Source organism: Meriones unguiculatus, chromosome 2 (genome assembly GCF_030254825.1).
Source record: "Meriones unguiculatus strain TT.TT164.6M chromosome 2, Bangor_MerUng_6.1, whole genome shotgun sequence".
In the NCBI taxonomy this organism is placed as follows: Eukaryota; Metazoa; Chordata; class Mammalia; order Rodentia; family Muridae; genus Meriones; species Meriones unguiculatus.
Genome location: NC_083350.1, coordinates 105306167 through 105378255, shown reverse-complemented (window position 1 = coordinate 105378255; position 72089 = coordinate 105306167). Strand labels below are relative to the sequence as shown.

The window sequence follows — 72089 nt, the reverse complement described above, 5'->3', positions numbered from 1 at the left end:
GTAAACCATGCACATCTTTCAGAAAATGTGAAGGCATGGATGGAAGAAGTCTGTTTTACTACTTTCCACAGGGGGACAAGGGGTATATCAGTCTACAGTATTCATATTCCACTACTGCATTTACATGTGAGAAATGAGAGCTTATTGTATTAAACAAAGGGTCAGAATATCTGTTTTCTTTTTTCTAAACAAACTTTTACCTTCTTGAACATTTCACTGTGAAGTAATGTAGAATGCAAACCAAGTGTTTTATACTCTACAATGACTCTCAAAAATAGTTCAGAATTCAGTACAACAAGCCCCCCAAGACCCTTCCATTCTCTCAGTATTTTACGTGGATTGAAATGTACAGTCCTGGATGACTGCTTCAACTACAAGCCACCTTCCATAAACATTTCTATGAATCTACATGTTTTTCTTATATCTCCTTTTGTAAATGTGTTACCAAGTAATCTCCCCTTCTGAGTAATTAATTCTACTGAAGAATTCAAGCTATGCCACATTTGAAAGGGATGCTTCTCTTAAACCTGCAACACACACACTATTGGATAGCATTTGGATACTAAGAAAAGCATAGTATATATGTTATTGTCCTATTTCTCATAACAAATGGCAAGACAAATCAACTCAAAAGATAAATGTTCATTTTGGCTTGCACTTTTGGAAATTTTGGCTCTCAGACATGGAGGCCCATTGTTTCAGATCTTCAGAAATATATTCATTCATCTGGAGCTTATGATGGTGGATAAAGATTGTTCACCTGCCCGGAGAGACAAGAGGAAATGAATTCTCCTTTAGGGACACACTGCCAATGACCCAAAGCCCTGCCACTGTTCCTAATCTGCTGAAGGTTCTACCTCCTGCCAACCAAACCACAGGTGGTTTATAGGCGAAGCAACTTTTAGGGGAAAGCACAGAACTAGGCTACCACAACACAGAAGAGACAAATTTAAATGAAGTATCACTTGTCACTGTTTGCACAGCCCTTGACAACACTCTCTCTGGCTATCTCTCACTGTACTTCCTACACGTGTGTCATGTGGTACACAGCTGAGAAAACTTTCATATCCTCTATTACTATCCCCTGTGTCTCATTTCCTTATCCAAATAACACATGAACCTGCTGAACACATTTTTAAATTTCTTTATTTGTTTGTTTATGTATTTACTTATTCACTTTACATCCTGATTGTAGCCCCCTTCCTCCTCTCCTCCTGGTCCCACCTTCCCTTCCTCATCCCCCATTCTTCCTCTCTATTCCTTAGAAAAGGGGAGCTCTCCCTACCCACCCACTCACCCCAGTTCATTAAGTCATATCAGGACAGAGTGTGTCTTCTTCCCTTGGGCATGGTGAGGCACAGGGGAAAGCAATGAAATATCAGGCAACAAGATCCATGTTAGAGTCAGCTCCAGCTCCCCTTACTAGGGAACACACATGAATCCTAAGCTGCCATTCTGCTACATTTATATAGGGGGCTTAGGTTTGGTCTATGCATGGTCCTTTCTTGGTGCTTCAGGCTCTGCAAGTCCCTCTGACCCCTAATTAGTTGGCTCTGTTGGCCTTCTTGTGGAACTCCTGTCACCCCCAGGTTCTTCTATCTTTCTCCCCACTTTTCCACAAGATTCCTTATACTTTGCCCAATGTTTGACTTTCAGTCTCTGAATTTGTTTCGATCTGCTGCTGGGTAGAAACTCTCAGAGGACAGCTATGCTAGATCCTGTGAACACAGCAGAATATTGTTAATAGTGTCAGGGGTTAGCTCTCTCTCAGTAGGTGGGTCTTAGGCTAGGCTAGACATTAGTTGGACGTTCCCTCAATCTCTGCTCTATCTTAATGCCTGCACATCTTGTAGGCAGTGTAAATTTTCAGTGCCGAATACATTTAATGTGCACCATTTTATTCTTCATGGTAGATATACAGACCCCTGAAACTTTTCCCTTAATCATCGTGAACAGCATAAACATTATTATTACAAAAAGATTTCTCTTCCCCTTCATATTCCATCCTTTGTATGACCTTCTTTATATGATTATTACTTAATTTTATTAATAAACTACTTTTTAGGGGAAAATTTCTGCATCTATCAATGGATATTCCAATGGTTTCTACATTTGGGTTATCATGGAACTTTTTTCAATACTCACATTCAAATATATTCAAATGAATATATTTTTCTGGTAAATATTTTGACATTAAATAGCTGGATTAAATAATGGGTTTGCACTTCAACCCTTTTTACTTGAACTCTTTGACTATCTACTTGAATGAACTGAGAATCACCAAGGAAGACAGTCTTAGTTCAGTGATACCCTAGGTCAGATTTGCCTGTGGACATGCCTGTAGGGGACTGTCATGAAGATGCACACAATACAATGTTATGATCTAGGCCCTGAACTGTGGAGGGTCAAGTAAAACACCAAAATAAGTAGCAGGCAGCACGTGTTAACAACTTTTTCTCTGTATTTGACTGTCATTACACTATGGCCAGGTCTACAAGTTCCTGGTACTGAGATTTCTCTGCATTTAGGGACTGCTATCAAAATTATGAGTCATATTAACTTTTCTTCTATAAATTGCTCTTTTTTTTTTTTAGGGAGTTTGTCATAGTAACAGATATGAAACTAAAGCAGAAACAAGAAAAACGAGGTCTTGTTCTGGTAGACCTAACCATGTGGCTTTTGTTCCTCAGACTTTTGTTCCTTGTTTTTTTGTTCTTTGAGGATATCTGGAAGCAATGGCCCGTTAGGCTGAAGATGATGGGGAGTGCTAGAGGCAGAGCTTAACAGGCCAATCTAGTGCAAACTTGTCATATAAAAATGTGAGAGAAATGTGGACTGCGGATGCCTGGTTTAGACGGGGGTTGGGGGGGACAAGATCTTGAGCAGGAGTGGAGACAGGCTTGGAGCCATTCACATGATTTGGGCTAAGAATGTGTGTGTGGGTATGGAACATGTAGGCGCACTAGGTTGGGGCTGAAGCAGTTTTGATTGGTTTGAGATTAGTGTTCCTGAGGAAGAACTTTCTGGGTTGCATTCGCATATAGGACATATATGCCACATAAACATATAGAAAAACAAAACAAAACAATAATGTTTCCTCTGGATGAGTACACAAAAGTTGCTGGAGCTGTGGTCCAGGGGAACTAATCGACATATCAACAAAACGAGGCAATGTAAGAGCTGTCAACATGGTTTTGGAGGCAAAAAACAGGTGGTGGCGAGCATTTAAGGCTTGGCATCTTGTGTCAGGATGATTGAAATCTCCTCAAAGAGGCCTTGGGATACCATTAGCCAAGATGAAGCCTCTGTGGCAATGGAGACCTCAGAACAGTTGAGTTGCCAGGACTGTGTTGCATCTACCCAAGAGAGGTTCAGGGGTGGAATGGAGCTGGCACAAGCCTAAGAGAGTATCTGTGCTGCAGACGGCACAGCTGGAAGAAGGAGGCTACAGAAATCTCTGGAGCCTGGAGATAAGCTCCAGATATTGAATACTGAACTCCTGGATTTGGATTTACACTGACGAATTTCAGTTTTGTTTAAGTGTCATTATTCCTTTGCTATGGCCTGCCACAGTTCTTCCCTTTCAGAATAACAAGATTTGTGTATATAACTTAAAAAAAAATAAAGGTGTGTGTGTCTGTGTGTGGGTTTGTGCCAGTGAATCCAGGTACAGACAGAAGACTCCTGGAACTGCAGTTACAAGCAGCTGAAAGCTTCCTGATACGAGTGCTGGAAAATGACCTTGGGTCCTCTGAAAAATAGTATGTGTTCTCTACCACTGAATAACCTGCCTAGTCCTTATAACATTAAAAAGGCAGAGGGGGGCACAGTTATTTTGGACTTGTAAAGAGGGTTTTGAATTCTAAGATGCCTACAATTTTTTAAGTGTTTAAATATTTAAAAACTACAATCTTAAAAACTGTACTGTAGTTTACATTATGAAATTAACCTGAGACTTTGGGAATACCAGGGCAAAGTTATGTCTTAAAGTAATGTGACTGGGTTGTTAAGCACACAAGGGCAATTGTGCTGGTCATTTTTAATGTCAACTTGATAAAAATCTGGAATCACCTAAGAAGGGAGTCTTGATTGCATAGATCAAATTGGCCTGCGGCTGATAACTTGATTCATTGAGGTGGGCATCCACTCTGAATGCAGGCAGCACCATTTCATTGCCTGGGTTTTGCAACGTGAAAGAGTGAAGGAAGGTAGCTGAGTACAAGCAGTAGGCAAGCAAGCAGGCCAACACAGAAGGAGCCCAGGCATTTATTCTTCCCCTGTTCCTGTTTGTAAATACGGTGCTTTAAGTTCCCAGAACAATGGACTATAACCTGGAGCTGTGAACAAAATAAAACTGTCCGTTCCCTAACTTGCCCTTTTCAGGTTTTTGTCAGAGCAACATGAATGGAAGGAAGAAATTTCCATTTTTATCACAAGTGTATACCTTCTATTTGTTTCACATAATTTTCAAGTCCTAAGAATAGAGATCTTTGAAATTTTAGCCAATTCTACATATACACGTAATACCTGATGACTATGGTGTTGATTTTTTGTTTTTCTTTAGTATTTATGTACATGTAAAACACACAACAGGATACAAATTTTCTCAATTTTTCTCAATTCTAAAGGTTTTTGTGTCCTCATAGTATTTGTATATCATATGCAAAAGTTATTAAAGGACTTCTTTTGTTGTTGTTGTTGCTGGGGGGTGTTAGCATTTAATTCACCTCTCTGGGTGGCTTCAAGCCATCTGGGCACAGGCACCTCCAACAGCCATAATCTCCTCTTCAGCTCTTCTGCTGAAGAATCTGGCCTTTCAGGTGACAAGCTGCATGGGGAACCGGCCTTTCCCCAGAATGGTGGAGTACCCTGACCACACAACGTCACTCATGGGAGCAGCGCTTGCCTTGTTTTGTTTTGTTTTGTTTTGTTTTGTTTTGTTTTGTTTTGTTTCAGCATTGACCCATGTCTGCTCACTGGCCAGAACCACAATTTCTCCGGGTTGAGAGTTGAGCAGAAGCTCTGGTTCCTCTTTAAGTGGTAACACCTCACACCAATTTCCCCAAAGTAACGTGCATGTTTCTTGTCGAAGTTGCTCCTGCAGTGACGCTTGCCGCCAGCCTTCCTCGGCCTCCTGGGTCTTGCAGTGAGTCCCGAGACCATGGCTTATGTGGTCCCAGAGTTGGCTGCGCTTCTTCAGTGTGGATGGCGTGGCAGCGGCAGGAAGGAAAGAGTTAAGGGGCTTCGTTAAGCTCACACGTTGAGTATATATTATTTGTTAAATATGTAATTCGTTAAAATTTTGCTCAGTCTGTCCCTTTCTTTTTTTATATATTATAATACGCTTTTCAAATAGGTTTAAATTTCAGAAAATAATTATCAACTTTCTCTGTTTTGGTTAATACTATTTTCAATTTATTCAACGGATTTTACCTACTTCAAGTTCCCACAGATTTTTTCCCCCATATTTTTCTTCTAATATTAGTTTTTATTTATTTTCGTGATACCTTTCAATTCAGGTCGGAATGGGAATGCCACACTGATTTTGGGTACTACTATCTCCACTCGCTGAAGACATTTGCTTTTCCATTTGTATTTCCTTCTCATTTCTCCTGAAAATCTGTTCTTTGTTTTATTTTATGTTCTTAAGACTTATTTTACTTTATGAATTTGAATGTTTTATCCACAGGTTTGTATGTGAACCATTCGCATGCGTAGGCACCAGTAGAAGTCGCAAGAGGATTTCAGATCCGTTGGGAGTGAAATTACGAGAGGTTGCGATCTGCCGTGTGGGTGCTGTGACTCAAACTCAGGTCATCGTGTTAACAACCAGTGCTCATAACAGCTGGAACATCTGTCTAGCCCTGTGCGCAATTTTAAATCCCTTCTTCTGTTCGGTTGGATTTTGGAAATATCAGTATAGCCTTGGAGAAAAATTTAAAGGCAAGGAGCTCAATTTTTCTTATAAAAAGCTTTCTCTTTATTAAAAGACCTCCTCCTCCTCTCGCTCCTCCTCCTTTTCTGCTTTTTTTTTTTTTTTTTTTTTTTTGTATTTCCACATAATCTTTAGGACTTACTAATTTACAAATGGAGATTTATTGAAATTTTATTTTAAATTATTATGAACTCATTACTCAGCTATCTTGGCAGTGTCAAATCTTGAACTATCTAGCATCATTTGAATACCTCTATTATTCAATGTCTCTAATTTATGTTGTGAATACTTAATTGGGGGGGGGACTCTGAAAACACCAGCAGAGTGTGAGTCTAGGGAGAGGTCTAATGCAGCAATTCACGAAGGGTCAAACCTCAAGAATGTGGCAGCACAATTTGGAAAAAAAAAAAAATCCATGCTGTAACATAAACTTCTGTGCAAGATAAGGGATAACTAAGTTGAATTTTTTTCCAAGTGCATGCTAGCTCTTCCATAAAGATGGGTTTTTATACGTAGATTCCATCTGCTATCTTAAGAGCCTGAGGAGGATCTGAGTGTCCTTAGTTATACGATACTATGCGGGTCACCTAGACTATAAGCCATGTCCAGCTGTTTGCAAATGTCTGGAGATCCAAGTGTGGCCTGGTCCTACAGATACTACAGAGGTCACTAGGATATTAATCACATCCTTTCCCAGGCTTCTGGATGGAAAACAAACAAACAAACACATCTTTTCGAAGAAACAATCCTGTGTGCTTAACAGTCTTGATATCCCCAGTGCTTATCTGTATCACAAGGACTTCATGATCTCTACATGTATATATATATATATATATATATATATATATATATATATATATAATAGTTTATATATATTAGAAAAAGCATATATATGACTTATGTAACTTTGGCTAATTGTAATAAATTTTAATGTATTTGGTGATTCTAAGGTAAATTTATCTTTAAAATTTCCTTTAAAATTATTTTTCTTCTTTTTCTTTCCTCCTTCTTTTGAAATTGGTGAGTAAAATAAAAATGCTCTATATTCTGTTTATACTCATGCTTTCCAGCAATGGGTTTTGTCAGTGTAAGGATTTTCTGTATATACACTATTATCATCATCTAAAGAATACAGATTTAGGTTTTCTTGCTCAACACTTGCACTTTTTATTTATTTTTCATGTCTCCTGTACTGTTGAGGACTTTTAGGTCAACATTTAATAGAAATGGTAAGGTTAACAGCTTTGTAATTTTCTGATCTTAAAAGACCATTCTGTCTTTCATTGTTAATAAAACATCTGCTAATCTGTGCCTAATTTTTTTATGATAGGCACTTTTATCACAACCTTAAGCTTACTGATGGTACATAAATTATACATGCAGAAGCAAAGGCTGTTCTGGGTCAGTCTGCCCACAGACATTTTGTCCTAATGACTCCTCTGCATTGTTCTGGCAGAGGCTGGATCATATCTGGCAGCTACAGTTCGGCTTTGGCACAGGCTTCTTGAGCTCAGGCTGCCTGCCCACCCTTTCTATACCCTGTGACCTGAGTCTGCACTGGCCACACCGCCAGGCCCCATCCTCTTTACCATTCATATAGCTAAGGTGTGCCTCAGTTATGTGTGTGCATAAGTGGGAGAAGTGAAGTTAATGTAAGAGAAAAATAAAGAGAACCCAGTGAGGATGGAGGCTAGAAAAGATTCGTTTTCTTCACCAACACTTTTAGCTCTTTAGCTCCTTTCCCTGTGTCTAGTCATGTAGACACATTCATAAATGTATCAATACCTCCATGAGTCTTTTAGTTCTTCTCTCCTTTTTTTACCAAAATGTAACTTGGTTTCATTATTAGTTGAGAAACATCAATGATAATACATCCATGAATACACTTGTAAACCAAAACAACCACACAGAAATGCAGAGTGTAGCCCTGGGTTGCTGTTGTGAGTTACTCTGACACCCACAGAATGGACATAATCCAATAGCAGTTGTTTTCAAGAGTCAAAGGTCTAGTTCCATCCATAGCGTTGCAAATGAGAATTCCATTGTTTTTTTCCCACTAGCCTTTCCCCTCCGGGATGCTAATTCATACTTGCGACCCAGCATTTGTGAGGCCGGCACAGGAGGATTTGCTATGATCTCTGGCCAGCCTGGGTTCCACTATAATACTGTCTAAAACAAACAAACACCAAGTATTCCATGGTATATATGCAAAGAAATAGAGTTGGAAGATTGTTGTCCTAAGTGCAGTAAATGAGAAACAGATGGACAAGAGGCTCATGCCCTCACCCACAAGCTTAATCTAAAAAAGCTGATCTCATAAAAGATGGGGGCAGAGAGGAGGCTGCCAGAGCTGGAGAAAGCTGAGGAAAGGTTGAATAGTGCTAACTACATACTAAGAATCAAAAGTTCTGTGATCTTATGGCACAAACAATGACCACAAACATTGATAACAAACTGCATAATTAAAAAGTGAAACTGGTAGCTCCAACAGCTGCCAATGTGGCAGTAACAATGGGGGCTGTAATTCCAAGATCCCTTTTCTGTCTGAAGAGAGTCATAGCGTGAGGGGCATCAACGGGCACAGGCACCCAGCAAGGTATGCGAGTAACCACGGCATACCTAAATTCACTAGCATTCCAGCATTGGGCAAAAAAGCAAGTATCATTACCACAATTACTTGGCTCTATCTGGCTAATAATGAATAAAAATGGGGGATATAAACAAACAGGTGTGGGCTTATAGGAAATATTATGAGAAGCCTTAACCCCCTCATTGGAACATCCTGCATCAGTTCTAGAACTAGCAGTGGTGGTGTCCGAGGTCTGAGTAGGTTCAGGAGAACATTGCCCCCAGGGGGGAGATGTGCTCCATGTAAATTGACTAACTCCATGTTTTCCTCCACTTTTGAAAGTCATTTAAGGTTCTTAAATTATCTTTTTTTTTCCTTTTTTTTAAAAATTTTTCATCAATTACACTTTAGTTATTTTGCATCCCCCCATAAGCCCCTCCCTCCTCCCCTCCCAATCCCACCCTCCCTCCTCCCTCTGCATGCATGCCACTCCCCAAGTCCACTGATAGGGGAGGTTCTCCTCTCCTTTCTGATCTTAGTCCATCAGTTCACATCAAAAGTGGCTGCATTGTCCTCTCCTATGGCCTGGTAAGGCTGCTCGCCCCCAGGGAGAGGTGATCAAAGAGCAGGCCAATCAGATTATGTCAAAGGCAGTCCCTCTTCACATTATTATGTAACCCACTTGGACTCTGAACTGCCCTGGGCTAAGAATCGTCTGAAGGAATGGGCGGGCATGGGAGCATTAGCAGGCCTTCTGGTGTTGGTCTCCTTGGTTTGCCTGTGGTGTATATGCAAGACTAGAGTTTCACAACAGCGTAATGCAGCCATGACCATTCAGGCCTTTACAGCCATTGAAGCAGGACAGTCTCCCCAAGCATGGAAGCTAAAATGTTACGCTCAGGATGCGAGGCTAAGCACTGCACTCAGGGTCAGCTGCTTTCGACCCAGAGAAGAGCATGTCTGATTGCATGCGGGTTGATGCCCCAGGTCCCGCCTCTGAGAAAAAGGTATCAGACGGGTCTGATGCTCTTTGGGTGGATGACACCTAAATGAACATCAGTACAAAGTCCCAATTTATTTCTAATATCAGAGATCAGACCTCTACTCTTGCCTGATGCATCTAAAACAAGAAGGGGGAACTGTAGAGAGCTGCGTAATGCCGCGCCTTAAAGATGGAGCTGGTTTCCGCCTTCCACCTTCCCCCTGGTGAGTGCTCTCTGTCACAAACAACTCCATATTTGGCTAAGGCTGAGGATCTGGCTTGCTTCCATGTATGTAGACCTATCTGCATTGCCCACGTGGCATGCTGGGGTTGGCTACCCAGAGGCTATTTAAGCTGTGGGCTGGCTTTCCCCAGGGTCAGAAGATTGTTCAAGGTTCCTGAATAAACTGCACTGAAAAAAAAAAAAAAAAAAGTGAAACTGGGAGGATTGTGAATGTCATTGCTCATGAAATGACTAATATTTGAGGAATTAGGTATGCTTAAACCGATTTGCTTCTGTTGCTGTTTACTTATTTGTTTATTTTTATTTTTTTGACAGAGTCTCATTGTGTATTTAGGTGGAACCAAACCTCACCATGCAAACCAGGGTGGTTTCAAACTTACAGCTCAACTTTTACCCCTCTCTCCACTCCAATGGCTAGAGTAGTGGGTATGTATGATTTGCATGTTACACATTGTACATGTGACATGAACTATCATACAGCATCTCCATGCCATATCCTCACTGTGTTTTGATATATCCATCAAAAACATAAAATACACACACATACAAACAAAACAAAAACAAAAAGAGCACTAGCAATCCCCAAAAGACTGCTATTTGCATTACTATCACTTTAGTCCAACCAGAGTCTAAAACCATTCCTGCGAAAGAAATTTAGAAATAGACACTGACATCTGGAGAAAACGTCTGCTCTGTGAGAATGACAGCAACTTGAAAACTTGAGCTGAATTGGTTACTCTCGGGAGAAATCTCCATTAATTTCCTCTTTAGAGAACCACTGCTTTACTAGCCTCTGCCTTTACAAAATAAAACTCTCATCAATGAGCAGTGAAGAGTCCAGAAAGGAATAACTTTCAAAGTCACCTATCAATCCAGATGTTGTGAGAAGAGTTTTAGCTTTAAAAAAAAAGCAGCATCTGGAAACATCTGGAGCTGTGGCTTTGTTTGTCATTTCCTGAATCCAGGTAAAAGCTGTCCCTTGACTTGTAGGTGGCCTGGCATTTGTTACAACCTTCCAGATGACTTTCCTGAAGTGGGATCAGCCACAGGAAATTTGTATAGCATTATACTTTTTAATCACCAATGACTATGCAGTAGTTTTGACTTTCATTTCCTCTTAGGATCATATTATATATTGTCATTTAATTCATTTCTTAAGATTTGTTGCAGCCAGATGTGGTGTTATATGCCTGTAATTCAAGCACTAGGGAAGCTGATATAAGAGGGTCATAAGTTCAAGAAAAGCCTCAGCTGCATAGAGAAATCCCTGTCTGAAGAGAGAAAGGAATAAAAAAGAAGGAAAGAATAAATAAAGAAGAAGGAAGGAAGAAAAGAAGGAAGGAAAGAAGAAAGGAAAATACTGAAGTAATATCTCATATTTAAAATTTATTAAACCAAAGAAAACATTTTGTTTTTGTTTCCTTCAAATCTAGCATAATCTCTGTAATATTTTACCTCCTCAATATACACGTGAATTAAATAAACAGCTAAGTTGTCAGAGTGAGATTTCATTCCATTTTCTGTCGTAAAAACATGTTCAAGTTGGAAGAGCACACACCTCACACCTAACTTGCATACTTTATAAAAAGAGAAAGACAAGTAAGTTATTTCAAGACTTCTTTTTGCTTTTTCTTGTTGCCAGATCAAGCCATTGTAATGTGTTCTGTGTGAAACAGTGATTAGTGTAACTTATAAAAGAACTGTCTATCTGGATGAAGATTGAATATCTTACCCAAGGCCCTCCTTCTTGCTTAGTTTCTTTTTTTTTTTTTTTTTTTTTTTTTTCCCCAATGCAGTTTATTCAGGAACCTTGAACAATCATCTGACCCCGGGGAAAGCCAGCCCACAGCTTAAATAGCCTCTGGGTAGCCAACCCCAGCATGCCACGTGGGCAATGCAGATAGGTCCAGATACATGGAAGGAAGCCAGATCCTCAGCCTTAGCCAAATGTGGAGTTGTTCGTGACAGAGAGCACTTAGCATTGGGAAGGTGGAAGGCGGAAACCAGCTCCATCTTTAAGGCGCGGCATTACGCAGCTCTCTACAGTTCCCCCTTCTTGTTTTAGATGCATCAGGCAAAAGTAGAGGTCTGATCTCTGATATTAGAAATAACTTGGGACTTTGTACCGATGTTCATTTAGGTGTCATCCACCCAAAGAGCATCAGACCCGTCTGATACCTTTTTCTCAGAGGCGGGACCTGGGGCATCAACCCGCATACTATCAGACATGCTCTTCTCTGGGTCCAAAGCAGCTGACCCTGAGTGCAGTGCTTAGCCTCGCATCCTGAGCATAACATTTTAGCTTTTTATGGTAGCCAACCATGCTTGGGGAGACTGTCCTGCTTCAATGGCTGTAAAGGCCTGAATGGTCATGGCTGCATTACGCTGTTGTGATACTCTAGTCTTGCATATATACCACAGGCAAACCAAGGAGACCAACACCAGAAGGCCTGCTAACGCTCCTATGCCCGCCCATTCCTTCAGATGATTCATGGCTGCAGCAATCCATGATGATAATCCTGTGGCTAGTCCTGCGTCCACTCTGGTAGAACTTACCGTGACAATGGCCACTCTCAGCTGCTCCATCGTAGTATCGAATTCTCCAGTCCAATTACCTAAAGTATAGCTAGACAATTGTTTAGACAGATTTGCAGCACAGGGAAAATTCTCATGTTGTATGCTAGTGACTCAAAGTCCAGCATACTTTCATTGACAGCCAAGTTGAGTGATTTGCCATAGGGTATCAATTTGCTCCTGCACGAGGTCAATCCTCTGATTGAACACCATCAAGCCTCCTTTTAGTTGAGCATTAATTCCTTTTTGTACATCTAAAGCATGAGCTACTTTGGCTAAAAGGTTATTCAGGGTCTGAGCAGTCTGCACAGTATGACTCCTGGCTAATGCCGCGGTGGTAGCTCCAACAGCTGCCAATGAGATGGCAGTAACAATGGCAGCTGTAATTCCAAAATCCCTTTTCTGTCTGAAGAGAGTCATAGTGTGAGGGGCATCAATGGGCACAGGCACCCAGCGAGGCATGCGAGTAACCAGCTAGTAAATTTACTACTTGCTTAGTTTCTTTTTTTTTATTTTTTTATTTTTGCTTATTCATTTTTGACGTTTTATTCATATAGTGTGTGGATGATACATTATAGCTAAAGCAGACATTTAAAAGGAAGGACGTTAAGCCGGCAAGATGGGTTATTAGTTGGTAAAGCGCTTGTTGAGTAAGCTTGATATACTGAGTTCAATCCCTACATCCCAGAACGGAAGAAAAAACAACTCCCAAAAGTCATCTTTTGATCTCCACACCATGCCATAGCAGGTGTGCCCCTGTAGAACACACACACACACACACACACACACACACACACACACACACACACCTGCATCTGGATTTCATGAATTCATCCAGACAGATTTTAGTATGTTTATCCTATATTACATATCTAATATCCACTTACAAGTGAATATTTACCATGTGTGTCTTTCTGTTTCTAGGATACCTCTCTCAGGATGATCTTTTCTAGTTTCCACCATTTACCTGCAAATTTCATGATTTTCTTGTTTTTAATAGCTAAGTACTATTCCATTGTGTAAATGGAATTTTTGTATCCATTCTTCAATTGATGGACACCTGGGTTGTTTCCAGATTCTGGCTATTACACATAAAGCTGCTATGAACATGGTTGAGCAAATGTCCTTGTATACTTGAAAGGCAAATGGGATAGACGTTGGAAGAAGGTGAAAATAAGAAACAAAACAGGAGCCTACCTCAGAGGGCCTCTGAAAAACTCTATCCAGCAGGGTATTAAAGCGGATACTGAGATTCATAGCCAAATTTTGGGCAGATTGCAGGGAATTTTATGAAAGAAGGGGGAGATAGAAAGACCTGGAAGGGTCTGGAGCTCTACAAGGAAAACAACAGAACCAAAAATTCTGGTCCTAAGGGTCTTTTCTGAGACTGATATTCCAATAAAGGACCATGCATGGAGGTAACCTGGAACTCCTGCACAGACATAGCCTATGGCAACTCGTCTCCAAGCGGTTTCTCTAGTAAGGGGAACAGGGGCTGTCTCTGACATGAACTCAGTGTCTGGCTCTTTGATCAACTCCCCCTGAGGGGGGAACAGCCTTACCAGGCCACAGAGGAAGACTATGAAAGACAGTACTGATGAGACTTGATAGGCTAGGGTCAGATGGAAGGGCAGAGTTCCTACACTATCAGTGAACTAGGAAAGGGATATGGGAGGAGATGAGGGAGGGAGGGCTGGGCTGGACGGGATGAGGGACAGGGCTATAGCTGGGAGACAAAGTGAATAAACTGTAGTAAATAAAAATATATATTAAAAAGATAAAAAAGAGTATTGTCTAAATGTGCCTCTTACCATCCCATGTGAAAGGGCTTTAGCTATGAAATTCACACATTTTTATGGCTTTACAGTTACATATGCCTGTTCCGTTAGTGCCTGAGCCCCACTGAGACCAGCTACAGCTTCAGGAATACCTTATTTTAGGTTTTAGTGCTGTTTATTTGTGACTGTGAAACCATCAACAAGTTATCAGGAGCCTGTCAAGGCTGCTCGAGCAACGCTTTTGTTAACATGAACCCTTGGGGAATGAGAAACTAGAGTACTTTTACACAATTCGAGAAAACCACTGGATGTTAATAAAAACAATGAAATCCTTAATCAGGAAGTTTTCCGTTCTTGGTGTGGTTCAGCAGGGCCAGATTGGGATATGCTGACATGATGACAGTGAAGGCATCCAGAGGGCTGCATATAATGTTTATTTATCTTAGCAACCACAGGAACATTGCAGACAGCCAGAGCTGGCCCGGTACAATGTGTTGCTAACGTGTATGGAATGATGGCTTAGTTTGGATAAAGTCAAGTTGTTTCTGTGCTGATAAAGAACAACCAGCGTTGCTATTTTGTCTTCTACAGGATTTATGTCTACGGAGAAACCCCAAGGCCTAAGTTCTGTTTGATAGATCCACATGCAATGAATCTGTGTCTTTAAAAGTATAGATTCCAAACTAAACATTCCATTTTCAGTCCCTCCAGCTCAGCCTCCTCACTCTCTTCCATCTCTGCCCATGGTGACTCCATCCTTCCAGTGGCTCAAGCCAAAACACAGATTCATCTCTTTTCTCATGCTCCTGCTTGTGGGTCAGCCAAACCTGTGTTTGTCTTCCAAACTGATCTCTGTCTTGATCTCCCTCAGCATCCTTTCTGTGCATATGCAAGCCAAAGCCACCATCTTCTCTTGCTTGACAACTTTATCAGCCATCTGCATATTCTTCCCCTGTCCATCCCTGTGGCCCGGATTCTGTCAAATACTGTTTAAAGTATTCTGGCAAACACAATTTAATAAAGTGATCCCCCTGGTGACCACTTCAATCAGTTTTTGTCTTGCCAAAGTCAATGTGATTCTTGGGCTGGAGAGATGGCTCAGCTGTTAAACAACTTTGCTGTCCTTGCAGTAGGACAGGAGTTTGGTTCGTGGTACCCAAGTTAGGTGGCTCAAAACTGCCAGAAAATTCCATCTCCAGAAAATTCTATGCAACCGTCACCATTTCTTTTGAGATAAGGTTTTATGTAGCATGGATTAGTCTCAAATTAGCTATACAACAGAAGATGGTCTTGACCCACCAACCTCTGTGTTAGCCATCAAACAAAGAAAGATTTAATGGGCCATGTAAAACTAAACAAACATACCCATCTTCTTAGTACACAAATTTGCTTAGTCTTTAATAAGTGTTAAAATTATATGTATATATGTTTCCCTTGTCTCTCTTGCTCATTTTGCTGGGCTCACAGTTTCCTTCTCTGCTAGTTCTGGAACTCAACCTTCATAGCCTGAGTCTCCCTGGGCTCACTTTATCCCTTTCATTCTTCACATTCTTTCTCAAATACTACTTCCAACAAAAAGGTAGTCCTTCAGCCATTACATTAAAAAATAAATTAGCTAGTCCATCTTCTCTTGTTCCTCACTACTGAATCCTACCTTGCTTTCCTCCATTTCATGTCAGGCCCTGCAATGTTTCTTCCTGCTGCCCTATTTTCTACATAAGGACAAGGAATTTGTCTCCAAAGCACCTCAGCCAGAGAAATAGTGTCAAGAACACAGCAGCTCTGTAAGAGATATTGTTGAATTAATACAGTAACATTTTGATAGGCATTTAAAAAAATCCAGGTAGGGTGGTTTTAATATTCTGTGCACATTTTAAATTGATTTGTTCTTCTCAGCTTCTTGCTGATGACCAGGAAACATTGACTATGTCTCTAGTGAAGTAAGTGCCTGAGGTCATCTGAAGGCATGGATTGGGGCTCATACACTCAGAGAGGGTCTTACCCAGTCCTGTTCTGGTTATTATCAGGGTCAGGGACATCATAAAGTTTTTCCTTTTCCTCATGAGCATTTTATGCCACTGAAGGTTATTTAACCTTATAAAATATTTAGGATTAGATGTGAATTTGCAAAAAGTTATACTTTGTTTTCTATTGTTGTGTAGGGTAGCTTGAAGCTAGCTCTAGAAAGCCTGCGTAGCATTTGTGGCAGATGGCTTGCTTGAGTACGTAGACAGTTCCCCTAAAAGTGTTTTAGCAGATCAGTGTGGTAATCTTAAAATGACTACAGCGATTGCTCAGAAGCTCATAATCCCTGTGCTATGGAGATGGATATCTGAAGGATGCAGAGGTCTCACAAGGGTCCAGCGTGGCGGTCTTGGAATAGGCATGCCTGGGGTCGAGGATGAATGGGAAACATCTGGGTAGAATGCTTTTAGTTTACTTAAGGGATTAGGTGTTTCTCCGTTTACACAGAGATAAGATAGTTATGTCCTGCGCCTGCAGCAGCTATAAAGCTGTGGGGTGGGAAGAAGTGCCTTGGCACAGTGTTATGGAGAAAAAAAGAAGGGAAAATGAAAGATGATAATGATGACTCAGAGAGATGAACACTCCAGGTGGAACACAGAGACCTGGGTTATACTTACTTATGAGGGTGAAAATTACATCGCAACATCCGTTGCCAAATCAAGGTCACAGATGAAAAATGCATTAAAAGACCATGTGAGCTGTGTTCTGGAAAGTGTGTGTCCTTTGCAGAAGACAGGAGGAGGAGGTACAGAATAGCTTAACACTTGTGTGAGCGCTGCAAGGTTAGAGGCAGATTCATGGTTTCAGCCTTTATATAAACCATATACTAGTCAAATTAAATTGTTAATAAAAAGAAAACAAAATAATTATTTTATAAAATTAAAATATTTCTTAATAGTGGGTTTGTGACATGCTAAGGATATTTAAGATTAAGCAGCAGTGCCTGTAAATGTAACATTGTTAGGAGGTAGCATCTGCAAATGTAATCAAATAATAATGACTTCATGATGAATCAGAGTGACCTCTCATCTATGTTAGCTAAAGACAAAGTCAACCAGTGAAAGGAGAGACAGAGAGAGATTGCAATTTCCATAAGCTCTGGGGCTGGAAGAAACATGGATAGGTTACCAAGAGGCTTTAGGGGGAGTACAGCTACATCCTTCAGCATTTCATTACTATAACAAAACACTGGACATAATCAGTCTATAAAGAAATAAAAATCTATTTGTATAGGCTTAGTAGAGACCATCCAAAAAATCATGATGATAACATGTTTTAACCAAACCATTCATCCCCTAATTGGAACGTGGAATGTGAGAAGAAGATGGCTTTCTACAGTCAATTGTATCCCGGCTGTAGCCCCCTTCCTCTTAAAACTCCCAATGCCTTGCAATAGTGCAGAGCTGAGTCTGGATCCCTCTTTGGGAAGAGACATTCTAGGTTTAAATTACAGCAAAGGTTGAACCAACACTTTTGAACTCTCGTACTCTGAAATCATAACAGAATAAATTTCTATTTTTTAAAGCTACCCAGCTAGCATTACTATGTTACAAAAGCTTAGAAACTTCATGCAATTTTGGTTTTGCATAAGGGGACATAGAAAGAAGTGGTCCAGCAAGAACCAAGCAAACTTCCCATTGCCGACTTCCTCAAAAGATAGGACCAGAGCAGTGGTTCTCAGCCTTCCTAATACTGCAACCCTTTAATACAATTCCCCATGTATGGCGACCCTAACCACAAAAATATTTTCATTGCCAACTCATAACTAATTTTGCTACTGCTATGAATCATAATTGACATATGTGATATTTTCAATGGTTTTAGGCCACCCCTGTGATCCAAAGGGGTCACAACCCGCAGGTTAAGAACTGCTGGCCTCAAGTATAAACATCCCTGTTCTTATCTGGAATGTAGAATCTCCGATTCCAACCGAGGCCTGGACAAAGGAATTTCCCTAGAGATGACTGCAGCTCAAAGTGTGTGTCTGGAGAAGGATAGTAGCAATCTCAGCAAACTCCTCTCATCTTTGGGGTTCTCATACTTGTGTAAACACTGCATTAACTCAATTACACCACACGCCAACTTCCCTTAGCTGTGCAAATGGTGAGTTTGGAAGAGATGGGGAGGAGATACCCTGATCTCTGTCTGAAAGAATGAGAATGGGAAGTTGTGTTGGCATATGAAGATGAGTTCTGAAGAGTCAGCCTGCAGCCTCACTTCTCAGTAACAAAATTATAAATAACTATAATTATAGGCAAGATGTGTTAGAGAATTTGAGAGGTAATTCAAAGTCTTCTTCCCTCCCTTCTGTCTCAACACATCTCTCACTCCAGCTGTCAGGTAAGCAACAGGACATCACTGGACTTCCACCTAACAAGAGACATGCTATAATATGGGGGAAAGTTTCATTCAGGTTTAACACAACAGAAAACATATCATCTAAAGTCCAGATCTGTGATGACAGCAAAAATATATTCTATGACAGATAAAGCTTTGAATTAAATGTCCTCAAAAGAAATCTCTTTTCTCTCTCCCTTTGAACATACTGGGATGTCCAGAGAAAGAAAGAAAGCGGTGTTGGTGTCCCCTAATACCATTAGATAGATTTATTGCAAATGCAAATGTCTTTTGTTTTTTTCTTTTTTACAGGGTGGAGAAGTTGAGTGTGGCCTCTGCATTAGTTCCCCTTCTCATAGCTGTGACCATATTCCTGACACAGAAAAGAAGAGTAATCTAGTTCACAGTGTGTAGGTTCCAGTCATCCTAGTATGGGGCAGTGTGGCAGTGGGGAACAGCTCCTGGCTTTTGCAGCAGGGACAGGAGTCTACCTGCATCACAACAGGGAAAAATGGGAATCAAAGGGCAAAGGAACAGAACTAGACTTAAACTTCAAGGTTTGTTCTCAGGAGGTCCCCAAACAGCTACCAGCTGGCAAGTGTCTGCTAACTGAGCCAGTATGGGGCATTTTATACTGAATCAAAACACTTTCTTTTAGGCTCAAGTTTCAGGGGGTCTTGCTCAGACACAGTACTTTTCTTTATGCTTACTTTAAGCTCTGAATCATCCCTCCGAAAGCAATCTCCTTGATAGCTGTCATTTATCAGTGATTCTTTTTTTCTCTTTTTTCTTTTATTATTATTATTATTTATAACAATTCATTCAATTTGTATCTGTGCTATGGCTTCATCCCTCTTCTGCCCCTATGCCCTTCCCCTAGTCCACTGACAGGGGAGGTCTTCCTCCCCTTCTATTTGACCCTAGCCCATCAGGTCTCATCAGGACTGGTTGCATTGTCTTCTTCTGTGGCCTAGCAAGGCTGCACCTTCCTGGAGGAGGTGATCAGAGAGCTTGCCACCAAGTTCATGCCAGAGAAAGCCCCTGCTCCCCTTAGTAGAAAACCCACTTGGAGACTGAGTCTATGGGCTACATCTGGGCAGGAATTTTAGAACTTCTCCATACATTGTCTTTGTTGGGCTATCATTGTCTTTAGAGACTCCAGGGTTCAGTATTTTTTTACTCTGTTGGTCTATTTTTAGAGCTCCTGTGCCCTCCAAGTCTTCCTCTCTTCCCCGTTCTTTCATAAGATTCCCTGCACTCTGCTCCAAGTTTGGCTATGAGTCTCAGCCTCTTCTTCAATATCTCTATCAGTAGAATTTTTCAGAGACCCTCTGTGGTAGGCTCCTGTCCTGTTCTGTCTTCTCTGACTTCTGATGTCTATTGCCTTTGTCCTTCTGAATAAGGATTGATCATCTTCTCCAGGGTCTTCCTTGTTGTTTGGCTTCTTTAGGAGAATAGTTTTAGTATGTTTATCCTACATTATATGGCTAATACCCACTTATGAGTGAGTATATATCATATGTGTCTTTCTGTTTCTGGGTTACCTCATTCAAGATGATATTTTCTAGTTCCCACTATTTGCCAGCAAATTTCATGATTTCCTTGTTTTTAATAATAAGTAGTATTCTATTGTATAAATGAACCACAATATCTGTATCCATTCCTCTGCTGAGGGACATCTAAGTTATTTCCAGCTTCTGGCTATTGCAGATAGAGCTGCTACGAACATGGTTGAGCAAATGTCCTTGTTGTATGTTTGAGCATATTTAGATATATGCCTAGGAGTGGTATAACTGTGATTTTTACTATCTTCCAGCTACTCCATGATATCTCCCATGTTCCTTTGCACTGATGCTTTGATTGCAGAACATAGCCAGCTCCTCTCAGTCACTGCTGTGAGTAGGTGTATCTCTATATTAAAATGTTTCCTGATGCATTTGTTACTTGCATTTGTTATTTTGACCTTAAATTCAAGTGTCACATCTTATTCACTGTTTGGATTGTGTATCTGGCATAGGCCTATTTGAATATTTTGTTGTTGTTGTTCAGGTCAAAATCCACTTCATGAAAATAATATTTATGATCATTAGGAGTGACTGACTATATTTACCCAAAGCAATATGATCTCAGTTAATTGTGTGTGCTAGTTTAAATTTAAGTTCATGGTTGAAGGGACAGCTCAGTTGTTAATATGATTGCTGGGCAAGCATAAGGACCCGAGTTCAGATCCTTCACACCAAATGGAACGCCAGGAGTGGCGTCATATTCCTGTCAACCCTAAGGCTAAGAGGCTTGTTCAGGTGCATCCTGGAGGCTCGTTGAACAGCCTAAGCTGCAAACTCCAAGTTCATTGTGACATTCTATCTCAAAAGAAATGAATAAATGAATTAGATAGATAGATAGATAGATAGATAGATAGATAGATAGATAGATAGATAGATAAATGGTAGTTAGTGACTACTAGAAAAGCCCTCATTTACCTGTAGTATCACATGTTGAATGCTCTACAGCTCTCTATAGTTAGAGAATGGCAGAGAGGGTAATAAAAATTTAGGACATTTAGAAAAAATTGTCAACAAACCCATCTCTTCTGACACTGAAATAATGCCACTTCGGGTTATGGTCTGTCAACCTACTGCACACTATTGTAAGGGAGACTCAGAGGCTATGCTGTTTGCGGTGCCTTTGATAAGAGAACTCACGTTTCTAAAGTGTCAAGAAGAAACACGATAGAAAGTTTGCCTTCTGCCTTTATAGCTGTATTGCAGGGGCCTATTCCTTGACATCGCTGGGACTTCAGTAAGAGGAATGACAAATACTGACATGTCGCCTGCAAAGCTATTGCAAGTGTTGAATTTGACATCACGATGTGATAAACAGTAAATAATTCCTATTGCTGTACCACGTGTGGCTTTCAGACTCTGACCTAGTCATGATTAGTAAAAAAAAAAAAAAAAAAAAAGTGAAGAAGAATCAGATTCATGGGTTGCTCACACCTGGTGACCTTAGTTCAATCCCCAGAGCCCAGGTAAAGTGGAAGGAGGGGAAAAACACAGAGTTGTCTCCTGATCTTTACATGTGCACCATAGCACCTCGGCCCTCCCCCCCACATTAAAATACGCAAGCATGCATATTATACATACAGTAGTTCTTTGTTTAGGGATGGAATCTATGAGATTTTTCTCCTTCCCTGTCATCATGGCTATTTGTGTTGTCATTGGTCAGGTCTTGTTTAGGTTGAAGTATCATGGGTAAACTTTCCCTTTTATTTTTAATAGACACAGTCCCACAGAAGATTTATTGAACCTCTGGCCCTATTAATCTTTCTAACTTCTCCTTTTTCTCCTTCCCCTCTTCCTCCTCCTCTTCTTCCTCCTCCTCTTCTTCTTCTCCAATGTTCTCTGAGCATTAGGAGCAGGGATTGTATTTTAGATATAGCCATTGGTACTGAGATCTCCATAATCAGTCCTCGTTTTCTGTATTAGTCTTTTTCTGTTGCAAAGAGAAGCTTTCCCAATAAAGGATGGGAACTACACTTGTCTGAGGATAAAAAAATAAATGTTTAGTATGCTGTTTCGGAAAATAGTGATAGTGGATCCTCCTCTAAGATCCATGACCTCTCAAGTCCCATGTATTTGACTAGGTCTCCAGTATTCATCATGATCCCCTTCCTAGTTCATTTTCAAAGAACAGGTGGATTTCATACTTTACAGGCAGAAGTGAAGCCAGCCTGGGAATGAAAGGAAAGGGTAGGGTAGAGCTGAAAGAGCAGGCAGAGAAAGTTGGGAAGAGCTCTGTCTGACTAAAGTGAACTTGAAGGTTCATCACAAATCCTGGGTATACCCTTTATGGTTAAAGCCAGGTTTATTTTTCTGTCTTATGATTGCTGAAAAAAATTCCAACTTTGCAGCAGAAACAAGACATTTTCCCCATACTTTCCCACTAGGTTTTGATGTCGCAAACATTCAAGTCATAAGTTCTCCAAGCCCAGCAGCCCACTCCTGAGACGTGCTTACTTGCCTGATTTGATAGCTGTTACAAAATCCAACTCAAAAAAAGTTTTCCTAAGGTCAGTGGCTAAATAATGGAAAAGCTTATTTCTAATGTATCAGTAAATGCAGAGATGTCTAGAAAAGCAGCCTGGTTTATGCACATAGTAATTTTAAAGCTGACTTTGTACGGTAATGCTGGAAATATGTGTTCTCCATACTAGTAAGACAGAATCTACTTTGTGCTTTATGAGCCTAATGATGATTGTAGATGATATGCAGTGTCATTCTCCAATATAAATAAAAAGAGTAGAAGAAAAGATAACAATTTGAAAATAAATACCGTAACTGTTTACTGTGCAGAAATTTCAGGACTATTTAAAATTAATCATGTATACAATATCTATTTTGAATGCATTTTGAAGTTTTTATTTTATATATTCAAATGAGTCTTTACCAATAGTAAAGGAGATTAATACATTGCTAGAGTTTGGCACTTGACTTTATGTTAAAAGAGTTAATTTATCTCTATGAATTACAGAAGATTTTGTAAAATCTTTTAAAGCTTTACTAATGGTTGACCCCTATGGTTACATCAGACTTTGATAGCTCAGTTCACCTCTACAGAAATCTTTAAAAATGATTCTGAATACTGCAGGCAAAATATTCTTATTGTAAGCAATTATTCCATTTGCATATTTGGCTTAATGCATGATAGGTCATGTGGAAAATGAATCCACAATGTGTTTTAGTTTTCAGAATGGAGCTTTTTTTTTTTTTTTTCTTTTTAGTAATGATATTGACAGATTGGGTTTTTTTTTTTTAATTTTTTTTTCTCCAGATTATAAAAACTGTGGCTGTTTAGGAGTTACTTGTAGTTTCCAAGTTGAATGGCGCCGCGCACGTAGACGCACCGGAAGGTGGTGGAAGGGATCTCCCAGTACTTGACCGGGTTGCCGAAAAGACTGACTGCAGAGTACGAAGTCTTTTTAGTGTTGTATCCAAGTGGGCAGAAGTCGTTTGTCCCAACATGGGAGATGTTGTTGTTATGAAGGTAGACGACCTGCAACGTGAAATAGTACAGAATGGTTATCCTCCAGATGTGCATTGAGGTGCTTCCGGTAAACATGTTTAATGTGAATATTAAAATATTTGGTGTGACTGTATTACAACTCCTCAAACCAAAATTAGTTTTTTGCCTTCTTTTCGAGAGTTGCCTTTCCTGCCTCAGTGTAAGCTGCATCTCAAACATTCTAGATGCCCATGCTAAAAAAATTTCAGCAACCCTTGCACTCAGCCTTCTCCCATACTCCCTGCTTCATCACTCAGTTCTGCATTTAATCTTCAAAGCACATACATAGCACATCCCTCTTATGTCTGCTCCCACAAGCCTAAGCCCCCAGGGTCTCTTCTTCAACTGTTGAAATTACTGGATGCCCTTCCTACTTTTGCCTTTGTTTTTCAAAACCCCATTGTATTATTTTATATCCTGAAGGAATTCTAAGGAAAAAAAAAAGTCAGGCCCAAAATAAATTTAAAAGAATATCGATTTCACAAAAACAGAATCGTGTGAAAATTTCACCTTGCCTTTTTCAGCAGAAAAAAAAAAAAAAACAAGTTCTCACCAGGGCCTTCACATCTTTCAGTCTGACACCATTCTGCCCTGAGCCTGTGTCATATCCTGTCCCTGTCCAAGCCCCGTCCATTGACACATGCACAGGTTTCCTCTGCTGCAATGCGTTCCCTAAGCCACCTGCATGCTTGCTGCCTTGTTTCCTTGTAGCGGACAAGCCTTCCCTCACTAGCCCAATCTGACTCTCTTAACTCAGAATTATATCTTTAGCTTTATTCACAACAGTTCTCGTTCTGCAGGGAGACTGCATTTATTTGCCTTTTTCTGTTTTTCTTCTTTAAAGAAAAAGCATAATGAAAGAGGAAGCTGCTCTCTTTGGTTATGTCTCCAGTGCCTGCTATTGAAGAGGAGATAACCAAGAAATACATGAAATGAATGTTGCTTAATATATAGGATATGTATGCATATACCATATACCAGTTAGATGAAATATTAAACTCAGAGCAAAACCCAAAATATTGAACCTCTTATTGAAGATCTATAGAATAAGGAAGTAATGTGTAATGAACTGATCAGAAAAGGAAAATACATACATTAGAATTTAAATAAAGAATCACAAACTCCAAATATATTTAAGTATCACATTTACATAGGTAGGCCTAAAAGGGGTTTCCTTTTATCTTTTATTTTGTTTGTTTGTTTGTTTGTTTTTGAGACACTCTTCCTGGGTGACGCAAGCTGTCCTCAGACTTTCAAGTCCCCTGCCTCAGCATCTCCAGTGCTGAGACTACCAGTGAGTGCCAACATATTACTCTGCTAATATCTTACAAACTCTTCTTTAAAAATATTGAACTTTAATTCCTCAGAATATTTCATAAAATACATTTTGCTGTCATGCTTAATGCAATGGTAATTTGTTCATACATTTTCTTAGTGTTACTGGACATCACACTGATTTAAAAACTAAAGAAACATTAAAAAGCAGGCATGCTGATGCATATCTAATATTCTAACACTTAGGTGATGGGGCAAGAGGCTCAGGAGTTTGAGGGCAGCCAAGGCTCTAAAGTGATATAAAAATAAAAAAAAAAAAAGAAGTACGGGTTTAGAAATAAGATCTTCAAGCGATGATTTGCATTCTATTACCCACAGGGAAATCCATATCTGTGTAGTGTTAAAACATCCTTATTCCATTGTGCAAATGTACCACAATATCTGTATCCATTCCTCAGCTGAGGGACATCTGGGTTTTTTCCAGGTTCTGGCTATTATAAATAAAGCTGCTACAAACATGGTTGAGAAAATGTCCTTGTTGTGTACTTGAGCATATTTTGGATATATGCCAAGGAGTCATATAGCTGGATATTGAGGAAGTGCTATTCCTAATTATCTGAGAAAGTGCCAGATTGATTTCCAAAGTGGTTGTTCAAGTTTATATTCCTACCATCAATGGAGGTGCTTTCCCATTTCCCCACTACCTCTCCAGCATGTATTGTCACTTGAGTTTTTGATTTTAGCTATTCTGATGAGTATAAGGTGAAATACTACTCAGCAATAAAAAAACAAACAAACAAAAAACAAACAAACAAGGAAATAATTACATTTGCAGGCAAATGATAGGATCTAGAAAAGATCATCCTGAGTGAGGTATCTCAAAAGCAGAAAGATACACACCATATATACTCACTTATAAGTGGATATTAGACATTTAATATAGGATAAACATATAAAATCTGTTCACTTAAAGAAGCTAAGCAAGAAAAAGGACCATGGGTAAGATGATCAATCTACATTCAGAAAAACAAATGGGAAAGACATAGGAAGAGGTCAAAAACAGGGAACAAAATAGGAGCTTATCACAGAGGGCCTCTGAAAAACTCTTCCCATAAGTGAATCAAAGCAGTTGCTGAGGCTCATAACCAAAGTTTAAGCAGAGTACAGGGAAGCTTATTGAAAGAAAGGGGATATAGAAATACCTGGAGGGGACAGGAGTTCCACAAGGAGAGCAACAAAACCAAAAATCTGGGCACAGGGGTCTTTTCTGAAACTGATGCTTCATCCAAGGGCCACGCATGGAGGTAACCTAGAACCCCTGAACTGATTTAGCCCATGGCAGCTCAGTCTCCAAGTGGGTACCCTAGTAATGGGAACAGGAACTGTCTCTGACATGCACTCAGCGGCTGGTTCTTTGATCACTTCCTCCCTGAGGGAGGAGCAGCCTTGCCAGGTCACAGAGGAAGAAAATGCAGCCAGTCCTGATGAGACCTGATAAGCTAGGGTCAGACAGAAGGGGAGGAAGACTTCCCCTATCAGTGGACTTGGAGAGGGACATGGGAGGAGATGAGGGAGGGAGGTGGGGGGGATTGGGAGGGAATGAAAGAGGGGGCTACAGCTGGGATACAAAGTGAATAAACTGTAATTACTATAAAAATTAACATTAAAATTTTAAAATAACTTCCTTATTCATATAATTGCTTAAAGGGACAATAGCATGTAGCATTAAGACAGAAAAGGAACCTGATAAACTAGGATCAGATGGAAGAAGAGGAGGTCTTCCTCTATCAGTGGACTTAGAGAGGGGCAGGGAGGAGATGAGGGAAGGAGGGTGGGATTGGGAGGGAATGAAGGAGGGGGCTACAGCTGGGATACACAGTAAATAAACTGTAATTAATATAAAACATTTAAAAAAGACAAAAAGGAGTGTTTTTTTAAAATCAAAGCAATAGTTTTGACAATTGTTTTCGGGTTTTTAAATTTGGAAAATGTTGTAAATCAACTATCTTCAGGAGATAACATGTGAATATATGAGCAGCACAAATTGTATTCTGTGCATTGTACAGAAAGAGAGAGAAAAGGAAATGTTACATGATATTTGAAGGTTTGAGGGATGAGATATGGACAAAGGGAATTTAGGGGAAAGAGTGATGACATACAGATATGACAATGTGCAAAATACCTTGTATAAATTCCCAAAGAATTAAATATATATTTTAAATAACAAACATTTATAAGTTTTGTGAAGTAACTGAAAAGCTAAGAGAAATAATATGTGTGACATCCTCAGGATCTTGAAGGAGAAAGAAAATAGGATGCAGGTACTAACAAATTAAAAATATTTTCTTAGGTTCAACAGACTTCAGAGTGCCATGCTTAATTATCCTTCTCTGTGACACACAAGAAAACATGTGCCACGTCATGAAGCTAAGACCAGAAATACATAAAGCAAAAATATATGAAGTAGCATCAAAATGCACAACTGTTTTCTATTGTGTTGCATTCTTTAATGTTCCTAGAAAAGCAATTCCCCTATCTCCATAGTGTGTGCTAACCTCACGAGAAAAACAGTAATAAAATGGGTAAATCAGGAGGGCAGGGGACCAAAAACCAAAACCAAGCACAATGAGAACCTTTACAGTAAAAAGCATAGCTAGCTCTTTCAACTCTTCTAAGTCACTCATTTAAAAACACACCAACCAACAAATAAAAACAACCAACAACAAAAAACTTTCAATTCAGCACCACTGCCAAGCACCCCACTGAAAATAATCGACACTCAAGAAAATATTTCAAATCTTTTGCTCCCATTTATGTCAAACACTTACTAAACTCAATGTCACAGTTACTGTCAGTTGAACTTGGAGTTTTTGTCACAACTAAACAACAGAAGGGAGATGAGACATCTGCCTGCTAACATCTCTGACAGCACCAGCGACATGTAGACATTATGGTATTTTACCTATAATATTTTCCTTCAGACTCGGTGGTTGGACTTAACACCTATTTAAGTGTAAAAAGCTTTAAAAAAGTGTCGTGGCACATGCCTTTAATCCTAGCAGCTGAGAGGCAGAGGAGGTGGATTTTTGTGAGTTTGAGGCCAGCCTGGTCTACATAGTGAGTTCTAATATAGCTAGCGCTACATAGTGAGACATATCTCAAACAAACAAACAAACAAACAAAAAACAAGCAAAGAAAAAACCAAACAACCCTGAAATTTAAAAAATAATGTACATAAAGCCATTAAAAAGCACTTTAAGTGAGTAACTTGAATCAAGATAATTTTTTTTGGTTTTATTTCTCAAAGTAGTAGTGGAAGTCTGTATATAATTGTTTTTATCACTACTTAGTAAGTATATCTTTATTTTTAGATTTATAGACACAACTATCAACCCCACTGGACCACTGGATCCAGTATTCCTCTCTTTACCAAGCTATGTAATTTGATAATTTGAATAAACTTAACTCAATACATTGCTTTTTTTTCAGCTGCTGATCTGCTCTAGCTTACAATCACTAGTTTAGTCTGTCACTCATCATGCGATCATTGCCTTATACAACATATGCTTATTTGTTACACTGAGCTAATAGCTTCAAGCCAGCCTACCTCATACGAAACATTTGTTTCAGCATTGAGTTTCATAATACATTCAAGGTGTAGTTATTTTAAAAATTAATAAGTCGTGTTTTTTCTATACAGTAAGAATGTATACGTGACGATATTCCAAGTTTCTTTCTATGAAATAGCTTAAAATTTGTATCTACCTAAACTCATGTTTTAAAACTCTAATCCCAATAATGTGGACTGGAGGATGGGCCTTGGGGAAGTGGCCAGTCTCAAATGTGATTACTTCCCTTACAAGAAAGCACTTTTCTTCTTGCTATGTGAGAATTAAAGGGTGACATCAGGGCCTCAGTTTCTGGGTGAGGCCCTCAGCAGAACCTAGTCATTGATGGCCCATTGATCTCTGAGCATGAATGCTTTTCAAGCTCCCAGATTATATAATTATATTTTATTATAATAGAAAGCTATGGCACATAAACGATTTCAGAAGAGAGTGCCTTTCTCCAGAGTCATGCTGTGAGATTCCTCTCCAGATAGTCCTCATAAGTGAGAATGCCTTGGCATTACCTGGATGTACTTATGCTCTGCCAGCCCACTAGGCACTCTGGTGAGTTTGTTGTTTTCCAAGTGGATTTCCCTCAGATGAGGAGCGTTGGCCAGAGAGCCATTTTCCACAGAAGAGATGCTGTTGAAACTCAAACCCAACCTGCAGATGAGAGCAGAAATTGGTGTGCACAACAGTCAGGAAGCCATTTCTTATAAGGCAGTAGGTAATTGAGCAACTGATAACACATACTTTGATTTACATCAACTGTTCCTGTCATTTGGGTCATTTTCTTTCAACCTTTCTGGGCCTAGACAAAGCTCTAACAGGGAAAGGTAACTTCTGTATTGACTTGATCACTGATAATTCTCAAAGATAAAGAAAGAGAAGTACTCTGAGCCGGGCTTGGTGGTGCAGGCCTTTAATCTCCACTCAGGGAGGCAGAGGCAGGAAGATCTTTGTAAATTCAAGGTCAGCATGGTATATAAACTGATTCCAGGACATCCAAGGCTACACAGATAAACCCTGGCTCTGTAAACCAAGAGAGGGAAAGAGCACGAGAGTGAGAGAGAGAGAGAGAGAGAGAGAGAGAGAGAGAGAGAGGTGTACTCTTGTGTATTCATTTGTCTACCGTGTTGACTTGGCATAACACTACAGCAGAAACATTTCCTATAAAAATATTCAGATACATGCTTGTCAAGGACAGAGTATTCCTTGAAGACTGCCAGGCAAGCTCATCAGCTTGGTTGTTTTCTGTTTGTTTATTTTCTTATGTAATCAAGTTTTAAATACAGAGGATTTGAAACCAAGTTAGAAAGCAGACACCTGGTGATGTACAGTTAGGCAGGGCTATGATTTTTTTTTTTTCCTTTTGGGAGCTTGCAGTAGGTGTGTGCAATGACATTTTCTGTTAAGCCTTTCAGAAAATATGGGTTAGATAATTTTGTTGCAGTTTTCATGAAAGTAATATTTCTATGTCCATATAGATGCCTTTTGAATATATTCTCAAATTTGGGTCAACATGTTACAGTTTTTCTTAATTCTCTATGATGACACTGAATTAGAATATATTAAATGGACTTTTAAAACCTGTTTTAACTGAGCACCTTTATGAAAAATTTATAAACAACAAAATATTCACAAAGTATACAAAACATGAGACCAATCATGTTTTCTGCAGTAATTATAGTACTTCATTGAATTTTGTTAAGAAATCATCAGGTATGCATTTTACTTACCAACAATAATAAAGTGTGATAGTTTTAAAAACTGATAGAGCATTGTGTTTCTAAAAATTAAAAACACACTCCCTCATCCTTTAATAGAAAATAATGCATTTCTTACTTAGCCAAATTAACCATTCCTTTCAGGCTGGATGAATCAACTTTGGTGATCTTGTTGTTATCCAGATGCAATTCAGTGAGAGAAGTAGGGAGGCCTGGAACATGACAAAAAGGAGGCTGAATTAGCCAACAAACATTATAAATACATGATATGTTTCGATGAGGACACATACTGTAAGTTTCTGAAATTTCTGAAAATTGATTATAAGTAATTTCGGTTGTCATTTTTTTTTGATAAGAACAATACACACTGATGTGATGTGATACCTACTGCTTTTATCTTGAAGAGACAAAATAAGGACTATGCATCGCGTGATGGATTTTTGTGCTGGCAACTACAGAATTGAAGTCAAACAAAACCTCATTGCTCTCTCCACCTGTGTCAGTGAGCTTACATTTCTGTTATTATATTAAACTTTCATGTTGTAAAAACATGAAATGAGTAAACATTGGTACTCTAGTGGAATTAGTGTGTCAGTTAAATCTATGTATAAATGTAAACAGATATTTCATTTACACGAATTATCCTAAGAAGCACTTGGTGTGTTGTGTTGGTGTTGGCCCTTATGCCTAAATTCTTTCTTAGAGCATTTAATACTCTGCACCACGGCTGTGCAGCAATAGCTAAAACTTACATGAACCTACCAAATCCAGATAGTTTCATTGTAAGAGGGGTGTGCAGAGCCCTCTAACCAAGTAACCAGCCGGATGAAGAGCCCCTGGGTAAATAATGTAAGGTCCAAAAGGCCCAATGAACTCTCAACATTTTGTGAATGGTTGTGAATTCCAAAGGTTCAATAAATACTACGCAATATTTGTTCTTATTTTCGTCTCTTCCTGCCTTCTAAAGGGCCGTGTGGTTACATGGGTGCTAATTATGCAGTGTTCCAGTTGAAAGAGTAGCATCAGCTACAAAGAAAACAGTGAATTGATACCTACAGATCTAGTACCTGGTAGAAACACATTTTCCTTCCTTCCTTCTTTCTTTCCTTCCTTCCTTCCTTCCTTCCTTCCTTCCTTCTTTCTTTCTTTCTTTCTTTCATTTGTTGTTTATAAAGACACAGAATTGGAAAATTTTGGAAAATAATAAATTGCATTACTATGAAATTTGCCTCACAACCACCAAAGTATGTTAATGATTTTATTTATTGAGGTAAATTTTCTGTGTTTGTTTTAAATTTATTGTATTTTTTTCATGGAGTGTGTTTTGAATATCTGTTGACATGAAAACATAAACAAACAAACAAACTTCTAGCCCTGTCTCTGTTATGTACCAAACATTGGCCATGTTTCTTTTCTCAGTCACATTAATGTTTTTCAATGTGCAAAATGATGAAACCAATTCCCTTTTTTTGGGGGGGTAAGGAAACAGAGACTCAAATTTATAAATTTGTAAGTTTCAAACAAGAAGTGTACTATGCTCCCACCCAGACAGGTGAGTTTAAAATAGCATTCTCTGAGCCAGAGAAAATTAAATAATAATTAAATTTTGCTCATGAATAAATATTGGGAAATCACAACTACTTTTATAATAAGATATTTCAACCACTGGCTTCTTCTAGACATAAATAAATAGAAATTTAAAAGCCCTCCTCTATGTGCAACAAGGGAGCATTTAATAAAGCAAATTCAAGATACATTCCCCTTCTCTAATGCAGTGGCAGTGAAGTTTCCTGCTTCCTAAATGCCTCTCTTTCCTGGAACTCAGTTTCCCATAAGTTAGGGCCTGGAAGAAGTTTGACTATGGAAGAAAAGTTTGCATTATTGCAGAGAAGTGAATTTTAAATGATCCTCATCATCTTTCCCCACAGTGACATTTGGTCAAAGTATCTATTCTCTAGTGACATGCTTTTTCTTTAACATTTTATTTTGGAGACAAAAATAAATCAAGATCAGCTAGGTACTAGGTATTTTCCCTACATATTACAAGCTGTACTTCCATGCATACAAGAATATACCTGATATTAATACTTCAATTTGCTGTTGGTCATGCATTACAGATGTGAATATTTAGCCTAAAGTCAAACTATGTTATTCTCCTTTCTGAACTGGTCTAACTCAAAACTACAATATCATAATCTCTGCAGTTTTATGAGTTAGGGGTGTTTAATTAATTGTACTTGTAAGTTTCCTGTGATTAAGAGGAAGTCAATAAAAGCAAGCAGGAAATTATGATTATTTGTTCAAGGGATAGAGAGGACAAAGAGTAGAGGAAAGCAGACACTCCATGATTAAGTGTGTTACCTAGAGACATTTTGCAGGATGAATCAGGAGAGACCTTAAAGTCAAAGTAAAAATTTGTGAATAATGCAAGTCACATGACAGCAGCAAGGGATAGAAAACTTTCAACTGTTTCACTTCTTACAGCTTTAGGATGTTATGGATACATTAGATATAGTTTATAAGATACATTCATAGCATATAGTATATATGGATACACACTTCTCAGTGTGTGAAGGTATACATACATGCATTTATCCCTCAGTATCTGAAGAAATGGTGCAGAAACTCTGTGTGTGCCAAAATCTGCTGATGTTCAACTCCATTGCATAAATGATGTTTGCATAAAATCTATTTGCATGTACCCTCATTTTCTAAATTATCTGCATATTACTCATGATTTCTAATACAATTTAAATGCCTTGTGAATAATTCTTACACTCTGTCTCAGGAATAGTGCCAACAATAGTCTGTACATGTTTGATATACATATGAAGTCTCTTAAGCATTTTTGATGGATAGTTAATTAAATATATGTGAATATTTATTCAATTCTCCCTCTTTTATATTCCATATAAAAAGCATTTGTTATATGCGAGAAATTAGAAATTCAAAATTATGACTTCAATACCTTTGAAGTAATGAATAAATATTATTTAGCTAGCTATCTTATTAATCTATCATTTAGCATATACCTGTGTAAGTATGTATGTATGTATGCGTGTATGTATGTATGGTAGTTATCTATCCCTAGGGCACCAAGACCACCCTCTGTATAAAAAGACAGTGGAGTAGACAGGGGTTATAAGAAAGCTTTCTATGACCTAATTACATTTAAGAGTTAATTTTACAGAAGTGCAGAAAACAAAACAAAATAGTTTTTCTTGTAGATGAGAATTTGCATCTAGTTCCAGAGCAAGCACCTGTGTTGAGGAGGGCGAGGATGAGGGATATAGATGGGAAATATGGAGGGACTGTGTGAAACTATACTTTGAGGTGGGAGGAAAGTGAAATTCAAGGTGGTCTTTGCTGGTTCAGAAGGATGGTTTTCCTTGTGGCAACAGAAGCAGCTTAGGCACTGTCGACACTGATCACCCTTAAATGTACTGGCTCTGATTGACATAGAAACAGCCTCCCCTACTTACGTGTATGTCTGCAGTGTGCACTGGTTAAATTTAAAACCTACACATTTTCAAACATTAATGGATGGAATATTAGTTCTCTATGTATCTACACCCCAGATGTTCTGCTACTTCATTTTAAGACCATAACCCTGATAATCTGAGGTTCCTTGAGCCAATTAGTGACAACTTGAATTGCCAGTTCTGAAGTTTGCGTTCTTAATGATCACCAAGATTAATTAAACAGTTCTAACTCCTTATTGAGATATTGATGAGCCTGGAATGGTGGTGCACACCAGGAGTTTCAGCAAACTACAGAGGCAAAGACAGTTGGATCTCTGTGAGTGCAAGGCCAGCCTGGTCTACAAAGAGAGTCTAGGACAGCCAAGGCTACACAGAGAAACCCTGTCTTGAAAAAACAAACAAACAAAAGTTACATCTTAGAGGGGGTCTATTTGTGCCTGCTCAAGCCAATTTCAATGGGTCTCCACAGAAACACTATCAGGAACTGAGAGATCACTGAGGGTAAGGGTTGCCATGTGTGTCCCAATTTAAAGCACCACAATTTTTTTTTCTCATTTTAGACTTGTTGGAGTTTGATTCCTCAAAGCATTTTGGAGAATTTCATGTTACCTTGAGGAATAGCAGTTATGTTGGTGTCTGCAATGCGGATGTATGAGAGCCTCTTCATTCCCTGGAAGGCTCCATTTTCAATCCCAGAACTTTTCAGGGGGTTGGTGCCCAGTTCTACAGAGACAAAGAAGACAAGGTGCTTAGAGGACACTGAAGGATGTCTGCTTCACTGGGGATTCTAGAAAAAAAATTATCGTAATAGCTTCTTGACTGAGAAACAAACAAAGGAAGAAAGGCTGCTCTTCAGAGAAAGACTGAGATGAAACTTTGTCCTAATAAAACAAAGCCTGGTGTGATGGGACAGGTGATGGCCCCACACCCCAACACTCAGGAACTTCTGATAGGAAGATTACTATTCAAGGGCAGTTTGTTTTATGCAGTGAAAGTCTATATTGATTGACTGACTGACTGACTGACTGACTGACTGCTTGATTGATTGATTGAGTCTGATTAATTAATTAACCAATAAAACAAGTGTTTATGCATAAAACAATAGCCATGGCACTATTTATAATTCTCTCAGAAATGTTAAGCAGGTGTTAAATAATACTTTATGCTATAAATTTCCTAAGCAACTTTAAAAAGTTGCTAAAGAATTCAAATCTGTCATCTTGTAAGCCAGTTGTAAAATTACATTTAATAATCATGTACACATCAAGATCTTATTTTCACGTACAGATGGTCAGAACACAGCTTAACTCTGCTATGGAAAGGTTTTCCCCAAATCTCTCTGATTAAGCACTGTCCATCCCAGATCCTGCTCATGTGATCAGGTATGGTCAGTCTCTCTGCCACATTCTCAGATCAAGGTAAAAGAAGTCAGACACAGGAGCCTTGAGACTGCTGTTCACAAAGCCGAAGACCCACAGCCCTCCTGCTCATCCCTTCCTGCTGTTAAAGATTACTTGAAATCCCTTCACATCCCCAGGGACCTGGTCCTCAAGCTATAATGAAATCTGTACCAATGACAATCATCTGGTTCAGTCCATTGAACACGGTTTTCCGCACTTTGCTGATCTCATTCTCGTGGGCACGAAGCTCCTGGAGCGTTTTGGGCATTTTTTCGGGCAGTTCCTTCAGTTGGTTCTTAGACAGATAAAGCCGTTCCAATTTCACTAGAGGTGTGAACGCCCCGGGGCTGATCTTGCTGATCTTGTTGTTGACAAGAATCAAGGTCTGTTGAAATGAAGCAAAAGGATACCTGAAATCAGAGAGCTTCCACACGTATTCATACAACAAGTTTGTAGTCAATTAATTCTTTTCATAAAAGGAGCAGAGAAAATATACACATGTGCTCCTCTCGTGTGGACGTGTGTGCACACATGTAATTGAAAAATATTTTTAAAAATAAATGATGGGAAAGAAATCACTGAACCACACCAATTCCTAAAAACCACCAGTGCCACAGATTTCCTCTCCCCATTAGCCTTTCTGCCCAAGGCCTAGCTTAGCTGCCTGTCCAGCAGAGACCTACCACTGCGAATGTGAGTGTAACCGGAGTGGATGACTGTAAAGAGGCCCTCTGCTAACCCCCCTGCTGTCTGTCGGTGACTTCAGGAAGACATGCTTAGATCTCCATTCTCTTGGGTTGGCTTTTTTCCTGCTGTGCCTCTAAAGACAGGGCCTGTCAGATCTAGGAGGAAGTTTGGCTTGGCTTTCTGGAGCAGCGGTTCTTGAGTTTCCTAATTCAGAAAGCCTTTAATACAGTCCTCCTGCTGTAGTGATCCCAAGCTTAAAATTATTGTGTTGCTACTTTATAACTGTAATTTTGCTACTGTTAGGAATCATAATGTATATATCTGATATGCAGGATATCTGATACGTGACCCCTGTGTAGGGCTCGTTTGAGCCCCAGGGTGCTCTGGGCTCACAGGATGAGAACACTGTTCTAGAGTGTCAAATATAGTAAAGGGATAAACACATAATCTGACGGTGACACCACTTGTAAGACAGGCTTTGTCAATTTGGAAGCTGGGCTGAACAAGTTTGGAGTGCTTTCAAGCATTTGACATAGGACAAAAAGGGTTGGGGACATTAAAGTTCTGTGGAACCATTTCAAATAGAGACAAGAGAGCTGAGACCTGTAATGATTTATGTGATGATGAAAATATTAAGGTTCTACTAATTTGGTACTCCTACAGAGAATTGAAGCTGACTAATAAAAACTTATATATAAATATAAATAATAATATACATTTATATATTATATAATATATTATATATTAATACTATATTCATAATTAAAAATAATATATATTATATAATATATTATATAATAATATAGTAATATATAAATATAAATAATAAATATAAACTTGGGGTGATTTGTTAAATAATAATGGAGCAAAGACCAGTCTGCCTTTGGAGCTCCCGAAAAGGAAACGTTGGCATTTCAGTTTTGCTTTTCTGTTTTAAAGTCGTTGTGCACCAATAATCATGCCTGGCACACCCTTTAGAGATAGATATGAATGTTTGTGTGTGCAATTATGTTTAGCATCATGTTGGTCTATAAAAGAGTAATCACTTCTGTGAGTGTTTCTTTTTTCGACCTTGACAGTCTTCTCCAAATTACTTGAAATGTTAATTTTAAAGTTATTCTTAAAATGGCTTGAGTCTGATGCTTATCAAACTCTGACTGATAACCCAGAGACTCATACTCCAACCAAGGACTATTTATGGAGATAACCTAGAACCCCTGCACAGATGTAGCCCATGGCAGTTCAGTCTCCAAGTGGATTACATAGTAATGTGAAGAGGGACTGCCTCTGACATAATCTGACTGGCCTTCTCTTTGATCACCTTCCCCTGAGGGGGGAGCAGCCTTACCAGGCCATAGTAGAGGACAATGCAGCCATTTTTGATGTGAACTGATGGACTAAGATCAGAAAGGAGAGGAGAACCTCCCCTATGGATTTGGGGAGTGGCATGCATGCAGAAAGGGGAGGGAGGATGGGATTGGGAGAGGAGGAGGGAGGGGCTTATGGGGGGATGCAAAATAACTAAAGTGTAATTAATGAAAAATTTAAAAAAAAGGAAAAAAAAAGATAATTTAAGAACCTTAAATGACTTTCAAAAGTGGAGGAAAACATGGAGTTAGTCAATTTACATGGAGCACGTCTCCCCCCTGGGGGCAATGGTCTCCTGAACCTACTCAGACCTCGGACACCACCACTGCTAGTTCTAGAACTGATGCAGGATGTTCCAACGAGGGGGTTAAGGCTTCTCATAATATTTCCTATAAGTCCACACCTGTTTGTTTATATCCCCCATTTTTATTCATTGTTAGCCAGATAGAGCCAAGTAATTGTGGTAATGATACTTGCTTTTTTGCCCAATGTTGGAATGCTAGTGAATTTAGGTATGCCCTGGTTACTCGCATGCCTCGCTGGGTGCCTGTGCCCGTTGATGCCCCTCACACTATGACTCTCTTCAGACAGAAAAGGGATCTTGGAATTACAGCTGCCATTGTTACTGCCATCTCATTGGCGGCTGTTGGAGCTACCACATTAGCTATCAGCGGCATTAGCCATGAGTCATACTGTGCACACTGCTCAGACCCTAAATAATCTTTTAGCCAATGTAGCTCATGCTTTAGATGTACAAAAAGGAATTAATGCTCAACTAAAAGGAGGCTTGATGGTGTTCAATCAGAGGATTGACCTCATGCAGGAGCAAATTGATACCCTATGGCAAATCGCTCAACTTGGCTGTCAATGGAAGTATGCTGGACTTTGTGTCACTAGCATACAATATGAGAATTTTTCCCGTGCTGCAAATCTGTCTAAACAATTGTCTAGCTATATTTTAGGTAATTGGACTGGAGAATTCAATACTATGATGGAGCAGCTGAGAGTGGTCATTGTTACAGCAAATTCTACCAGAGTGGATGCAGGACTACCCACAGGATTATCATCATGGATTGCTGCAGCCATGAATCATCTGAAGGAATGGGTGGGCATGAGAGCGTTAGCAGGCCTTCTGGTGTTGGTCTCCTTGGTTTGCCTGTGGTGTATATGCAAGATTAGAGTCTCACAACAGCATAATGCAGCCATGATCATTCAGGCCTTTACAGCCATTGAAGTCTCCCTAAGCATGGTTGGCTACCATAAAAAGCTAAAATGTTACGCTCAGGAGATGCGAGGCTAAGCACTGCACTCAGGGTCAGCCGCTTTGGACCCAGAGAAGAGCATGTTTGATTGCATGCGGGTTGATGCCCCAGGTCCCACCTCTGAGAAAAAGGTATCAGACGGGTCTGATGCTCTTTGGGTGAATGACACCTAAATGAACATCGGTACAAAGTCCCAATTTATTTCTAATATCAGAGATCAGACCTCTACTCTTGCCTGTTGCATCTAAAACAAAAAGGGGGAACTGTAGAGAGCTGTGTAATGCCGCGCCTTAAAGATGGAGCTGGTTTCCGCCTTCCACCTTCCCGATGGTGAGTGCTCTCTGTCACAAACAACTCCATATTTGGCTAAGGCTGAGAATCTGGCTTGCTTCCATGTATGTTGACTTATCTGCATTGCCCACGTGGCATGCTGGGGTTGGCTACCCAGAGGCTATTTAAGCTGTGGGCTGGCTTTCCCCAGGGTCAGAAGATTGTTCAAGGTTCCTGAATAAACTGCATTGAGAAGAAAAAAAAAAAAGATCAGAAAGGAGAGGAGAACCTCCCCTATCAGTGGACTTGGGGAGGGGCATGCAAGCAGAAAGGGGGGGAGGGTGGGACTGGGAGGGGAGGAGGGAGGGACTTATGGGGGGATACAAAATGAATAAAGTGTAATTAATAAAAGTCAAATAAAAAAATTCTGATTACAAAATTTAGGAAAGATAATGCAAAGATGGGTAAGTATATATTTTTATTATAAGTCTATACTTTATTATAAAAATCTGAACTTCTTTTGCTAGACAAACATAGAATGTAAACAAAAAGATTAAATTCAGACAATATTCAAAACAATAATGTCAATTTAGAGTAAGCTCATAGCCGACATCCTCTTTAATGGAACGATACCTAAAAAATTTCCGCTAAAATCACGAACAAGAAAAAGTTATGCACTTTCTTTATACTTAGTAAACATAAAACTTGAAGTCTTAGCTAGAATAATAAGACAATGAAAAATATCAAAGGGATACAAATAGGAAGGGAAGTAACTTTATCTGCAGATGATAATGTTTTATAACTTAAAGTCAATGAAAACTCCACCAAGAAACTTCCACTGCTAATAAACACTTTCAACAAAGTAGCAGGGTTAAATAAAGAAATATATCTCCATGATAACTCAAAAAGCTACTGAAAGCCTTGTATATAATTTTAAAAACTTTAAGACATTGAAAGGAAATTGGAGAATACATCAGAATATGGGGAGATCTTCATGCTCATGGATTGATAAGACTAATGCTGTGAAAATGGTCATCCTACCCAAAGCAATCTACAGATTCAAAGAAATCCTCTCCTCATCAAAACTCCAACACCATTCTTCATTGAAATTGAAAAACAATTTTCAACTTCATATGAATACAAATACACACAAATAAGCAAACAAAACACAATAAGCTAACATAACCCTGAATAATAATAATAATAATAATAATAAAACTATTGGAGATATCACCATCTCAAAATTCAAGTTGTATTATAGAACTATATAAATAAAAGCAGCATAATATTGGCATAAAAACAGACATATCAATAAATAGAAAAAATTGGAAGACAACTCCACACACCTACAGATAACTAGTTTTGGCAAAGAAGCCAAAAACACAACTGGAGAAAAAACAACATCTTCAACAAATTGTGCTGGTCAAACCAGATGGCTGCATGTAAAAGAATGAGAATAGATCTACATCCGTGACCTGCACAAAACTTAACTGGAAATATTTCAAAGACCTCAACATAAGACCAGATACCCTGCATATGATTAAAGAAAAATTAGAGAACAGGCTTGAAAACATTGACACAAGAAAAAAACTTTCTTAACAGGACCCCAATAGGTACTATTCAGACATTAAGACCAACAATTAAAAAATGGTCTGGGTAAGATACCCCTCAGTTGAGGAGCGGATACAGAAATTGTGGTACATGTACACAATGAAATATTACTCAGCAATAAAAAATAAGGAAATCATGAAATTTGCAGGCAAATGGTGGGAACTGGAAAAGATCATCCTGATTGAGATATCCCAGAAGCAGAAAGACACACAGGGTATATACTCACTTGTAAGTTGATATTAGAAATATAATATAGGTTAAGCACACTAAAATTTGTACACCTGAAGAAACTAATCAAGAAGGAGGATTCTGGCTAAGATGCTCAAGACCCATTCAGAAAGGCAAAGAGGATGGACATCAGAAGAGGGAGAAAACAGGGAACAGGACAGGAGCCTACCACAGAAGGCCTCTACCCTGAAGGGTATCAGAGCAGATGCTGAGACTTACAGTCAAACTTTGGGCGGAGTGCAGGGAATCTTATGAAAGAAGGTGGAGATAGTAAGACCTGGAGAGGACAAGAGCTCCACAAGGACAGCAAGAGAACCAAAAAATCTGGGCACAGAGGTCTTTTCTGAGACTGATACTACAACCAAGGACCATTCACGGAGATAACCTAAAACCCCTGCACAGATATAGCCCATGGCAGTTCAGTGTCCAAGTAAGTTCCATAGTAATGGGAACAGGGACTATCTCTGACATGAACTGATTGGCCTGCTCTTTGATCACCTCCCCTGAGTGGGGGAGAAACCTTAACAGGCCACAGAGGAATACAATGCAGCCATTCCTGGTGAGACCTGATAGACTAGGCTCAGAAGGAAGGAGAGGAGGACCTCCCCCAGCAGTGGACTTGGGAAAGGGCATGAGTGGAAAAGAAGGAGGAAGGGAAGGATTGGGAGGGGAAGATGGAGGGAACTACAGGAGGCTACAAAGTAAATAAAGTGTAATTAATAAAAAATTAAAAAAAGAAATAAAATACATACTACTAATAAAAAAAGCTGAAATACAAATGGCTGAGAAACACTTAAAGAAATGTTCAACATTCTTAGCCATCAGGAAAATGCAAATTAAATTTTGAGATTTCATCTTGGAAATTTAGAATTTTAGGAGCCTACTGCAGAGATACTTGCTCATCTATCTTTATTGCTGCTCTATAATAGTCAGCCAGAAACTGGAAAAAGCCAAGCTGCTAATCCCAATTAGCTGATTAATGGATAATGAAAATACAGTACATTCCACAGTGGAATTTTATTCAGCTTTTGAACATTAAATTGTTTACAGGTAAATGAAAATGAATTGAATGGAGCTATAAACAGTCATCCTGTCTGGGATAAAACAGACCCTAAAAACATATATTACATTTTTTATATATACACGCTATCTTGATGCTTTAGATATGAGTGTTTCAATTTAAATAAACAGAAAGTAACCTCTACGTAGCTACTGAGGGACAAGGAGGCGGGAGAGAATCCTTCAAGTAAGGGGAAATAGAATATAGGATTATTAAGAGGTAAACAGAAACTAAAAGGATTAATAGGTAGGGGCATGGGGAAAGGTAAAGGAGGGACTATTGGAAAAGACAAATAGCACTGAAGACTTTTGTAACAGGCATACGGAAACCTACCACAGTAGAAACCTCAGTCTCATATAACAGGTGCGAATGCCCCAACTAGACACCTTATGCTACCAAGTAGAACTCTCTGTGCCAGGGATAGGTTACATCATTTTGGATAATGGCCCTCCCCCCCAAAAAAAAATTAAAAAATATTGCGAAGGTCATTGGTCATCCTGTACAATGGCAAAGCCCTATTCCTGAAGACATTACTTACTTCTGCCATCAAACATGGAGAAATTGAGCTGGTGCCCACCTAGAAACTCCACGAGTTGCCAATCAGTTTTTAATTGTACTTGAGGCCCACTCTGTAAGATGGAACCACACTTGACGCCACTAACTTGGCCAAGAGCATGAGACTAAGCAAGTCATGAACCTAGCAGGAAGCCTACCACTATTATTCTGCTAAAATATAATAGCAATGAAATGACTCCTAATGGCATAATTCTATAGACAAGATCACTCCTCAACCTTAAATAGAGACACTTCTTTTCGCAGTAGATAGTAATTAACAGATGGTAATTAATTGTCCAACAACTGGACAATGTGTAGGGAGTAAGATATTTTGGAACATTCAGCACTAATTGGGATATCTTTATCAACCACACCTTTTCCCAAGACACAAGGATTTATGTGGAAGAGGAGGAAAAATTTTCAGAGTCAAGGATGGTGAATGACTACAAGCAAACAACATATTCCAGACACAATAGGACTTATGCACAAATGAACTAAAAAACTGTGACAGTGCTCATAATACTTGCACAGATTCGAATCAGAAAGAACACCAGCACTGGGGGAAAAGAACCCAAGTTAAGAACTAATAAGCCGTTTGCTATTGATACCCACTGGGAAACAGAAAATGAGTTTTCTCCAATGGAAGGCCACTGGATAGACCAGTTGTACCCCAGACCAGGCCTCATGCCCATGAGCATCTGGCTAGCACAAGATGGATTCTCTATCTTTTGTTTTATTTTGGTACTTTTTGTCATATTAGTTTTTTTCTTTTTTTCTGGTTATGTATTTTTACATGATTTTGTTGAGAGACAGAGAAAGAGAGGTTGAACTTGATGGGCAGGGAAATGGGGAGCATCTGGGAGGAGTTGTGAGAGGGTAAAAAGCATAATCAATTGTTTAGACAGATTTGCAGCACAGGAAAAATTCTCATGTTATATGCTAGTGACTCAAAGTCCAGCATATTTTCATTGACAGCCAAGTTGAGCGATTTGCCATAGGGTATCAATTTGCTCCTGCACGAGGTCAATCCTCTGATTGAACACCATCAAGCTTCCTTTTAGTTGAACATTAATTCCTTTATGTACAACTAAGGCATGAGCTACATTGGCTAAATGATTGTTCAGGGTTTGAGCAGTCTGCCCAGTATGACTCATGGCTAATGCCCTGGTGGTAGCTCCAACAGCCGCCAATGAGATGGTAGTAACAATGGTGGCTGTAGTTCCAAGATCGAGCTATATTTTAGGTAATTGGACTGGAGAATTCGATACTACGATGGAGCAGCTGAGAGTGGCCATTGTCACAGTAAATTCTACCAGAGTGGACGCAGGACTACCCACAGGATTATCATCATGGATTGCTGCAGCCATGAATCATCTGAAGGAATGGGCGGGCATGGGAGCGTTAGCAGACCTTCTGGTGTTGGTCTCCTTGGTTTGCCTGTGGTATATATGCAAGATTAGAGTCTCACAACAGTGTGATGCAGCCATGATCATTCAGGCCTTTACAGCCATTGAAGCAGGACATTCTCCCCAAGCATGGTTGGATACCATAAAAAGCTAAAATGTTACGCTCAGGATGCGAGGCTAAGCACTGCACTCAGGGTCAGCCGCTTTGGACCCAGAGAAGAGCATGTCTAGTTGCATGCGGGTTGATGCCCCAGGTCCCGCCTCTGAGAAAAAGGTATCAGACGGGTCTGATGCTCTTTGGGTGGATAACACCTAAATAAACATCGGTACAAAGTCCCAATTTATTTCTAATATCAGAGATCAGACCTCTACTCTTGCCTGATGCGTCTAAAACAAAAAGGGGGAACTGTAGAGAGCTGCGGAATGCTATGCCTTAAAGATGGAGCTGGTTTCCGCCTTCCACCTTCCCGATGGTGAGTGCTCTCTGTCACGAACAATTCCACATTTGGCTAAGGCTGAGGATCTGGCTTGCTTCCATGTATGTGGACCTATCTGCATTGCCCACGTGGCACGCCTGGGTTGGCTACCCAGAGGCTATTTAAGCTGTGGGCTGGCTTTCCCCAGGGTCCAAGGATTGTTCAAGGTTCCTGAATAAACTGCATTGAAAAAAAAAAAGCATAATCAAAATACATAATTTTTTTTAACTGAAAGTTGTTTTTAAAGGAAAACAGAGTTGATGAAAGCCTGAGCTAGAAGAACACAGACTAAGGCAAACTGCAGCATTTGCCTGTACTTAAGATCGCAGAACCTTAATTTAAGATGAAGTAGAAATCCTTCAATGCCAGACCTAGAAGGAAGTAATGAAGACTTGACATTGGCAATGTATGAATCCAGTCAAAAAATCGGTTTACTCTGTGGAATGTTGAAATGCGACTCTTACTATTGCATACATGTTTCTCAAAAGACTTTTATGTGGGGCCCCTACTGTCCCAAGTGTTGCTCCGAGAGTCCAGTTGGGTCACTCTCACGTCTAGGCTCCTGGCCTTCTATACTCAAGTTCTGGCTCTTTTGTGCTGCGTGACTATGAAAATGCAACCAATCTCTGTCTGCTTGTGTTTCCTCATCCATAGAGAGGTGATATTAAATGACACTAGTCGGGAGGGTTAAAATAAGGCTTCCTAGGTTTGAAAGCTCCAACAGGAGCATTGAATAGTAAACAGATATTGCTGGCATTCAGCGGCTGACAATTGCTGCTTTTTATTTAAAAACCCATTCCTTACTATATCTATTTTCCTGTAGTTTAAAACAAGCATATCAAATGCTGTTTCATAATTATATAAAAGTTATGCATGCTTCTCTATATGTATAGATGGTCTATAAAACTACCCAAGAAATAACCCACAGGGTTGTATATGAAGATAACAATTGGGGAATAAAGGACTCCCCCCTAACCCCCTAAACCTTTTCTATTTTAATCTTTACTAAACTTTTGTTTCTTCCCTTCCTTATCATTCGGTTACAGTTATCCTAACCACAATTATAATGTCCGTTTGCATAATAACAGGGTAGCAAAAAAGAGAATGAAAGACTGAGAAAAATATCTGTCATCCCCCGCATGATCACAGGTTCTATTAAACTCTCCGCTTCTTCCGATGAACACATTGAAGCAGAAGCAGAGGCCTGCCAAGTTGACGGCTGCTTCAAAAACCTTCCAGAAGGAAACTTATGGAAAGAAAAAAAAAACAAAACAAAACAACAACAAAAATTCCTGCCATGTATACAGGAGTTTTGAAATGAGCCCTACAAAACAGGATGCCTTTCTATTAGGAACTTTCAAAACTTACTCAGATTATACTTGTATGTCTAAAAGGTTTTACCTATTGTGAGAGAACTCTCCCTCCCTAAAAAAAAAGTACACTTGGAATAAAATTTATGCAAAGTTAATTCATATTTCAAGTTGTATCAACTAATTTAAATGACCCTTGCTCTTTATTTTCACTTTTATGAAAATCGTTTTAGCAGGGACTCAGACAATCCTAGACAAATATGGCTGTCTTTGTCATGAAGCCTTCATATGCAAGCCATGGGCTGGAGTGGGACTCAGAGGCATCCAAGCAGAAGAGAGGAAGAGGATGCAGGCAGTCCTGAAGAGCCTTGATAGTCTGGGGGCAGTTGTTAATGGAGGAGGGTTCCCTCTTTATGAGGTACTAGGGGACAGTGATAAAGGAGAAAAGGAAGGGAGAGTGGGATCTGGAGGAGATGAAGGAGGGGATACTATCAGGATATAAAATTAACAAATTTTTAAAAATACTCAAAAAATGCTCTTTGCTCATGTCTGTAATCCCAATACTTGAGGAGGCAGAGGCAGACGCAGGTGGATCTCTGTTGAGTTCAAGGCTAGCCTGTTCTAAAAAGGACAGCTGAGGCTACACAGAGAAACCCTGTCTCAAAAAAAAAAAAAAAAAAGGAAAAAGAAAAAAAAAGCTTCAGGTCTTTTCCTCATTCATGCAAACCTGTAATCCCAATACTTGAGGAGGCAGAGGCAGACGCAGGTGGATCTCTGTTGAGTTCAAGACTAGCCTGTTCTAAAAAGGACAGCTGAGGCTACACAGAGAAACCCTGTCTCAAAAAAAAAAAAAAAAAGGAAAAAGAAAAAAAAAGCTTCAGGTCTTTTCCTCATTCATGCAAACCTGTAACTTTCAGTCAAACCTACATGTCATTTTATCATCACTTGTTCATTTTTCTACTGCCTTACAAAGCCTGATTTTCTCTTTACTTTTCTACACTCCAATAATCCTTTAAAGTGCTTTTGTCACATTTTTCTCAAAATGCTGCTTTTTAAATTGGGTATGCACTGTTGTCTGATTTTTCTCTGAACATGCACAATTTTTATGTTGTTTATGTTGGGACATACTGACAAAACTGACCTCACCATTTTCACATATACTATCTCAACTGTTTGATAAAAATTTAAAACTTGTTGCACTCTAGAATCTTATTTTTAATTCTTTAAATTTATACATTAGTTAGCATCATCAATGTAGAATCTATAGCTTGAGAAAATATTTGATCTCTTTTATAATCTAGTATACTGTCTCATGAATATTCATTGCTACGGTCATCTAAGCTATCAAGTAATTCACTACTAAATCTTACCTTGACTACTATAAATCTGTATTGTTCTCAGGCCAACATATTCCATTTTGCATTTCATTATTGATTTAATATCTACAATTTCTATTCTAATATGTAGCAGGTAGCTGATTCATTTTATATATTGCCTATTTTATTTTACATCTCCTCAATTATTTCAACAGTGAGTATAATAAATAAATAAATAAATACAAATTAAATGCTCTAAGCCTCAGAATTATATTGTTATGACACCTCAGCAATAAAATAAATGTCTATTAACTATTATCAGCACAGCTGGGGTTGTATCACTAGAAGTTCTATTTTCTGGCAATTCTCTTTAAATTAGGTTTTAATGGGGAGTTAAACTATGCTTCTCCCCTCATTGTTGATAGAAGTATTATAGTCACTCTTCCTCTTTGTGGCTTCTCAAAAAAAATATGTCACCTTCCTTTCAATGTAGACATAGAGTTATCTATGTCTTATATATCATTGACACAAAGAAATATCATTGTGTCAAGGACACATGACATTCACATTCTTTCTCCCCATGTCTGGCCCTCTCTGAGTTTTCTTTTAAACCATCTTCTTAAGCTTTATTAAGGATCATACCCAGTGCTTCAATAGTGGCCCTGCAGTGACATACAGATATTGAGCTTTTTTATAGTGTAATAAACTAAAGACAATGATGCCTAGCTTGCCTATTTTAAATGGCCACTGTTATTTTGAAAGGAATCATAGTTATCCCTGAAAAACTGGTAAGTTTCATAGTGATTCCACTGTTCTTTGCAGGCAGTCTTTTCAAAGGTTTGCCTCAGAAAGCATGGCACTACTTGAGTTGGTCATGGCATACTTTACATTACAATGATGCTCAGTCTTTGCTGTTTTGGATACTAATCTATGTTCAAGGAAGCTGACTTCTACCTCAACCTAGTACCTTTATAACCCTCTAAGAAGATTCAGCAGTATAGACAATTGTGAGAAGTCAGGAGTAAGACCTTCTAGTGTTGTATCCCATGGCTCTCGTCCTCCTCCTTCCTTCATATTTGAAGCTTCACAGCACCTTATTTTCCAGATGCCTTATGGACAGGCCCTGATCCCTTCTCATGAAATGCGCCTGAAAGTACCTTCTATTTTCTGATGTACTTTTGATCATTATAATGAATATTAAAATAGAATAGTGATAAGTGAAAACACACACATGTACAAATACACAATCTAAAGTACAAAATAGGATTGATTTAAGTTTCTCTCCATTTAGTTTGATATTGGCTATAGGCTTGCTGTATAGTGCCTTGTATCTCTGATCTCTCCAGGACTTTAATCATGAATGGGTGTTGGATTTTGTCAAATGCTTTCTCAGCATCTAAGGAGATGGTCACATGTTTATTTGTTTGTTTTTTTTTCTTTAAGTTTGTTTATATGGTGGATTACATTGATGGATTTCCATGCATTGAACCACTCCTGCATATCTGGGATGAAGCTTACTTGGTCATAATCTTGGTCTTTGATGTATTCTTGGATTCAGGCCAAACTCTGGGCAGACTGCAGGGAGACTTATGGAGGAAGAAAGGGTTGGGATTACAGGGACATGGAGGGGACAGGACCCCCACAAGGAGCCCAGAGGTTTCTGCAGAGACTGTTGTACCCACAGAGGACCATGTATGGAGAGGACCTAGACCCAATGCTCAGATGTGGCAGTTCAGTCTCCATGTGGACCTTTGAGTGAGGGGCTGTTCACTCATTACTGCCTCAGTAATGAACTCAGTTGACTGCTCTCTGATCACTCACCCCTGATGCTGCAGCCTTGCCAGGCCACAGAGGAAGTGGGTCCAGGCAGTCCTGATGAGACTTAACAAGCTATGGGCAGATGGCAGTAGCAGAGAACTCCCCCATTCAGTGGACTAGAGGAAGGCGAAGGGGGAAAGAAAGAAGGAGGAAGGGACTTGGGGAAGTTGAAGGAGGGGGCTTCAATTGGGATATATAACGAATAAACTATGAAGAAAAGTCTAAAAATTAAAAAAATAAAGTACAAAGTAATAAATTTGTATATTGTAGAATTACATTTCCTTAACAACATATGGATGGTTATTATTTATTCTGTTGTTACCAAGAGAATATCAAAGGTTATCTATACCCATCTTAGAGAATGAATCACACACCAAAAAACAAAAGAAAGAAAAACATAAAATAGCATTAGAATTAAGGTGTTCTGTGTTTTATTCTGTGGTTGAAATGCAATCTACTGTGGCAGTATATAAATTTACTCATGAAAACAATGATAAAGATTGAAGTATAAAGACTTTGAAGTAAATAGTAAAGACACGTGGATTATGTAAAAACACTGGTGACGTTTCTTTTTAGTGTCTACTTAATGCGTTACTCTGCTTCCTTCTCTTCGCCAGGAAGAGAATCTAATAAACAAAGTCGTGTGTACTATTTTATCACCACAGCTAGTTTTGGTCTTATTGTTGGTTTCTTCTGAAAAGACAAATAGAGCCTGACCTTATAACAAATAAAAAGATAAAATAATTCTTACATGCAAGTTCTTCAGGTTCTTGAAGTCCCCATCTTTGATCTCAGTTATTTTGTTGTTCTGCAGGTCTAGCAACGTTGTGTCAGATGGAAGGTTCTTGGGCACTGTTGCCATACCTAGTATAAGAGAAACAAGAATGCATAGTCCATGAGAAGGATTTCCAAACTACAGAATCACGAAGGATATTTTTAAATTTTTTGAGGCAATATTTCACTTTGCAGGCTTCCCTTCCATTTGCCATCCTCCTGCCTACATCTACTGAGTAATGGAATCACAACTGATTCCAAATTATAAAGTGTGTGTTTATAAGCAAAGTGAGGATTCAATTGATCTGTAAATGTGTTTTTCTCCAAGACTTACATCAATTGTAGTTGAAAATATTTGTTTTATCTTTCCCAGCAAAATCAAGGATTTTTTTTCCCTTAGTCATAACTGAAAATGTTTCCTTTATAATTAATTTTTTTTCTGCATAGAGGAAAATTGTGTTTCCTTTAGTATGTGGCTCAAATATCTTTCTACATGTTGTGCCCTAACAATGTTTTGTCGATATTTGATAGGAGTGAATTGTAAATCTGTACTACCCATATAAATGCCTTATCAACCGAGTGCTCCAACCAAGTGTGCATCTCCTTTTACACACCCAACACCGACAGGGATTTCCAGTTAAACTTAGAGTTATTTGAACTTGTAACCAAGTTCTTGTCTGTATATTGAAAATGTATCTAGGCTTTTTGGGGACTTTTTTTTTTTATTTGAATTAGAATGCTAGGACGCTATGGGTTTTAATGGCCATTTTATAATCACAGGTCTATGGACAACTAGGAGAAAAAATAAATGTAGTGTCCTAAGTTCTGTGAACTTAATCTGTGAAGCTTTAATTTTTGAAAATAGATGTTCACTATGCTAATGTATGTGCATAACCACCAAGTGTTTCTTGGTCTTAAAAATATGTTTCACTAGTCATTTACCAATTTTGTTACAAAATTTCATTTTTGTTTTGGGGAGTGTACGAAGTAAAATAAAAACTGGACATTTGAGTCCAGAGAGATGGCTCAGTGCTTAATGATGCGTACCGCAGATGCATGGGGTCTGGTTTGGCTGCCTACCCTCCACATGAAGAGCTCACAACTGTGACTCCAGCTGCAGGGAATCCAAGGTCCTCTTTATCTCCATGGGCACTTTTTATATACACACAAAGCAGGTATAGACACAGGCACACTCCTGGTTACACACATGCACACACATACACACATAACAAATTTTACTTAAAAATACCTAGAAATTCTATTTTTACAAAGTATGTCAATATCTATAATTTAAGATATAACAAAAATTCTATTTAAAAAAATTTGGATAGAAACAAGTTCTACATCATTATAAAACTCTAAGTAATAAAGAACTCTGACTCATTTGACAGTACTTTATATCATTGACTAAAGTTTGGATATGCAGTTGGAGCAAGCAGACTTTCCCCACTTAGGAATATAACTCATGAAAAATATATTTCACTGGGGCTTTCCATTAAAATTAAAATCACAACAGCATTCAATAGCTACTATGTTGGGAAGATAAAATTCCAGTTCTGAGCCTTTAATGAGCATGTACTCAGAAACCACATGGCAATCAAATTTCAAATGTCTTCATTTCTACCATGAAAATTATATAAATTTAAAATCACTTAATTCTAAGAGGTCTTTTTTTTCTTGTTATTGTTGCTGGTCTTGTCCACAGACCACCACCCCGATGACCCTGGGAGGAAATACTATTCATATCAATGACCAGCATCTTAAGAAAGTTAAGCCTTGAATGTATGTGGTACTCAGCTGACATAATATTCTCTATAAACACTGATCTCATTACAGACATGGTTCCCATAGCAATGGAAGATTGAAGCGTTTTCAGCACTAGGAAGTAAACGACAGAACAGCTACCTCGTGGAAGGGTGTGTGAGGCTACTCCACAATCTTAATCACTGCCATTTTCAAAAATGTCAATTTGCTAATTGTGTGCAATTAGAGGATGCAGACTTTTGCCAAATCTTTGATAATTAGTGTGATCCAACCACGAAAAGACATAATTTCCTTTCCTTTGGAATATAGTGCCATGTCTCATTATTACTTGTTTTCTGTCAAAGATTTGATTTCCATTTATGCTTACTTTTGTATAATTGTGAACTAAAATTCTACAGGCTGTCTTAACATTTGGACAATGCGAGGCTGACAGGAAATCTCACATGTGTAAGGAAAGAATGCTATCTCTGAATGGCTGCTCCTTTTATTCATTTTGTCACCGTTGAACTTTATAACAGAAGCTGCTTGAGCTAAGCTATATGCTACTTACCTGAAGACTTAAGCATAAAAATAAACTTTTAGACTTGTTGTTTTTGCAGATTAGCTCTTGGACCTCCATTTTTATAATAAAAAAATATAATACTTACGGATCTGCTCATCATTATTTTGAATTAGATACAATTAGAGATCATTTTCAGTTAAATCTGTTATGCTCTTCTTTCACAACAGTATTATGATAACTTATTTTTAAATTTGTTTATTTATTTTCACTTATTATAATTTATTTACTTTGTATCTCAGCTGTAGCCCCCTCCTTTATCCTCTCCAAGTCATATCCTCCCTCCCTCTTTTTCCCCCATGCCCTTCCCCTAGTCCACTGATAGGGGAGGTCCTCTTCACCTTCCATCTGACACTAGCCTATCAGGTCTCATCAGGACTGGTTGAATTGTCTTCTTCAGCAGACTGGTAGGGCTGCTCGCCCCTCAGGGGGAGGTGATCAAAGAGCCAGCCACTGAGATCATGTCAGAGACAGTCCCTGTTCCCCTTACTAGGGTACCCACTTGGAGACTGAGCTGCTATAGGCTACATATGTGCAGGGGATCTAAGTTATCTCCATGCATGGTCTTCAGTTGGAGTATCAGTCTTAAAAAAGACCCCTGTGCCAGATTTTTTGGTTCTGTTGCTCTCCTTGTGGAGCTCCTGTCTCCTCCACGTTTTTCTATCTCCCCCTTCTTTCATAAGATTCCCTGCACTCAGCCCATAGTTTCGCTATGAGTCTCAGAATCTGCTTTGATATCCCGCTAGATAGAGTCTTTCAGAGGCCCTCTGTGGTAGGCTCCTGTACTGTTCCCTGTTTTCTCCCTCTTCTGATGTCCTTTCCATTTGCCTTTCTGAGTGAGGATTGATCATCTTACTCAGGGTCCTCCTTCTTGCTTAGCTTCTTTAGGTGTATATATTTTAGTATATTTATCCTATATTATATGTCTAATATCCATTTATAAGTGGGCAAATACCATGTGTGTATTTCTGCTTCTGGGATATCTCATTCAGGATGAATTTTTTCTATTTCCCACCATTTGCCTGCAAATTTCATGATCTCCTTCAGAGACTGATACCCCAACCAAGGACAATGCATGGAGAGTACCTAAAACTCCGCCTCAGATGTAGCCCATAGACTGTCTCCAAGTGGGTACCCTAGTAAGTGGAGCAGGGGTTTTCTTTCCCATGAACTCAGTGGCAGACTCTTTGATCACATCCCCCTGAGGGGTGTAGCCTTGTCAGAGAACAGAGGAAGACAATGCAAACAGTCCTGATGAAACCTAATAGGCTAGGGTCAAATAAAAGGGGAGGAGGACCTCCCTATCAATGGACTAGGGGGAGGGCATAGAGGGAGAAGAAGATAGGAGGGTGGGATTGGAAGGAGATGAAGGAGGGGACCACAGCCACTATACAAATTGAATAAATTGTAATAAATGATAATAATAATAATAATAAAAGACTTAACAGTTATTCTTAAAGCTGGCGAGTGACTCCAGTTCACAGTCCAGTGGAAAAGCATCAACTTTTACGCATGCAAGAATATGAATTTAGAAACTGGTGATACTGTCTCTCCAGAACGCTGCAATGTTTGTACTACATGGGTTATAATAAACATTGATTAGGTGTGGAATAAGTGTGGTACTATTTACAGAATCATTGGAAATATACACATTGAGTGATTGTTAATTTTAGATATAAACTCGTTATGACTATTTTATTTACTTTTTATTATTTAATTCATTATATGTTACAAAAATACACTTGATATGCATTATATAAAATATCTGAAATTACCTCAAAGTTATTTGGGATAGGAGGCATATGTGAATAAGTGTAATTCATTGAGACTCGTTGATGCTCTTTGGTAGATTAAAATTTTTTCATCTTATTAAAAGAACTTCAATATTTATTCATTTTACTCATATGTGTGTGGATGTTTAGCCGCCTGCATGTTTTTGTACCAGATGTGTGCCTTGTGCTGATGGAGGTCCAAACTGAACATTGGGTTACTCTTGGTTCTGGAGTTACAGATGAAGGTGTACTACCATGTGAGTCCTGGGAATTAAACAACAATTCCCTTCTAGAGCAACAACTGATTTGAACAGCTGAGCTGTTATCTTATTTTACAGAATTGCATATTGAAAGATATTTACATAATTTTACTCTTGTGCTTTCAATATCAATAATAGCTTTTTGTCTTGGTCATTATGGCCAGAAGGCAAATTTGGATGAGACCTTTGACATGACTTTGGTCAGCAATCAAAAAACGGTAGTACAGATTAATTATCACAGTGCAGAGCTGGGTCTCAATTCCTATCGACTATGATTAGTATCAATAAGGAAGAATGGAAGAATGGAGGCTATTTTTTTTTCCATTAGAATCTGGGTCTATTTTTCTCTTCCACACATTACAATTATTAATAAATGTTATCCTGAAGACGACAATCTATTTTGCAGGTATGTCAAACACAGATTTTTAGTGTAAACGTCTTAGCCCTGAGTTGGTTCTTCTTGTCAGTAATGTCCAGTATTATGTTCATTGTTGTTGTATGAATTTCCGGACCTTCAGAGAGTTTATCTACAAAACTCCATGTGTGGATGAAAAGCCTTCGTTCAGTTACCAGATGCTTTTTAACAAATGATTATAGTCAAATTGTACCCTCTTCAACTTTATTCTATTTAATGAGGAAACAGACTCCAGATGATTTTTTTAAATCAATAAAATATCAGATATGTTAAACATTTTTTAACTTCAGAATGACTTGGGTTAAAACTAACCCATCTGTGAATTACAGATGGGTAGGACACCGAGTTCAAACACTCGAGCCTCTCTGCTCTCATTTGAAAACACTGAGATGAAAATACCCTTAAGCTAAGGATCATTTTGATAGCTAAACACTGTCAGGAAGAAATAAAACTAATCCTCAATGTTTATAAAAGAAGGTGATAGGTTATGATAACAAAGCCTCTCTACCTTTTATTTTGATAATATCTTTCTATTTGCCTAAAATGACCTTTGAACTCGCTCTCTGTCTTTCTCACATGCTGTCTATCTCTGCCTCTCTGTCTCTCCCTGTGTCTCTCCCTCTCTCTGTCTCTATCCCTTCCCACTCCCTCTCCACAACCTAAAGAGTTCTTGAACTTGCAACTCTGCTTCCTCAGTCTCCTGAGTAGCTGGGAATACAGGATTTTGCCACCATACCTGGCTTTGTACAGGTTCATGAGCCATGTGCACATCAGGAAATCAATTTCAAGTAAGAGAAAACACATCACAAACTGCTTTGAGGTCTAGATGCTTATCTATGAGATAGTATCCTGAACATAAATGTTACTGTTTTAAGACTGTTTTTAACATTTTTTAGTTTCTATCTAGCAACATAAAATACATATCAATTCATTAAATGATAAAAAAAGCTTTTTAAAATATCAAGTTGCATATAGGAGAGGGCAAATTTCTCTTTAACTCCTTCCCATAGAATTCAGGAACTCCCTTTTTGACACCTTCCTAAGCATTGACTATTTATTTAGTTTTTTAATTTATTTTTTCAAGACAGGGTTTCTCTGTGTAGCCTTGGCTGTCCTGGACTTACTTTGTAGATCAGGCTGCTCTCAAACTCACAGAGATCTGTCTGCCTCTACTTTCCCGAGTGCTGGGATTACAAGAGTGTGCCACTGAACTTGGCTAACATTCACTATTTTTAGTATTCTTGATAAAGTCTTTCTTCCTGCTGTCTGCTGATAGTTTCGATTAGCATTTCCCCAGTAATAAATGACCTTTATTATTTTTTTTCATGTATTAAGTGTCTCTTCTGAGAAATGTGAATGTAGGTCTATTGCTCAATTTTAAAATGTAACTGTTACCATTGATGAATGCCCCTCAAACATGGCAGCTTTTAAACATTTTCACTTAGTTTACAACCTAAAATAAGAAATCTGGCAAGGGATCAGAAAGTTTGCTTTAAATTAGTGTCTCTCATGCATTTGTAACTAAATATTATAAGGACCAAAGGTCATGAAAGTCTAGTCTGGCTGGATCCCCCAAGACTCAGTCTTATGAATAGCTGTCTGTGCTGCTCTGGGCTCTGAGCTGGAGCTGTCTGGAGTACCTGAAATTCCCTTTCTAGGCACAGCCTCAGTCCTGATCTATGTATTCTTGGCTTTAGTTTACTTACTTACTTACTTTCTTATTGCTAGCAGATTTTTGAAGGTCCTTATATGTTCTGAAAAAAAATATAAAAGCCTTTCATGGTTATATAGCTGAAAATATGCTCTCCCATTAGGCTCCCAATAGAGGCTGTCACTCACCTCTATTGTTTCATTTCCTAGACAAAGTTTTGTAATTTGATACAATACTATTTCTAGTATGCATTACCTAATGAATAGTGAGAGAAATTGTGGTGCACATATAAAAGAGACTACTGTTCTTTAAAAGTTGTTAAATCCTGTCTTATGCAACAAGAATGCAATTGGAGAGATTTATGTTAAATGAAACAAACAGTAAATAGAAAAATGAGTGCTGTATGAGTTCATCCCTGTGTGGAATGTACACAAGCTGATCTTACCGAAGCTAAGGGTAGAATGGTGATGAGTCAGCAACAGGTAGTTCATGAGGAAAGTCTGATGATCCATGGTTATTAACTTCAGTTAGAGAATGATAATTTGTTGTAGGTTGCACAGTCAAGCAACTCTAGATAGCTGGAAGGTACTATATATTTCCAAATGCTAGAGGAAAGAGTTTGGAAAGATTATTTCCATGGGGAACTAGTAAGTGTTCGAGATGATGGGTATGATGGATGGATAGATTTAAGCATAACCCAATGTATATGTGCATCAAAATATTACACGGTAGACATAATGCATCCAATTCTTATAAAAATTACATATTTGTAAAAAATATGTATAAAAAGTACATATGTAAAAAGAACTAGTTGTATTTTCTGTTTACTGTCTTAAGATAACAGCTGGACTTGTTAATTTGTTAAAGACTACACTTGCTGCTTAGCTTTTCAAGTTAAAGATTTCTTCATCTGATAATGATAGAAGAGAAGCTATGGGTCTCACACTGAATTCTGGTAAAATCACAAACTAAATTACAAGAAAATGTGCAGAAGAATTTGGCCATCATCTATGGCAAATTCATGTTTACTTTCTCAGTCCTCTGTGTTCTAGATAAGCACAAAATAATACTACACTCAAGTGTGATAACTACAGACAAAGAGTTCATGCATCTTCCAGAAGCTTTTCAGGTTTGTTTGTTTGTTTGTTTGTTTGTTTGGTAGACAAATGGCAGGGCTTTACTTTCTCAATTTTCATTTATTCTCTTTGAAAGGACTGTTTAACAATCAATGCTGTTTAACATCAGAACAAATAACCCTTCTTGCCATGGTTTTCAATCTGTAGGTCATGATCCCTTTAGCAAGCTTCTGTTCCCCAAAATATTAACATTATGCTTCACAACAGTAGCAGGATTACAGTTATGAAGTAGCAGTGAAAATTATTTTATGGTTGGGGAGTCACCAAAACATGAGGAACTGTATTAAAAGGTTGCAGCAGTAGAAAGGCTGAACACCAGTGCCTTAGAGGAAGCATTTAAATAGAAAAATGTCTGCTTGTATTAAATAGTACATAGACAATGTTAAGACTGAGCATTGTATCTCTTTTGCCTCATTAAAAACTCTGACAAGGATAACCCTAAGGAAACTGATAATAATTCATGTTCTCACACCTAGAATGCCACTGTTTCATCACAGGTTACAACCTACTCACCAAATTAATGAGTGGATTGATGCTGCTGCCTCTAACCTCCTGAAAGTGTCTGTATAGCTCACGCTGGAGATTTAAGGTAAAGTACAATTTGTGTCAGCACTGAAGGCAACTGAGATAAGTATTCCTCAGCTGTTGATGCTGAACAGTTTTATGCTTGTCTGAGTTCCTTTGTGTGGTATATTTCCCTGGTTAATACTATGGGTCATTTCTCTGCAAAATATGGCTAGCAAATTGCCCTGAATAAATATGGAGCTTCGCAGAGAAGCATAGTCTTATGTTGTGGTATTTCTTCCATAAACATACACACACACACACACACACACACACACACACACACATGTAAAATACTAGTCCTCTTATCATGTTTTCCTTTACAAGCAAAGAGAAAGAAAGAAATACCAGCTGCCATCTGAGCCAAGTTCACTAACCTTTAAACCAACTGTGGAGCCTTCAAACTTTCTGAAGATTTATCTTCTAAGCATGTGGCTCTTGGAATTCCACTTTTTCGATTTTTACTTTTAAAAGGATAAGTCAGCTGTCTTTAGTGTATTAGGCTAGAGTTACATGCTCCGAAATTATTCCAGGTATTTACATTGTGCTTTAGTTGTAAATATTTCTTTTGAAATTGTCTAAAGCCCATAATCAGTTGGCTAAAAAGTGCCAAAGGTAAGAGAAAAACCAAGAGTGGAGGATGAAGGGAGGGCTTATGTATCTGGAAGATAATTTTCTGTTACACTATCCAACTCACTTTGTTTCTGATAACTGCATATTTTGCAAGTTAGTAATGTTTAATCTCTGTTGCCTGGACCTCATAAAGAATAAAGGGACACTCCAGGCTTTTTTGGAATCTAGTATTTTAGGAAAACAAATCAAGAATTAAAAAAAAAAAAAAGGAAGAAAGAAAGAAAAAAAAGAAAAAGAAAAAGTACAGCTTTAGAAACAAAATATAAGACGATGCATTGTTAGATGTTTTACTTTACCAAAGGAAGTCTATTAAAGTCAGGAAAATTTTATTTTTAAGTGATTCATTACAAATTGCGGAGTTGGTGGAACTGACTTAAAAAGGGGTTGGGGGAGGGTGGCGTCTATCAAAAGCATGGAGTGTCCTAGCCTCAAAATTAATTCTCTTTCTCTCTGACTGCTTTCCCTACTCCTCATTAGGTGGCGCTGTCTCTCACTTCTGGAACTAAAGAAATACCACCTGAAGATGCCACCCAAGAGAAGAAAGAAACTCAGGAGAATCCGGTTCCGCGAATTAGAGGTACAAGGCTGGCCCAGCTTACTTACCCAAATCAGAACACTGCACCACTCGAAGATGACACTGGCAGCTGAAGGGACACTCGGGTACCAGTGGCATTATGTCCGGTAGATCAGGCAGAGGAAGACGCTGATCTTCCTCGCTCATCCCAGAAGCCTCATCTTCTAGCATGAAGTCAAATAAGCCTCTCTGTTCAAATGGTCCAGCCCAAGAGACTTGTGCCAGAAGGAGTAAAATGAGAGTTGCCTTCATGATTGTATCATGTAATGTCACAACCTGGAAACCTGGAAAACAAAGTGAAGGGTTTAGGAGCAAGGCCTCCACTTAATTTATGTGTTATTTGTTTCATAAAATCTCACAGCAGAGAGAGTACAGAGAAAAATATAGAAAATAATGTTTGTTATGAAGAGGTCAGGCATGCAAAAAAGTGTTTGAAAGGTTGTAAAGGTGATTACAGACGAAAGCAAACCATTTGCTTACCAGTAGCAATCCAAACAGGACTAAAACTTTGTTGCACCTTGGGGCCTGGGTTAAGACGGTGTGATAAATGACTGGCCCGGTGTTTTTTAATAAAAAGTCAGGTTGGTATGCTCCATGCGCACTCAGCAGTGCCATACAACAGTCAAATAAAACTTCGCCTATCCGCTGACACACGCCCTAGTCCTACCAGAGACACCTCATCCATCCATGTCCATCTCTAGACCCTCCTCTGTTTTCTTTGGTCTAGGATTCCTCACCACCACCCCCGCAAGTTGTTGTAAGATGCTCCTGCTCATTCTTGCTCTGAACATTTCTCTTACTCAGGATCATCTTCCACGTTGCTGCCCAAGTCATTGTCTAAAACTTAAGGTTCACCTTGTTCAGTTCTACTGCCACCGTTTGTTGCCAGCTCATGTGACCTGATATTGGTAACCATGGCGTGAGTTGTATGTGAAGCCACTCCTAATTTGATGCCAATGGATACTCAGACCTACATTTCTCCGCACGTTCTCTCTCTATCTTAAGACTGCACCTCAGCCCTGACACTCAGACACTTTGCCATTTTGATTACATACCTTCTGAGAAAGTTTAAAGGTTATGTGAGATTCTGGGTTTCCCTCCTGTAGTTCCTGACTGTTTGCTGCCTCTTCTGTGATCCTAAGCACGCTGCTATCACATCTTTTAATGAACTTATGACATATTATAATGTTTTTTGTGTGTTCACTCTGTCCCCACATTACCGGATGTTCTCCCTCAGGGTGTGTCTTTTTATTCCTTGTTCTGTACTCATGCCTTGCACAATATTTGGAACACAAATGACTCAGCTGACCATCAGCTTATTAACAATAGAGTGCATTCTGTTTTTTTTTTCCAAGAAACCAAAATGCCTCATGTTTCAAAGCACAATTTGCATATTTACACCAAATTTCTAGTTCTTTGGATATGAATTAAATTGCCGCAAATGAATGTTCTAAACAGAGATCAAGCAATCTATATTTTGAGTCGACATGGTGTAAGATCCCCGCTGCAGTAAGCATTCCTAAAACCTATTGCAGGTGTTTCCTTTAGACTCATAATCTCAACGTAGAATTGTAAGTTTACAAGCAAGCTGCACCTTAAAGTTTTGCCAGATCCACTAGGAAAGAAACAAATGCTTTACAGTTAAAAAAAAAATCGCCTTTCATTTTAAATTTATATTTAATACTGGAACATGCCTAAAGGAGCACATATCATGCAGGATTATAATTTTTCAATTTAAAAGATCATAAGGAGTGTGATTCATCCAACTGTCTCCAGTTCACTAACAAGTGTCCTCTAGCAATGCATTCTCACTCAGTTACTGGGTTTGTCTTAAAGAGAGGTTATTGTTTAGGGAAGAAGTTTATTTGGATTGCTGGAAAAGAGAAGCCTTCTATCTGTTTCACATTAAAATACAATGTTCATGGTTTACCACAGGTTTGCTGGCCTTGCATATTTAATGCCTTGTAATTTTAGAAGAAAAAAAATGAAACAAAGTAATCTCAGATTTAATAAAAAGTAAGGAGAGTTACTGCAGATGTCTCTGTATAATCCATTCTCCCAACAGAACTGCCTGGTGGCTGCTCTAACAGTCCTAAAAAGGCAACACTGAACACTGGCTCAGAAGAACACTGTCATTATTTATATTTGTTTATCATTGGTAAAATAGTGCAAATTCTCTGTGTAATCTCCCTTTAGATTGAAGCTGGCTACTGTCAGACTGCATACCATTTCAGCTACTTGCTTTTTTTCTGTGTGTGTGTGTGTGTGTGTGTGTGAGAGAGAGAGAGAGAGAGAGAGAGCCCTAAATTATCCTAGAAAAGAAAAAAAAACATGCTTATAAAGTTTGTTCAAATTCTCCCATGAAATTCCTTTTTTTAAAAATATGTATAATGCTCAAAGATCCAGCATGTTAGAGCGATTAATATTTGCCAATGGTCCTCATGATTTCTTCAGTGTTTTTTTTCCTTTTCTGATAAATATCAACAAGAACAACAAAAAGAGGTTTTCCATATACAAAGAAAAGAGGCTGTAACAGAGGCGACACACTTTTTATCTCGTGAAAACTGTTCCTCCCAAATATCTGTAAAGTTACTCTTCTATTAATAATGGTTGTTGTAGTTTAGAACTGTCTCATCAAAAGTAATACTTCTGGCCCCTTGACAACCTTACTTTATTTACTTAGCCATATGATCCAGATTAACATTTGTATAAACATGTTTATACCTTGGTAGGTGTTTCAAAGTCAAAACTTAACAACTAAGTACCCAAGAGAATCTGTAAATACAGAACAAAATTTAAATCCTCCACTGCTAGGTGAACTTAAAACTTCAGTAACAATAGAAATTATTAAAAGATAAGCAATAAGAGTAGCATTTGTCCATAAACACGAGCTATTATAAAACCCAAAGTGCTTTTTTTTGGGGGGGAGGGTCTGCTAAAATAAAGAGCAAGAGGCAGAAACAGCCATAAGTACAGAGATCACTGGGGCTCGTGAACCAGTGGTCTTCTGGTTACTCTGCCTGAAGTTAAATAAGAACCCCCACCCTCACCTCATAATGAATGCACCTCATAGGAAAGTTTCATTTACACTGAAAATATTGACATGAACACTTATTTATATCCAAGAAAGTATGCAGCTGTACTGTCTCAGATCTTTAATATAACAAATATTTTCACAGGAACATAATAAATATGTTCCTTTTCACCTCTCTAGTAGTAATTCCTATTCATTTCTGATGTTACAGAAATAGACATTATACCTCTACAGCCAGAGACTTGACCTGCTGAGGTTTTAAAGATTTGTGAAGTATGCAAGATTCCAGAAAAAGAAATCTTTAAATACTTAATCTAGGCACGAGCAGTATTCTAGCTTAGAATGTTTTTCTGTTAACAGTTCATAAAGAGAAAAGCATTTCATCAGTACAAATGCAAAAACATCAATATAGACAGTCATGGTGTTAGATTACAAATTTTTAATAAGCATCTTTGTAAGAACACAAGAGAAAGCACTAAAACAATGCATGCAACCAGCTTTTAAGCGAGGATGCAACTTCTGTTTTCAAGCAACTCGTTTCTAAGCTTGCACAAAGATTATTAAAAGTTTAGCACAATTTCTTTTCCTTTCTTTCTCTCCCCAGATATTTCCTTCTGCCCTCCACTTGACAGAAGTTTTATTAGCCTGTAGCAGAGTTCAGGACAATTATTGAAAGCCATACCTTTTAATCCGGGTATTTGCCACAGGAGCCCTCAAAGCTGAGATGTAATTACACTAAATATTCAGCCCAAGCAAAAGAGTTTGCAGGTGTGGAAAGGAGGAGGGGGAAGTGCTGCTCTGTGACTGTCACTGGGTTGAAAACCTCCTGCGCCTACTCCATAGCTCAGTTAAAAACTAAGGTTTCACTCAGGGAGGCATCCAGCTGACACCCACATTAGATCATATGGTAATGATACGTCTCTTGTATTGTAGCCAGAAACTTTATCGGCCTCCTTTTCCTTCCCCCCTCCACGTTCGCTTTATTCCTTTTGCATCCGCCTAACATTCCAAACTGCTTTTGTAGTCTAGTGGAGCAACTTGATTTGAAATTTGTCTTATTTTTTCCCCCCCTGAAACATTGTAACTGAAGAGTTTTTCTCCCCATCCCCCAACCCCATTCCACTCTCCACCGTTTCCAGCCTTGTTTATAAGTACTATTTATTATCCTTCTGAAATGACATTTTTTTTTCCTGCTTTCCAGAGGTGAGGGTCTGGAAAATGGAGTGAAATTAATCTGCTAGCTGTTTTGAACGTGGTCTGCCAAGATGTCTGAGTAACGAGTGGAACTACTCGTGGGCTCTGAGGTACAACTGCTCTGCAGTTTCCTGCATTTTGAGTGCATTTCTAGGATGTTCTGGGATAAAGTCAGAATTTAATCCGGAAAATATGTCATTTATTATTTTCATTATCCACGGTTTAAAAATCATTCTTATTGCCCCCCCTTGTTGTTGTTAAACAAAACACATAGAAACAAGAAGCTGGTTACAGTAGAGTTACTTTGTATGTAAAACACACACAAAAAAAGTGATTTTTATAGATGGGACCCTTATGTAATCAGGACTTTCTGTGGCCGTTTCCAAATTTCAGTAAATAGAAGAAGACAGAGAGAAAGAGAGGGAGAGCACACACAAATAGAGGAGATGTTTACTCAGCCACTGGCAAACGTCTTAGAGATCTTCTAACTCCATCTCTGGGTGCTGTGGTTTGTTCTGCTTGCTCGCCCAGGTTCTGACTTGCATTTTTATGCTGGGGGGGCCTCAGGCTCTTCCCAGATGGGAACTTGAAATCAACATCTGTAAAAACTGAGAAGATCCCCCCTCTGTACCTCCCCTATCCTTCCTCTAGCCCTCTAACTATGTGTTTTTGCAGTAAATATTCTTTAGCTTCGTGAAGCTTGAAGGAACTAAATTCTTGAGAGGAAATCTGAAGGAGGGAGAGGATGTAGCTCCACTTATTTTGACTTCTTTCCCAAGTGTAACCGCCTGTCTTTTAACTCCTCATTCCACCCACCCCCTTCTCCACTGAGTAACAACTGTACTGGGCTATTCTGGTGGTTTAGAAGGAGGCAAGAACAAGCATTATTTGACATTGGTATAAAGACCTTGACCTTTTATCTGGCATTAATTTATTTTCTCTTCTGAATGTTCCTTGTATTAATATTGTCTTCAGGCATGTGATAACTCCTTGTTCATATTACAGTTGTTTATGCCTGTCTTACTCCCACAGAGCATGCTGAGTCCCCCTAACTTAGTTACAACGTATAGGGAACTACTTCAGAGGTTCCCTACCCCATGAATTACCAAAGACAAATATTTGACTACGGACTGCACTATGATCATTGTCTTTCTTAAGCTCTGATTTGTTCCTTAGCAATACCGAAGTTGACTACAGTGAATCATGACAGATTTTGGTACCACTTCTTGGTTACTATTGAACAAGACAGAAGAAGAACAAAAGGAAAAGGTGTAGGGAAGAAAAGTAGAATAACGATGACAAGATTAAAAGAAAGAGGTATATAAATCATTTTTTTTTCACTAGGATAGCCACCAGGTTTAAGGTTCACATCCAAGTTCCTCGCTGTGACAACAGGTTTATGAATTAAATCAATTCCCCTAACTTTTCTGAACTTAAGTTTCCACACCTGTTGAATGCACAGAAAACATTACTCAGTTTCTAGCCTTAAATGGAACATGAAAGAAAACAGTATGTTGAAAAAATTTACTTAACTTTACATTCAGTTTACTTTGTAAACATTACCTTCCTATATTTTCTGGTGTATTATATATTTTACTCTTGAGACAGGGGAAGGGAAACAGTACTTTCTCATTCCATTTTACAAATATGATAAATGGAGACCAGTGACCTGTCCACGTTCATGCAGCTAGGAAGAAGCAAAGCAAAACACAACTTCCAAGACTACTCATTCTGAATCCAGGTGTACATCACTCTGCTACATCATATGGGTAATAAACAACACACGGAGAGTTACTATTGAATCTTCAAGAGAGCATGCCTTCTCGTTTTCAAAACTGTGGTGAAGTTCAATACTGGGACCAGATAGATGGATTAGAAAATAAAGGTATTTAGTGCTCTAGCCTGTCTATGTCAATACAACCTCTGGAGCCCAGGTAAAGAGACCCAGTGCCCCCCTCACACATCATCATCATCACCCAATTTTTACAATGTTATAAAAGTTATAATACCACATAAACTGTGTGTGTGTGTGTGTAGAAACTAAAACTTTCATTTGCTGTCACAATTTTTTTAATTTAATGACAACTTTAAATTTCTACACGTTTATCAAACTTCATCTTATGTGCAAACAGCCATTATGTGTTATATCAATTATATTGTTTCCTTTGATAGGAATAAGACTCTTTTAATCACCGCAAAGTCATATGCAGTTAAGTAAAAGCAAGATCAGGACACCCTCAATGGGTTTCCTGTCTCTGCATTTTAACATAAAGAGTGAGGCAGAGGCTGGAGAGCGTGCTTCTTAGAGATTGCTTAAGTGCCCCCTGGTCCACAGTGTTTGATGGTTATTCCCTGAAAGCCTGACTCCCATAGAGATATGTGAAATATTCCAGTTCTGAGTGAATAGCACAACTGTTGCAAAAAACCACTCACACTGTGATTCCTACTGACAGCCCACCAGCTAGTATAACCGCAATTCATATGCTGTCAAAGTCTATTTTAAGGCTAGCCAAGCATGCTCACCAAAGTCACATGCAAGTGAGTTATGTTATACTCTGAACATTACAGAATACTGGGGCCTAGCCAGGCCTCTAGACACCATCTTATTTAAGAAGACTAGAAGCAGGCGACCACCTTCTGAAACCCGATAAGACTGTTTTACTTTCAGGGTGATTCTCTAAAATAAAGTCAGGACTTGAGGGGATTCTTAACAACAAAGACAAATTTCTTTCTCAGTGAAGGGAGATGGCTAGAGTGGGATTTAGGAAAGCTTGAGATAGGTTAAAGGGGGAAAAATGCGCGCAGGGAATTTTCGCTTCGGCTCTCTTCTACCTCTACATCCCCCCACCCCACATCCACCATGTTCCTTCCAATTTCACCTTGCACAAATTAGCTTCACTTTTCTGATCCACAGGCATCCCACATTTAAAATGTGGGCAGGCGCCGTGCTGCTTCCTGTGGGAAGGCTAGTACATAAGACATCAAGAACTCTGTCTGACCCTTTCCTAACAACACACACACACACACACACACACACACGTGTTTTCCTCGGTTGCCATGTCCCTTAAGGGCATTGGTTTATAAGCTTTGCTTTAAATATTCAATTTCAAAAGTGAAAACCGCATACCCTCTGCAGCCCAGCAACTCTCACCCCAATGACCCCCAAAGCACTGACGTCGTATTACAACTGGAGGACTTATTCCTCAGTGTTCGAGTTAGATAAGACTGGGCTGAATATTCTACTTTGCATTTATTAATGGCACAGCTTTCTTTAAGCCTTAAATTCTTTCTTTGGTGATTCTAAGATGCATTTTTGGACTTTATAAACCTTCACACACTCCATGTTAAAAACTTTTACTCTGAGCCATGTGCACAGAAACAGGGTTGATGTAAGCAGTATGTAAGAAAAGGTATAAAGACACAGCTTTTCACTGCAAGGCCATCTGCCAACACTTAGCTGTACAACTCTTCAATGCTGAAAATATCTCCTTTGTCAGTTTCTGTCAAAATATTTAACTTCCTTTCCATGCTATTAATCAATCACTGTGCTCTTGGACAACTCAACATTTACTGAATAGCTGGCAATGCCTAGGCAAGGCATATATAGAAGGAAATGTCTAGTAACCATCAATCAAAAAGCATATATTGACTAAGGAACCATCAGCTTTGGGACCATAAGGGGCACAAGAAATACAGAGAACAACTCAAAAGCCATGCATCAAAGGATTTCCACAGCATAAAAAGTAAGAGAAAACTACTTATTTATATAACAGCATCTTAGTATTATTACACCAGAGACCATATTCTCTTAATATATGTAAAGCACAATTTCTGGGGAAAATAAAATATGATGTACTTAACAATAACTGTCTTAGCAAGCCAGAGGAGGAGAAAGGCAGAGACCATTTTACAGTTGAGTGCTGAGATAGCTGTTGTGGAGAACAAGGAGGTAAAATTTGAGCTGAATCCTGAGGGATTAAAAGGGCTACATTTGGCATGAAAGGAAAAAAAAATGGCTTTATTGAGGCAGACAGAACAGCACCAGTAAAACCTTAAATGCAGAAAAGCAAAAGATAATTTGTACATGAATAGAACTTTAAAAAGGTGGAGCTCTTCTGTCTTCCCTTGAATGTCCAAGAGTTGCCATGAGTGTTCAAGGCTTAACGAAATAAATGAGGGTAGAGCCAAACTGCAGAAGGACTTTAAAAGTGTCCCATGAGGCAATTGTCCAAGTGCCACTTGTCCATACATTTATTCAGCAAATATTCAGTTAATGATTAACATGCTCCCCCTGCTGTGTAGAAGCTAGATTTGTCTCAAAGGCATTGAAGGACATAATAACAAGAGAAAACCACCAGGTCATATCTATCCAGTTTGTCCAGTGTAGGAATATAACAGTCGAGTTTGGACTATAATTGGAAGCCCTTGCTCTGGTCTTGGCAATAATATGTTAGCAATATGATAAACATGCCAGACATGAGGCCACTGCTCAGGAATCTGATATGATAGAGTTCAGATATGAGTCTGGAGTGCCTATCACGTCAGGCCTTGTGGTAGGTTTTTAAAAAGAATTGCCCCGATGGAAACTCATGTTGATCATCTACAAAGGTAAAGATGTAATTGTAAGAAGTCCATGTTCTCCAGATGTTCCACCTCTCCAACTGTGTGTGCCATGTTGGTGGCTGCAGAAGACTGACTGCTCTGCTTGCACTGTCTTGAATGGGAATGTTAAGTGGAAGAACCACCACAACAAAAAAGAATGAGTTGTCTAAATCTCCTGATATTTGGAAAAATCATAAATCAACCGTTCTAGATGGGTTCAACTCTTAGGACAGCAGAAATAACAGGTGGTCTGAATAGCAATGCTGACATAATGGTGGAGCGGCCATTTAGCCTGAGATCCCGAATAGGAAGAAGAAAGAATTAGCATAGAATCTTTGTCCCACTGCTTAATGCACTTATGGATGGAGAACGACCTCACCTGAATAAAGGTTTCTCTTACTAAATTTTGGAGATGCTGACATTTCACACATGAACTTGCCTCTGGGACTACAAGTATTAGAAATGAGTATAAACTTTCCTGGAAAGTGGCAAAAAACAGATATTAATTAGAAGAAAATGTCCTGGGCTCTTCCTGTACCTTTTCATAGACAAACTGACCTGTACTCTGGAAACAAGGCCTGCTTCCAAAGGCCTGATCTCTTGGTAACATTCAACAAAGACCAAGGTCACACGTAAGAGGCTAAGCATGGAAAGATGCAATAAAACAGCAGATAAAGCCTGGCCTGCAGATACTGCTCATGGGCGGACTAGCTGCCTAGCATATGCAAGGAAACATGGGTTCAATGTCCAATCCAAGCACTGAGTGCTTTTAAATTAAGGAAATAGTAATTTAAATCACTGTGTTTGGAAACTCCTTCACCAAGTATTTCTTCTTTGCATTATGCTATAGCAAGTTAGCAGTTGTAGGGGGTAAGAGCACAGACTCCAGGTTGCTGGCGTTTGATTCTGTTCTGCCCATGACCATCTATGGAACTATGTATGTAATCTATGTAATCACCTTCACTGTAAATGAAATGAGCACTTCCATGCATGGATAAAAATGAGCCAATGATGTAAGAAGAGCCTAAACAAGCCTCCTAGAGTTGACAAGTCCATAAGTTCATGTCAAGTAACTGATTTTGGATTGGACCAAGGATTTAAGGAATTTCTGTCTCCTCCTGGCTTTTCTTTTATACCTTCCCCCGAAAGCTATCATTCTGTTGACTTTGGAACATTCAGATGCAGGTCATGTCTGCAGTGTATGTTTAATTCAGGGCACCTATTTGGTCTGTAAATATTCTCCTTTTACTTCTCACTGTAGCCTAGGAAAAGTAAATGCTCCACCGCCAAAGCAGCCTTCCAGAGTTTACAAAGGCAGATGAATGAAAAGTTTTATTCTAATGTCAGTACTGTAAAATAATGATTTCATTTAGGATCTTCCTATGCAGTCCTTTGAGAACTACATCTACAAATCAACTTGTCCTGTCCATGGCAATAGTGCACTCCTTGTCATTTGCGCTATTCAGGGTATTGCTTAAACAGTTTATGAGATGAAACTTTGAGGCAGATGGATATAAACACAACAATATGAAACAACATTTAATTTGAATTTGGTAACTGTCATTTCCAGTTTGGAGACATTTTTGTGTCTTGAATAAACCCGTTTCAAACACCTGAGCAAAGAATTGGAAAGAATTTACGTGCCCATTTTTTAGAAGGTGGAATGAACTTACCGTCTACAAAGGCAGTAAATCAGCAATGTATAAGCCTACTTTATAATTAGGAGCCTGTGGGGACAACAAAAGGAACTTGGAGCATGATCACATTTGGCGTGGCGTTTCAGTTCTAAATCTCCTTGGCACTTCCTTCATCAAAAGATTGGCTTCTCATGAAACATCTTTCTTCCTGGAGGCCAGTTTCAGTCATTTCTCGAGCATTACTAATGGCCTATGATAATACAAAACCCAACTAGAAAGAGAGTGCTTAATTCTTCCCACAGGCCAAAACCCAGACAAGTTTCTGCTATCAAAACTTTCTCGAATAGGTGACTTGGTTACGGTCTGGAAGATGAGAACGTTATGTGCCACATAGTGAAAGCTACTGAGAATTTTAAAAACACTGTTGAGATTGGTTTTGATTTCTATTCCATTTCCTGCAGTTGCACGTCTTTACCGTTACCAGCTGGTGATTAAAATGTGATGGCACCAGGACTATCTATGCCCACAAGCATTTGGTGATGTTATTGAAGATCAGGTGGCTTTGAAAGAATGCTTTCCTTTCTATTTTGTTTGTTTTCCTTTTTATGTGGTAAATAAGTGTAAATATTCCCATTTTACACTTGAAGCGGTTATGCTAGCAGGATAAAGTGTGTTTTCAGTGTCATTCTTGTGGCCCATTTTCAGAGTTTTCTCATCCCCCATGCAGAACTGCACCAACGTATTTCCTTCCCTACCCCCAGCCCCGGTGCTTGGAACCTCCATTCTGCTTCTGCTTTCAGGAATTCATTCATGAAAGGGCAAATAACAGGATCGTAATAAACTTTTAATTTGGAAACAATAACCAGGATTTATATTTTGTAATGGATAGGTCAGTTTTTCTTCTCAAAATTGAACAGGAGGAGAATGGAGAATGGCAAAGAACTGTCGGTGAAGTTGCTGTCCTGCTGATTCTGTGGCAGAAATTCCGAACGACAATCCTGAAGTCATCCAAGAAATCCCAAAGGACCAGAAGGCCTCAGAGCTTGCTGTTCTTACACCAAAGGTAGAATTTGGAATTTCTTATTGAAATTTATGAGAAAAAAAAATGCCAAAACAAATGTAATAATCACAATGTAGAGGTTTTCTGTAGAAAACAACCCTTCAAGGAAGACTTAATGGCATCAAATGTGTGTTTATAAAATGCCTGTCATGGACCAGCTGATGCATTTAGAGAACAGAGCTGACTCTTTATATGCAGGTTAAGATTCGAAGTTCTTTCCATACCAAGAGCAGAGCCTCAGGAATACACCTGCAGCTTCAAGGACACACCTGTCTTGTTTCAACAGATCTGTTAAAGGGGGAAAGAATGTGGTTTATGATTATACAGATCAGCTAAACATAATAAAATAAAACCTTTAATCTTGGCCTCAATAGAAAAAAGTCTACACGAATTAGTGATTTTCTGAAAACATTACAGACTTATATCTTCCTAAGAAAATAGCATCTGTTAAAGGCTTTAATTATTTAATCCGTTGAAATTGTGAAGAGAACACGTAAATATTTAATTCTGAATAACAAATAATTTAAATATTATATAAACTTCCTCAGAGTAAAAGTCAGTGCCAGACAAAGTTACTTTGGAGAAATGGACTTCCTTTAGTTTTATTTTAAACATTCACTTATATATTTCATGCATGTGTAGATGTTTATGCTGGTATACATATATACACATGGGTGCTCACCATGTGCATGCAGCTTCCTGCAGAGGGTGTCAGAGAGTCTGTAAACAGAGATAGAGGAAGTTTTGACCTACCCCAGGTGGGATATGGAAACTGAGCTCCAGTGTTCTCCAAGAACAGAAAGTGCTCTTAACCACTGACCAATCTTCATAATTTACTTAGACTCATTTTTAAAGATCATAGCTTAGTTCACCCCCAAGCTTGGTTATTGCTGGTCATTTTAGAGTGTGTTCTCTGTTAAGATGGACTATTGTCTTTTCTGTTCCTTGCGCTGTCTCTCCTGTCTATTAGGCATTGGCACACAAGGAAATGAGTAAATTCAAGGTTTCTTACCTATTACCCAGTGTGACTTAAGGTTTTTCAAACTCAAGGCACACATTCGAATTTTCTGCATTTCGTCTTTCAAGCCTTAAATGTCTGTATTGAGAGGCCACTGCTTGCTCCGTTGGCCTACTGTCAAGTTCAAGTTTGAACCAAGCTGAATGTCTCTTTAGAGTGTGAATTTTGGACATCTCAGCTCTGGTTTTCCTCTTGCATTCCAGAGCTGACACTTCAGCATCCAGAAATGCTCAGAACCACCCATAAATGACCCACTCAGCTATGCTGCAAAACTTCTCTGTCTTTTCTTCCTTACTACCTCCATTTTCAACCCGAATCTTTTCTACCATTTTGCCTAAAATTTAATGAGGCTGGGATTTTGGCTCAACAGTTATGAGAATCTGAGTGTAGTTCCCAGCATCTACATGTGATATTTCATAAACATCTGTGAGTCCAGCTCAAAGGGAAAAGGTGTCTTCTTGAACCCACTGGTACCTGTCCACATGGACACATGTTCACATAATTAAAAATAAAACAAAATAAATCTTGAACATCCCGATAGAGACAGAGGGGAAACACCTTGGAGAAACAACAGAGAGCCAACAGAATGGTGAAGAAGACACATCTACTCCTGAGGACAAGGAGAGTGGGCGGGAGGTGGTTGACAGCAGGGAGGTAGAAGGGGCCAGTGATAATAACCCTGGCTCAGAGAGCAGCAGTGCCACAAAGAGGAGCCACCCACAGACCCATGAGGATGAGAAAAAGGAATGAATGTTACCTTGTTTTATGTATCCTAAAACTTTTTTAAATGAAAAAAAAAAAAAAGGTGTTTTGGTTTTAATGATGAAAAAGAAATCAGTCCATTGATTTTCAGCTTTATATAGCATTTATCTCCTGTTCTTTGCTGAGTATTTTTTAATAAATAGTCTTGAAAGTGCCACTTAGTGGCAGTTACATTTTCTAACATACATGAAAGAAGTACATAATTATTAAAATTCCATGTAACCCACTGTTCCTACGACCAACTGCCAATGTGTCTTGATGGCACTTAACTGATAAAAAACTTCAGGCCTGTAGACACATGAAGGGTTTCCATCCA

At 38.8% G+C, this 72089-nt stretch overlaps 1 protein-coding gene across 2 annotated transcripts; it reads right to left on the bottom strand.

Moving 5' to 3' along the window:
- Positions 1 to 22839: 22839 nt before the first annotated feature.
- Positions 22840 to 62436, bottom strand: Dcn (decorin). 2 transcript variants are annotated; one of them, XM_021658852.2, is made up of 8 exons: positions 62183 to 62436; positions 58496 to 58750; positions 49116 to 49228; positions 35169 to 35382; positions 34207 to 34320; positions 30234 to 30327; positions 28913 to 29051; positions 22840 to 23496 (listed from the first exon to the last, which is right to left on the bottom strand). In XM_021658852.2, the coding sequence occupies exons 2-8, from the start codon at positions 58716 to 58718 to the stop codon at positions 23302 to 23304; spliced, it is 1092 nt and encodes a 363-aa protein (XP_021514527.1). In that variant the 5' UTR covers positions 58719 to 58750; positions 62183 to 62436; the 3' UTR covers positions 22840 to 23301. The 2 variants fall into 2 exon arrangements, with proteins under 2 accessions (XP_021514527.1, XP_021514528.1); XM_021658853.2 differs by lacking the exon at positions 62183 to 62436 and adding an exon at positions 59522 to 59636.
- Between the last annotated feature and the right edge of the window lie 9653 nt (positions 62437 to 72089).

Excerpts from the sequence above, each read along its gene's own strand:
- Dcn (XM_021658852.2), bottom strand. The coding sequence starts at position 58,718 with ATGAAGGCAACTCTCATTTTACTCCTTCTGGCACAAGTCTCTTGGGCT. Across the intron at positions 34,321-35,168 it reads GAACCAGATGATTGTCATTG|AACTGGGCACCAACCCCCTG; the intron begins GTACAGATTTCA and ends TTGTCTCTGTAG. Across the intron at positions 30,328-34,206 it reads CATAACTGCTATTCCTCAAG|GCCTCCCTACTTCTCTCACT; the intron begins GTAACATGAAAT and ends GTCATGTTCCAG.